Source organism: Phocoena sinus, chromosome 1, assembly GCF_008692025.1.
Source record: "Phocoena sinus isolate mPhoSin1 chromosome 1, mPhoSin1.pri, whole genome shotgun sequence".
In the NCBI taxonomy this organism is placed as follows: Eukaryota; Metazoa; Chordata; class Mammalia; order Artiodactyla; family Phocoenidae; genus Phocoena; species Phocoena sinus.
Genome location: NC_045763.1, coordinates 39,796,559 through 39,868,459, shown reverse-complemented (window position 1 = coordinate 39,868,459; position 71,901 = coordinate 39,796,559).

Genomic DNA, 71,901 nt, shown 5'->3' with positions numbered 1-71,901 from the left:
GGGAGTAATTTACAAAGCGGCAAACTTTTACAAAGGAGAATTGGGGATGATGGCTCTACTCACTACTTCCTTTATAGTGGTGGTTTCATGAGTGTATACATATGTCAACACTTATGAAATTGTACAGTTTAAATATGTGCATAGGCCAATTACACCTCAATAAAACTCTTTTTAAAAAGAAGCAAGCAGGACTTCCCTGGTGGTGCAGTGGTTAAGAATCCACCTGCCAATGCAGGGGACACAGGTTCAAGCCCTGGTCCTGAAGGATCCCACATGCCTCGGAGCAACTAAGCCTGTGCACCACAACTACTGAGCCCACGTGCCACAACTACTGAACCCGTGTGCCACAACTACTGAAGCCCGCGTGCCTAGATCCCGCACTCTGCAACAAGAGAAGCCACCACAATGAGAAGCCCGCGCACCGCAGCGAAGAGTAGCCCCCGCTCACCGCAACTAGAGAAAGCCTGTGGGCAGCAACAAAGACCCAACACAACCAAATAAATAAATAAATAAATTTTTAAAAAATAAAACAAAAAGAAGTAAAAAGAAAAAATCCTAATTAATTAATTATTTATTTTTATAAATAAGCACGTATCAATCTCTGGGTTATGCATACTCTCAAATTCCAGCAGACAGAGGTCAAGCTCTTCCTAGAACTTTCTCTCATGTTCTGCTGTGCTCTCACAGCAGGAACTGGAAGTAGCTGTAGATTCAGTACTTTAGCAAGCATCCAACCAGGGAGTTAACTCCCAGTCCCCTCTTCCTGTACACACTCCCAATCTCTAGAGGTCTCTCTCTTGGAACCTCCCCCATCACTGAGATTAAGTTAGGGGAGAGCGGAGGGGAGGGAGTATCCCTTCCATGAACACTGCACTTCCCATGACGATTATGACAAATTTCCCTTTCTTTCCTGACCTATCTTCTTGTGCAGGCTTGCAGGGTGGAGTGCTGCAAAGCTGCAGGGAAGATTGGGTTTGGCTGGGATGTTTATTTACCTGGGAAGGATGTATCTGATCCTAGTTGTTAGCAGCTGCAGGGCAATCTCTTGCTCAGATAAAAAAAAGAAGTCCAGAGGAGAAGCTGGATGGAGGAAGCCTTACTGTTTGTCCCAGGCCGTTGGGGAAGGAGGGGCCTTCTAAATGAGGAGAGGGTAGGGGCAGCTGTGGCCTCAGAAAGCTTCAGGCTGCAATATTGAGCTAAGTCAACAAGTCTTTAATGACGGCTCTCTTGGGGGGATTAAGACTTGGGTCAGCCAGATCTTGAAGCCAGCAGTTTCATGTCTTCCCCCACATTCTTCCTCCCTCTGTCTTTCCTCCTTTCAGCTCTTGGCATTGCTGAGTAGAGAGAAGAGACAACTCTTTTATGTCTAATGTTTTTCCACTATGTGTTCTTTTTGGCACACAGTTTTTTAGCCTTGACTTAAGACAATTAAAGTATCAAATCATGGACAGGTATACCTCTGGGATATTGAGGGTTTGGTTCCAGACCACAGCAATAAAGTGAGTCACACAAATATTTTGGTTTCCCAGTGCATATAAAAGTTATATTTACATTGTATTGTGGTCCATTAAGTCTGCAATGGCATTATGTCTAAAAAACAAAAGTACGTATTTTAATTTTAAAAACTTTATTATTTAAAAATGCTAACCAGGGCTTCCCTGGTGGCGCAGTGGTTGAGAGTCCACCTGCCAATGCAGGGGACGCGGGTTCGTGCCCCGGTCCAGGAAGATCGCACATGCTGCGGAGTGGCTGGGCCCGTGAGCCACGGCCGCTGAGCCTGCGCGTCCGGAGCCTGTGCTCCGCAACGGGAGAGGCCACAGCGGTGAGAGGCCCGCGTACCGCAAAAAAAAAAAAAAAAAAAAATGCTAACCATCATCTAGCCTTCAGCGAGTCATAGTAGTAACATCAGAGATCACTGACCACAGATCACTGTAACAAATATAACAATAATGAAAACGCTTGAAATATTGCAAAAATTATCAAAATGTGATGCAAAGAATGAAGAGAGCAAATGTTATTGGAAAAATGGCACTGGTAGACTTGCTCGACACAGGGTTGCCACAAACCTTCAAATTGTAAAAAAAAAAGTAATATCTGCGAAGCTCAATAAAGCAAAGTGCACTAGTACAAGGTGTGCCTGCACATGTCATGTCAATCCAGGTAGGTTTTAATGATGCCTGCTGTATGCTGAGGTCTGTTCTGGATGAGAGAGAAGAATGAGGAGAAAAATCATTGCAGGGATTCCATAAAGAACTCTAGACAGTTTTCTCTCTGAGCTAGAGTCTAGAGTCTGTCCACTCTCCATGCCCACAGACTGACCTCTCGCTTCTCACCTGACCTGAAATTCTCTGCCTCTTTCTTTGAGGCTCTTGAGCAGGCCTTGCAAGGATGCCTGAGACTCTGGCTGCCAGGCAGACTGTGGTTAATGTAGAACTTTACATGCAGATCTGCCAGGAAGCATTTCTCTGGGCTCCCAACTTTGCCCAAATGGGCCACATCAGTCACTACTGAGACTTCCTTCTGAGGAAGTGAGGATACGGCCTGGTTAGCTATGACAACCTCTTGAGGACTTTCCTCTGCCAACTGGGTTCTCCAGGAGGGGAGATGGTCATTAAACTCCCACCTCTGCTGTGCCCTTCCTTTATAAACAAGATCCCATTCTTCAAGTGGAGACGGTTGCCGAGAAAGTGGGGAGAGGGGCCAAGAGAGGGATATACAAGGGGAGACAAGCTTACATTGAACCTCAGAACTAATAGGAAAGTCACCTTGCCAACTGCACAACAAGGACCCTAAGGCCCATCACGGGAGTGCCCGAGGCTGCAGAGATAGAGAGGCAGGCCTGAAATTAGGGTCGAATGTCCCCCCGCTCAGTCAAGGGCCATTTTTTGCAGTCATTTTCACTTTCAAAACAAATTTCTGAGTAACAGAGACTTCTCAGAATCCTGCTTTTTAGTAACCCTGGATATTGAAATTTCTTCTTGAAAACTTCTTCCTTCTCCTGTCAGAGAGCTGAGTTTTGTGATGAGCATGAAATTTAATTTTCTGGAATGGGGTACCTCAGAATTTTCTTTAGAGTGGACAAAGGAGGGATCACTTCTCAGAATGTAGGTAAAGATAGAGCAGGAGAGGGAAGCAGCTGCGTCGCACAGGGAGATCAGCTCAGTGCTTTGTGACCACCTAGAGGGGTGGGATAGGGAAGATGGGAGGGAGATGCAAGAGGGAGGGGATAAGGTGGGGATATATGTATATATATAGCTGATTCACTTTGCTATATAGCAGAAACTAACACACCATTGTAAAGCAATTATACTCCAATAAAGATGTTAAAAAAAAAAAAAAGACAGAGCAGGAGAAACCCTCACAGCAACCCCTGGGAGGTGAATTCTGTTACCTCCATATTGTACATTAGCAGAGGACCGAAGAGTTAAAGCAGTTTGCCTAAGTCAGTATTGCATCCATGGTTGATCAACCTGAATGATTTAAGAAGTAAAAGAGCATATATAGATAGAGAACGAAACAGTACTTTTATTGGCCACAGTTGGAGACAGATGTGTCTCATGTCAGAACCTGGACAGATGCTCAGCAAGCCTGCTCCCCTTCTTCCTGGCCATCAACCTTCTACACTTCCCAGCCTCATTCACTGTTGGGTATTGTCATGTGACTTAGTTCTAGCCAGTGGACTTTGGGCAAAACCAAAGCGAAGTATACCACTGCCAGGCAAGACTCATAAATTCCCACATGTAATTCTCCATCCCCCGCCCCCATTCTTCATCTGCTGGTAGAATGTCCCAACAAGATTTTTTAACCTCAGCTCTATTGGCATTTGTAGCCAGATAATGCTTTGTTGTGGGGCCTTCCTGTGCATTGTAGGACATTCAGAAGTGTCTCCGGTGTCTACGCATGAGATGCCGATAGCACCCTCACTTGCCAATGTGACAACCCAAGTATCTCCGGCCACTTCCAAAGGTCCTCTGAAGGGCCTAATCATCCCTGGTTGAGAACCAGTGCGCTACAAGACGCTGAAGTCACATAGTGGAAGGAGTGGATGGAGCAGAGAACCCATCCCACATTTCTCAGCAACATGAGTGAGAAACTAACTTTTACGGTGTAAACCCACTGCAACGTAGGAGCTGTTGTTTCAAAAGTAGCTTCCCCTGACTAATATAGTACTGCTAAATAATCCCCATAAACAGACAGACTTACCCAACAAGGCAGAGTACTCAGACCAGGGACCACCCCAGCCTACATGGCCCAGGCCCCAGAGGGACAGCAGCAGTCACTTCCTATGAGTACACAGCTCCCAAGATAAAGAAAATGGCAGAGCTGAGCTCTACATGCCTAGAACTTCTGCCCCAATTCATCAACCAGATAAGTCACTTCACATCCACAAGGACAGAAAAATCTGAAATGTGCTTGGAAGAAAAGCTTTCTTCTTGAAAAGCCCCTGCTCATGAAACCAAGAGGCTCTGTTCTGGGGAACTCCAGAGCCCACTGTCTTTTCCTAACCCTAGAAGATCTGCTCAGTACAAAAGATGGCCTGCTCAGTACAAAATACGGCCTGTGTTCTAATTTTCTCACTAAATGCTTTATCTTATTTTGTTATTGAAGTCAAGGCTCAGGCTTTGGCCAAGGTCAAGTGTTGGTCTGTGACCAGACTGAGGCCTCACTTTGTGACCAAGGTCCAGGTTCAGCCCAGCAAGCTCAGGACTTGGTCTGAGATAGAAAGACAGAATGGGCCACAGAAGAGTAAAACCCACAGTCTTGCCCTGAATTAACTGGTGAATTTTGTCTAGAGCTCTTATCACACAATCCATTTCCTTTCTTTGTTGTCCTTTATATTTCCATTTACTAAATATCCCAGTGATACACTACCTGCTTCCCATAAAGCTGTCAGAGGAATGCGGTGAGTGACCTCAGCCAGGAGAGGCATATCGTGGAAGGGAAATAACTGGCTGGAAGTCAAAAAACACAGATTTCTGTCCAGATCTGATCCGTCACCAACTGATTGCTCCAAACTGGACAAATCACTTTCCTTCTCAAGACCTCTGTTTTCTCAGCATAAGTAAGAACACTGGATTAGGCATCTCATAATTTTACTGTTAACTGCTCTGAGAAGCATTAAATCTTGACCCTGTTTATACACCTGTTATTAAGAGTAACTATGTGCCTTTTCCTCCCCCATCTCCCGCGTGACCAGCTCAAGCCTTGGATGCTGTCGTACTCAACAAAAGTTGCAATAGCCTCTAACAGTTCTTCATCAGCCCAGACCCTCCCCAAACCCCAATCTATTCCACTATGAGCGAGGCCAAATTGGATACATTCTTAGGTCTCTTTGAGCTATGCTATCCTAGAATTCTAGGATCCTATGATTCTAGTAGTTTATATCTTTAATATTCCAGATCCTTGTCTAAATATCTGGGAGTCTAAAATTCTAGAAGCCTAAGAGTCAAATTCTAAAGCATTAAGAGCCTAGTATTCTAAGTATAACTTGAATTTCTCCAGGAAATAAGTGAGGCTACATAATAGTAATAACTCATATTTTTACTGGCTTCTGCCACCATGTGCCCCATATTCCCCATAGGTATCTCACACATCCTCCTCATGACACATTTGGTCAGCTAGAAGGCAGCACCTTCTCTGCCTCACCCTGGGCCATTAGTAAATGGAAATATGAAGGACAATGAAGAAAGGAAATGCATTGCCATTCCCTGCCCTCCTGCCAAGTTTACACACACCAATTAGTGATATATATTCAGCCTTGTCTAAACCTCCGTGGTAGACAGAGGCCTAGGCGCGATACACTTATCATTCAATGTTGTCATCCTCCGTATTTCCAAGTTTCAGAATTCCAAGTTTCTCACAATTTACGGCCTGAATATTCTTGGATATTAATAGTCTAGGCTGAAAAAATTTTTTTAGATTCTGAAATACTATGATTCTAGGAGAGTGGCAGATGGTGGAGTGTCTGGCACCCCCTCTGGGAGGCTCTGGGATGAAGGAGGCAAGGAGGCCTGAGCCAGTTCAGAGCAAAGTTGTAGGAGGCATTAACAGGCTTCAGGTGTGAATACACTCGTCTGGAAGGAGTGACGTAGACCCTACACAGAAGGAATAGCAATGAAGCGTCCAGAGTGGTTACACCCTAGCAGGCTTCCCAGAGCCCTGGCAGGCAGTGAGAACCAATTTAACAGCTTCCAATGAAGGATGTTATTTATTTTACAAGTAACTATAAATAGCAAAATAAAACCAAGAATTTGTATCCGTGAGCAGGGCCCACAGTTTTTAAAGCTGCTTATTGCTGTACAGTGGGGAGGTTCTACCCCCACGGATGAGGGTGGACCCCTGGCCCCCTGCAGGCCTGGTCCTAGCCCCACATCTCCCAGCGTTTGGAGTTTGGGAGGTTTGATCTTTCCCAACTTGGCTACACACCCCTCTGGCTGTGGAGTGGGGAGGGAAGGCAGGGTAGGCTTCAGAGCTGCAGAAGTGGTTTAGCCCTGGGTCAGGAAACTGAGGCCTGACCTGAATCTCTGGTTTGACAGTAAGCCCAGGGGGCTGGCAGAAGCTCTTGGCCCAACACATCCTGAAGCCAGGAGCACCCCCTGCAGCCAGAAGCAGTGAAGTTGCAGCTTGGAGGAAACTGAGGGCAGAAAGAGAACCTTCTCTGCTCAGCAGGGCTGGGCCTGCAACAGAAATAACCCCAATATACTGTCTGGTGCTCTGGAGAAGTTTCGACAAATGCCTTTATCAACTAATCGGCTGGTTTTAATAAGCACCTACTACATGCCAGTCACCATAGGGGACAGGAAGATCCCTCATTCTTGGAGACCTGACATAGGCTAGTGCCTCAAGACAAAGCCCCAGACCATAGTCTGGTCTTCAAGTCATTAACAGCCCAACCCCAAGTCTCCTTCCAGTCTCACATCTGGCCCTCTCCATTGTGAACCCCACTGGTTCCCCCATATCCCACACTGCACCAGCACACCTGTCTGCATTCCCTGTTTGCCCAGCCAGAATGTCCTCACCCCCTTCTGATGCTCACCCCCTCGACCTCAGGACTAGCTCAAGTGTCTCCTCCTCCCCTAAGAATCCTGCTGTAATGCCCCACATGCTTGGGATGCACTTCTTTGAGTTTCCATCATGTTCCATTTAAATGTCAGTCTCCCCAGCTTTTCTCATATCTGTATCTCCAATCCCTAGCACAGGCCCTAGAACAACATTTTGTTTAGGATATTTGCAGTCACGGAGGAGTGGGAAGTGTGGTCAAAGCACGTCTGAATAAAGTGGAGGAATCTGCAGATTCAATGAAAGAGAGTGACATCTAACCGGACAGCAGGAGTGAGGCGAGAGTGAGGCGAGAGTGAGACATGAGGACAGATGGTGCCGGGCTTTCAATCCCAGTGAGATGCCCAGGCTTTTACCCCTGGTTCCTCCCTTTACTAACGGGATGACCATAAACAGATGACATTATTAACCTCACTGTCTCCTCTGTAAAATGGGGGTGCTTGTGAGGATTAACTGAGTTAATACATGTAAACTACTTAGCACAGTGCCTGGCACATCATAAGGGTTCAGAAAATATTAACTTTGTTAGTGGTGATAGTAGCATGAGAAAGAGTAGTGGTGGGAGCTGTAGCATCCTCGTCTAGGGTATGAGGAAAACAGAAGGCCTTACTGGCCAGGGTGAAATAGGGTTGGCTTCTAGTGGAAGCTGGAGCTTCCCCACCCCCAGCAATGTGACCTGCATGGACAAAGGTCGAGTGCACCGCTGAGCCACAGAGTGAGGGTAGAGCTCGCAGTGTGTTGACAAGCACTCAGGCTGTCACGTGACATGGTCTGTTTGGAACATTAATTCCTTGTCAGCCTCAGTCCTGAGCCTCTCTCTCTGCCTCTCTCTCTCTCTCTCTCTCTCGATTTAAGAAGAAATGCTTTCCTTCCATTAGCTCTCCTTTTCCTTACGTTTGGCTTTCACTTGGCTTTCTACCTCTGTCTTCTATCTGAAAAAGATGACTAAAAACAGAGTGAACTGCAAAGACATTGGGGAATCAGAAGGGCTGGGCTCCAGCCTCAGCTTTGCCTGTAATCTCTGGTGGATCCTGGGCAAGTCCCTTCTCCCTGAACCTAAGGGCTTTTTCTCAACAGTGAAAACATTGAGCTACATGTTACGCTAAAGTCCTTTCATTCTGAACGTCTGTGCATCTCAGCAGCAATGTTCTCTGTATGGAAATTCCTCTGCACCCACAGGAATCACGCAGAGAACTTGGTTTAATTCATCATTCAGCCAATATTAATTGAGCACAGATAATAGGTCGGGCATTTTATCAGGTACTGGGGATCATGGGGTGACCAAGCCAGACAAACTCCCTGTCCCCAAGGAGCTCACATTTGAGAAGGTCTAGAGGAAGACCAGATGATAAACTTGTTACTTTGCAATCATGGACCCCTTAAGAGAGGACAAAATTGGTGTGTCCTGATGCCTCCTGTGGGCCAGGCCGTGGGCTAGACACCTCAGCCCGGGTCATTTTGGTTGGTCCTCGCAATCACTTTAGGAAGTAGTTATTGTCAATCCCATTTCAAAGGAGAGGGACACGAGGCTAAGAGCCATTCAGTTGCTTGGTCAATGTCACCCGGCCAAGATGCAGTGGAGATATACGTCCAGTACACACCCGGTGTCCTCTCCACAGGAGCAGGCTCCTCTGTCCAACTGGCTCTGAACTCTGAGGCCGCGGCACACCCACTGGGAGAGAGAACTCCAGATCCTGCTTCCTAGGGAGGTGCCCAAGGCAATCCCTCCAGCCTGGCTAAGGCTTCCTGGGGCCTCCACGCTGCCGACGGCTGTAGCTCACTCCCTCCGTCCCGCCCTCTCGTCAGGGAGAGCTGTGAGATTTGTAGCCACATCTGCCCTCCTGGACCATAACCCTATAAAATAGCAAGCAGCCTCTAAGATACAAAAAAAAATGGGGGAAAGACTAAAAAATAACACTGATGAAGATTAAAAATGACCAGCGAGTCTCAGGGATTTACGTCTCATAAAGTGAGATGGTCAAGGAGGCCAGACAGGGAGCAGACAGCCCTGACGCCTCTGCCTGGTGGATAATTTATCCCAGAAAGTAGAGGCCTCTGTTTTCAACTCACACAGGCCAGGGTAGTTCTCTGGGTCCCCCCAGCCCACTGTAAGGAGAGTCAGGCTGAGTCAGAAGTTTTATTTTTCCAGGCCAAACCCACACGTCTGATACTTTTTCAATCATTTTCACATCTCTGATCTTATCTGAGAATCATCTTACACTCCCAGTGAGGCTGGCAGGATGGGGACCCTCACCCTCACTGGTCAGATGAGAAAATTGAAGCTGGCAGAGGACAATTCATCCAGGATCTCCCAGGGAGTCAGGACTCTGATCCGAGCCATTGCTGGTTGATGTGACAGCCCCATTAGGTACACATTTCCTTTCCTTCTCATTCTCCTTCCTCAACTCCTCACCCATTCGCCAATGAACTGTGTTCAGCCAATGAATTAATTCAGCTAACCTCTACTGAGTAACAGTATTTACTAAGAACTGTTGCGAACACAGAGGTGAATAAGATTAAAGCAGATGCTAATAACAGATGCACACTTCTTAAATATGTGGTGTTGGTGATGATGTTAATGGAGGGTCTCTCTCCAGTGTAACAGAAGAACCGAAAAAGCTGGAAAAAAATTTGTAGAGGAGCTGGGAAGAGGGAATCCATCTTGGGGTCAAGCACAGGAGAGCCTTCCAAAGCAGTTCCCTGGACATCAGGAAGGATTTTGTCCTGGATAACTTCCCTTCAAATGAGTTCACGGGTTGGAACATGTTTTAAGATTAATAATTAGCTGACAGTCACCATGGATTTTGATGGTGGTGCCGGGCTCCCATTTGCTCTGTCTGTAGGATGGACTGTCAAAAATTATGCTGTCCCCCAACTGCCGCAGCGGTTAAGCCTCAGTCTTCGTAGTAGAGTGGAAAGAACTCAGGTTTTATTTTCTGTTCGTTTGGTTTTCTGGCCTCACTGCTCAGCTTGTGGGATCTTAGTTCCCCAACCAGCGATTGAACCTGGGGCATCACAGTGAAAGCCCGGAATCCTAACCACTGGACCACCAGGCAACTCCCAAGGAAAGAACTCAGGTTTTAGAATCCCAGGTTTCAATCCCAACCAGTTGTATGCTTGAGAGTTTCTTGGCTTCTCTGAACCTGTTTTATCATCCAGTAAACGGAGATAGCAATACTATCTCAAAGTTTTGCCTTAAAAAAAAAAAATGGAAAGAGAAACTTCAAATTTAACTACATTAGTTCAGACTTCATGGGAGGCCCTAAGATAATGGATAACCCACCCCTAAGCGAAGTGCAAGACCACCAAGCAAGGGCTACGAAAGGTGGCGTTGAAAACTGTCTTTGTGGTTCTTTGCTGACTACCCAGCTCTGGCACATAAAAGAGGTGGGAGGGGCCAAGAATAGAGCAGGCATTAGATAGGGGATTTCTGGAACAAGCTGTAAGTACATTGTGCATCTTCGTGTACTCCCTCCCTTAACTCAAGCCTGACAAAAGTGACTTTAATGGGATAGTTGGAGAGCTTGAGGTTTCCACTATTTGGGGGACACAGTGGACTGGAATCTGACTCCCACTGCTACATCTAAAGGGCAGAGGCTGGCTGACCAGCTCTTCTAAGAGCAGAGTAAAGGGAGGTGTCTGCACGGTGGGCAATCTGCATTCTCAGAGCTCACCAAGCAGAGGATACCGAAGTGTTTTCTCTGAGCCAGATCTGGACCAAATGAGAGGGAGATGGTCTAGGTCAGCTGGAGCCTGTCAGAGGACTCTGTAGAGAGAGGAGAGACCTCATCGGAAAGAGGCTGGTGGTGCTGGCGGATGCCTAGGGGCTGGGAATGAGTCAGAAGCAGCCAGCTGGAATAGAAGTGCATTTACCCACATCAGGGCGTAACCTGTATGGGGAGGGGGATGGATTTTCTCCAAAGAACCCACAAAAACGCCCCATGAGAGAACAAGCAAGGTTAAATGCCTGCCAAACCCAGAGAGCATTGACCTTGGATCTTCAAGTCCATACTAGTCAGGTAAGAACTTTGCTATCCCCCTTTCTTTCTCTGTCTCCCTCTATCCCTGACAATGGAGAGATCAAAAATCCACAATGGTTTGCAAGATGAAGGTAGAATAAAAAATAGAAGAAACTGAGCCTTGTTCTCACTGCAGGGGACTGACCAGCCGCAGTTACAGGTCCAAGTGGAGAAGTGTTACCTTTAAATGAAGTTTGAAGTTTATTAACTATCAATACTATTATTGCTAAATGGTAGTAATAATACTATATTGGACAAGACATTAATTATGGACCAGAAATGATGTTTTGTGAGTTTAAATAAATGGGGAACTTTGTATTATCAAAGAGAGAAAAAGAAGAAAGAAACACAACATTGTAAAGCAACTATATTCCAATAAAAATTAATTAAGCACTTCCCTGGTGGTGCAGTGTTTAAGAATCCGTCTGCCAATGCAGGGGACACGGGTTCGAGCCCTGGTCCAAGAAGATCCCACATGCCGCGGAACAACTAAGCCCGTGCTCCACAACTACTGAGCCTGCGCTCTAGAGCCCGTGAGCCACAACTACTGAGCCCACACACCTAGAGCCCGTGCTCCACAACAAGAGAAGCCACCACAGTAAGAAGCCCGCGCACCGCAATGAAGAGTAGCCCCCCGCTCGCCACAACTAGAGAAAGCCCGTGCGCAGCAATGAAGACCCAACACAGAAATAAATTAATTAATTAATTTTAAAAAATTAATTAAAAAAAAAGAAAAAAGGAGTCATGGAACAAGTTCAAGTTTTCATCCAATGGGGTGGAAAAGATTCAGCCCTGCAAAATGATTGATAAAAGTTGTTTCTCGATTATACTTCCTTGAGTCTCACTTGTTCAATGTGACAGTTACATGACATGACACGTGGCATCACTTGCATATAGCTGGACTTGAGTATGTCTGAGTTTGCTTCCACCATTTCTCTGGGCCTGGTTGACCAGCAATGGGCAAGATCAATCACCTGAGGTAACTCTGAGCAGCTACTGTGTATCTGACCTATACACCATCCAGGGGTAGAGATAGGAGAAGAGCCAGTCTTAACTCTTGGTGGAGACACAGTTCACAGGACTGAGAAGCCCTTAGGGATGTCCAGATGGGGTGACAAAGACCCAGAGAGGAGCAAGGGCTTCCCAGATCCATTGTAGAGCCAGATATGGAACCTGGCCCTTTTCTGTCCCTCTTCCACACCTGTCCCATGACTTCATACACCCTCCTCTTAGCAATCTAAGACAGAGTGGAATCACGCTCAGTTGGCTAATCTGATGGTATCTATCATTTATTGAGCTCCTTCTATGTGTCAGCTTCCTTATGTATGCTAGTCCTGCTTCTCACAATAACTTGCCAAAAGGTAGAAATATCAGTAGCATTTGCACAGGTGAGAAAACTGAGACCCACAAGGTTAAGTGACTTGTCCAGAGTCATACGGCCATTTAGAGGTAGAGCTGGGGTTCAAATAGGTCAGTTTGACTCCAAAGCTAGAAGTCTTGTCACCCAACTTTACCACTTCTTCCAAGGGCCGCTGGAGTCAGGAAAGAGGTTACAGCAGGGTTACTGTCAGGTCTGGGTCCTCAGAGCCCCAGATGGAGCCCCAAACTGTCCTGCAGTGCCAGCTTTGTAAGAACCAGTCCAGCTATCCCAAAGCCAAGACAGCTAGAGTAGATTTGCACTTTCCCAGTTCCTTCCAAGGAACAAAAAGTGATGCAAAATTTTTTTTAAATCATAAAATGGTGTGAATAATGTTTTAATTAGTTGGCAAATTATATGGCCGGGGGCCTTACTCTGTTCTCTGAAGTAGATATGAACTTTATTAACTTTTTTTTCCTTTTGCAGATTAAGTTGGCTCTTTGTGAAGGTTGGGTGTATGGGGGTGTGGAAAGTTCTCATTACATTTGGCAGGAATCTTGGCTGGGTTATATAAGGAAAGTTACTTTGAGATTTTACTTCGGACGGTGAACTTGGCCTCCATCACTCCCTCCTGAAACCCAACTCTTTGTAAGCGGAAACAGGGGATAAAAAAAGATAAGGAAAGAAGTAAATTAGAGTGGGAAACAACTGAAGGATAAATAATCCTCTTAAAACAGTCACTGGGAGAGGCAATGGAGAGAGTCCTGGATGGGGTGTGGCGTGAATTCTGGCTGGGTTCACTTACTTGGTGGCCTTCTGACCTTGGGCAGACGCCACCCTCTCCAGGTCTCTGTCTGCCCATCTGTGACATAGGGGGATAATCCCTGCTCTGAGGCCCCACCTCAGGTCTGTTGAGAGGATGGAGTGGGATATTATCTGATAAAGTGATTGAACTTTTACAAAGCACTGTCCACATAGAAAGCTATGGTATATCCCTGACACCTGGACCAAAGTCCTTGGGTGTCACCAGAGCCAAACCCGATGCCAGCAAGGGAGCCTTCAGGGTGACATGTGAGAAAAGGATGTCCCTTAGGTGAGCTCCTGAAAGGGACCCTAGAGGGGATCTACAGTGTGGGAACGTGGGTGGGAATGAGTGTGCTGGGTGTGTCTAACGCAGGTCAGCACACGCTCAGGCCCCTGAGTGTGTACATGTGATTGCTTGTACGTGTGGGTGTGGTACGTGTGAATCCCTGCATCAGTATGGGGGTTGGGGGGTAGGTTCATGATTTCATTCACTCCACGAGCAGGTGCCGAGGATTTACTGTGTACTCTGCACTAAGCGCCGGGGGTTCAGTGATGAACAAGACAGACTAGTCCCGCGTGTGTGTGAGTGTGCAAAGGTGAGCCTGTAAGGAAGGATTTTCGTGTGTATGTGAGGATATGTGTGTGAAAACACACGTCTGTGTACATGAGGGAGTATGTGCTTTTGTGAGTTGGCATGTGAGTCTTTGGAAATCTGTGTGTTTGTGTGTTTATGCAAAAGAGAGAAAAAGAGAGAAAGAATTCCTGGCCAACCTAGAGGGCGACAAATTCTGTTATAATGCCTTGAGGCTTGAAAAGCCCTTAGATGTCATCTTGCCCAGTCCTGATGTCCAAGATAGAGACAGAGGCCCAGAGAAAGGAAGCTGTGTGTAGAAGTTCAGCCGGCAGCCAAACGGAAGGTCCAGAATTTACGCCTGCTGATTCTGAGCTCAAGGGGCTTTTCTTACTGAAGATGCGTGAAAATGCAAATTAATTGTGGGGCTGTAGGGAAGCCTCTGGGGATAGAATGAAAGGGTAGGCCAGGCCCCAGTGTGCAAGGTCTTGAATCCCATGACAAGGAGGCGAGACTCAGTCTGAGGGGCCACAGGAGGATTTGGGTAGAGAGGAGAGTGCAGAAAACCAATGGGAGCCAGAGGCACGGTGGAGCGGAGACCCGGAAGGAGGCAGGTGTAATGTCCGGGTGAGCGGGGCTGCACCCTGAAACAGGGAGGGTTGAGGAGAGAAGGGAAGGACTGAAGAAGGCTTCTAACCTAGAATCAGAGGCCTTTGCATCCATTAGAATGTGGAGGGTGAGCTCCCATTTTTCTAATTGTTTACACGATGAGGCGGTTTCCCCCAAAACCTGGGAACTAGAAGGAGCCCGGGAGTTTACACACGCATCTCATTAAAACCACAGGACGGGGAATCCCCTGGCGGTCCAGCGGTTAGGACTCCACGCTGTCACGGCCGAGGGCCCGGGTTCAATCCCTGATCAGGGAACTAAGATCCCACACGCCGTGCGGTGCAGCAAAACAAACAAACAACAACCAACAGGACAGCCCTGTGAGGTGCGCGTTCCTTCTCCGTGTTACTGATGAAACTACTGTGGGTCCGAGGGCAGAGGCAGCCACCCAAAGACACCCAGACTGATTCGGCCGCGCCAAGGCCACATCAGGCACCTCCTTGGTGCCAGGGACTGGGGCTGGCCCGTTATGCACGCCACTTCATTTCAGCCCTCCGGGGACCATTCCTCCACCTTTCAGATGAGGAAAATTAGGTTTGGAGGTGGAAGGTGAGTGGCCAGAGTACAGAGCTTCTTCAGCCTGCACCTGAGCACAAGCCGTCTGACGCCAGCGCCCAGAGTCTTTCAACAATCCCACATTTCCTTTGAAAATCAGGACAGATGTGTTTGCAACACAGCTTAGGATGAAGTGAATTTAAGAGCTCTCATCCCTAGAGAGTGTACGAGCTCAGAATCCAGGCTGGTTCAAAAGAGTTTTGTCAGATGCCTGGGTGACAGGCTCATACGGGGGATGAAAGGGCCCCACCCCTAATCATCAGGAGCCGCGTGAAGGAAGCCAGATGGGGCCTCCAGAGCCCCGTTCCCTTCCTCCTCTGGAGACAGAGCAACCGTGATCTCCATTGAGCTCCCAAGGACAGCCACGTGGGGCTGGGGCTGGCAATCCGGACACATGGGACACGTGGCCCCAGTAATCTCATTGTGACGCTCAGGGGAGACCTTGTCTGTACGGGTCCTTCCAGCCATTGGGGATTCTACGCTCTCACACCCATCAGAGATGCAGCATGCTTTTCCTCCGGTGACAGAGACGCTGGGCCTTTGCGTCAGTGCCGGTCTGACTTCCCTTGCCCTGAACTAGCGCAGGCACCGAGAGCCTCCACGCTGTACACTCAGACCTGCCCCGTCACTAAGCCTATCCTGTCCAGTGCAGAGAGGACAGTGACCCCTCCCACCAGAGGCTGAAATCTAGAATTTGTCTTGTTTTCCTAAACCTGCTTTCAGGTTTATCTGCCCCGAGACTCTCTTTCCTGCCCTCGCCTCCATTCCTATTTCCTCAAATTGCTGACTGAATTTCTACTATAACCACGGCAGAACATCCAGGATCTGACTTTCAGGACAACCAAATACTTCCTGGAGATTCCCACTGCTGGCCCTAGTCAGAGGCCCTAGAGGAGGTATCAGTATGGATGGGGCCTGGACACCCCACCCCCTCCTGAACTTTGAACTCCAAGACCGGACACTCCGATGACCTGAGACTATGCCAGCTCCAACATTTTCCTTGCCTTATCTGCCAAGACCTCAACATGCCTTTGGTCAAGCTTACCCAATTTACCACACTTGAGCTGATTTCTTCTGACTTTTTGGCCCCAGAGGCTCTAACCTCATTCCACCCTAATCCCTGAAACCAATTCCTGGCCCCGCTTGAAAGCCTTTCAGACTGAGTGAAAGTTATCTTCTGCCCCAAGTGTGTTGTCATCAAGACACCATGGGTACTTCCTTCCTGACCAGAAATGCCATCAGAGAGTCCAGTAAGTGCCTGGCTCACTGCCCTCAGCAAGGTCTCCTCAACATCCGCTCCCAAAACCATAGTTGTCAGAAAACACACCCACGAAAATTGTCAGGAAGCCACCAGTTCTCTGAATTATTTACTGTCCCCTGGAACATAGCCAGCTAGATACCGGCCATGCAGACGCTAGGAAAATATTTATGTGGGTCCTGATGGATGCTTGGCGAGGAAAGACTGCCTGCTGTCAGCTTTTCTTCCTGCTGATAAGACAAAGCTACACATGTCAGACAGCTCTTAGAAGGACCCGGCAGCTGGGACCTGGCATCTGATCAGAATGAGGTTAATGGCTGCAACCCTCTGTTCCAGTCCTGTCTCTGCCACCAACTAGCTCTACTCTTCCCAGAGCCAGAGCTCTTCCATCTGTAACATCATGGAGCACACGGGATGACCCCCATGTCTCTGATCCTATAAGACTGTGACTCAGACAGAATCTGATCTCATTTCCAGATCTACCATTATGATGCCATCGGCTCATAACGGAACTATTTTTCTTGGCATCCTGGAAACGTTCTTGAAATTCCAACATCCTAGAATTTCTCTTTCCACTGATCCAGTTTCTGTAACCAGATGGGAGAACTCCATCTGGAGGAGGAAGATCTGAGCCTAAAATAAGAGAATGAAGTGGAAGAGGGGAAATTGAGTTCAAGCAGTGTTTGTCATGCACCCATGTGGGCCAGGCTCAATGCTGAGCCCACTGGGACAGCAAAGGCTCCCCAGCAAAAGGCGTCCTGTCCTTTAAGCCACACTGAGCTCCAGTTCTTTCCTCCAAGAGCTCACAACAGAGCAGTGTGGAGCGGGCCCACACGGCTCATCTTATTCCCAAACTGACCCTCGTGTGTCTTTCTTGCCATAAACCCGGGACATCCACCCGCTGCCCTCCTCGGCTCTGCAGTTCCGTCCTTGCCCGAGATCATCTTGGGCTCCTTGCTGTGAGGAGCTTCAGCCTCTTCAGTTCCTGTCCCCTGTGGATGATCTACCCCACAGGTCCTTCCCCATTTCATAGTTTATAGCTGCTCCCTCTGAAGACTCACTCAAAGTAACAAAGTCACAGATACAGACACAGGACAGACGTTTAGGAACCCCCAGAGTTCCTTCATTGTCTCTACTCAGGGTCTCCTGACATCTTCCCTGCAGGACCCCAGTCTCCCTGAGTGGGAGCTCCCTCAGCCTTCCTCTCTGCTCAGACCCACTCTTCTCTAGGAAGTTTCAGTGTGCCAGTCTGAAGGTACGATCTGGTGGCTGTGCTGGCCACAGAGAAATTGGAATGTGGGAGCCTTCCCGGCTGCATGAGTGTGTTCAGTGGCTATTTCCCCGCGAGCGTCCTCAGGGCAGGCAGCAGTGGTCGGGTTGGCATCACTTCCATTACCTGGTCTGAAGCAGCACTCCCCTGGACCCTCCTCTTCTCCATTCAACAGATTCATTTAACACCTATGCTGTGCTGGACACTGTGCAAGGCGTGAGTAAGGGGAGGTGCACAGGCAGACACAGCCCTGCTTCCTTCACCTGCCCCAGGTGCCAGGGACCCTAGAACATGACTGGACTGGCCTCTCAGCCTCTACCACCTCATGCCCTCATCACAACTCCTCCCCCTTCACCTGCCTCACTCCTGGAATCACGGCATCTTAGGAGGTCAGAGCAAGAAGGGCCCTTTGAGACCAATCTAGGAAACCTTAGACAATCTACGAAATGCATAAGAATGGAGCTGTGTGGATAAAGATACGGATAAAGGATGCAGATAAAGAATGACCTCCACGTAGTGGTTAAGAATCCACCTGCCGGGCTTCCCTGGTGGCGCAGTGGTTGAGAGTCTGCCTGCCGATGCAGGGGACACGGGTTCGTGTCCCGGTCCGGGAAGATCCTACATGCCGCGGAGCGGCTGGGCCCATGAGCCATGGCCGCTGAGCCTGCCTGCGCATCCGGAGCCTGTGCTCCGCAATGGGAGAGTCCACAGCAGTGACAAGCCCGCGTACCGCAAAAAAGAAAAAAAAAAGAATTCGCCTGCCAATGCAGGAGACAAGGGTTCAAGCCCTGGTCCGGGAAGATCCCACATGCCACAGAGGAACTAAGCCCATGCGCCACAACTACTGAAGCCTGTGCACCTAGAGCTCATGCTCCACAACAAGAGAAGCCACCGCAATGAGAAGCCCGTGCAACACAATGAAGAGCAGCCCCTGCTCGCCGCAACTAGAGAAAGCCCATGTGCAGCAACGAAGACCCAACGCAGCCAAAAATCAATCAATCAATCAATAAAAAAAGAATGGCCGCCACCCGGAAGGCCATGCCCTGTATGGTGCAGCCATACAACCAAGTCTAAAAAACTCTGATAGTAGAATCACCTTATATTACAGATGAGGAAACGGAGAGGCAGAGAAAGGCAGGACTGGGACCCAGGTAGTAAGACTCCTGGTTCTGCGCCTCAGGGCAGGAAGGGCTACCCTTCAGTGTAGACACCTCTTACAACCCTCACAAGAAGCCTAAGAGGTAGGCCTTGTTAACATCCCCATTGTTCAAACAAGGAAACAGACTGAGAAAGTCAAAATAACAGGCAAGTTTACATATCTGAAGTGGCTGAGTATAGATTCATACCCAGGTCAGTTTGATTCTAGAGCCATTTTGTCTAGAACCCAGGTACGCAGCTGTTAAAAAAAAAACATGCTGAGGAACCAATGACCAGGCTGTCGGTGCTATAACTGGCCATAATAAGAGAGCTGGTCCTCCCAGGAAGATGCATTTTAATATGCCTCATTCATTCCAGAAGAAAAACAGCTAAAACCCAAACAATTCTAATACTATAGTATGGCAGTGAGAGCTACAACATGCTACAGAGACCCAGGGGAAGCGAAAATTAAGTTCGCCAGAGGTTTGTAATAGGAAGCAGGAAGGCTTCTCGGGAAAGGGGACGGCTAAGCAGGGCCTTGAAAGACGGGTGGAAATTCACCAAGAGAAAAGGGGTGAGGAGCTCGGACGTGCCAAGCTTAGTGGGTATCAAAGGTTAGTGTTCTGCGTTTGGGTGAAAGTTGATGGGTGGGGAGAAGCAGAAGATGCAGCTGAGAAGGAAGCTTGCGGCTACAGGCTGAAGAGTCTTGGACACAAGGCAAGAGGGTCCTGATTTTATATTCAAGGCGCCGGGGATATAAACCTTTTCAAACAGAGAAGCAACCCCTTGTCAGTTGAAGAAGACTCTAGGGATAAAGAATTAACACATCCCAGGGACAGGAGCTTATAATGTTAACAGTGATAATGACAGCTCAAAGGTGAGTATCACGCATAAATCTCAAAATAAAACTTTCACACAAACTCATTTATTCCTAACATTGGTCCTGTGAGGTAGGTATCCTTCTCCCATTTTTACAGAAGGGGAAACAAGGCCCAAAGTCACGCAGATCCGTCCCTTCAGTCCAGGCTGTTCATCAAGGAGCTCCTGTCTGCATAGTCCGGGCAAATGTACAGACTGAGCCCGGATTTCTGCCCGTGGACTAGCCGTTCTCTGCATAGCATCTAACTTTGCGATTGTAAAAATCTGAGACACGGTGGCAGTCTGGCTGCCTCGTGGGGCTGCTGGTCTGAGCCGTGGGTGGTCAGGAATGTTTCAGGACTTCCTGGGCCCCGTGTTCCAGGCCGGAGTGCCTGGATTAATGATCCATCTACAGGCAGAGCGAGCAGAGGCCCTGACGTCCGGCGCAGGGCATCGATTAGACTTCACACTCTGAGCTTGCTTTCATCTGAGGCTCTCCGGCGGGCCGGGGCCTAATAATTAACATTCTCTGAGCCACACAACATGAGTGAGCTGGAGGAGGAGAGAGTCTTTTAGCAGCCCCCATCAGCGGCGGGAGAGGACCCCACCACCACCCAAGAAAACCTGGGCATGGCTGCTTGGCAGACGACCACGTCTTCCCAGCTGACACCTCAGTCCCGCCTACAGTTGCACAGCATGTGGTTTTGGTCTCATCTTTGAGATTCACAACATTTTTATGGGGAAGTAACACTAGGATTATTATCCTCACTGTGCACGTGGGGGAACTAAAGGCCAGAGAAGGGCAAGGAATGGCCCAAGGGCAGAGGGACCAGGATGAGAGCTCGGGTCTCCTGCTTCCTTGCCTGGCAGCCTTCCAACGCAGGAGGCTGTCTGCTGCAGGGATGTTCGGACCCTCACGGCACCTCGAGGTAAGGGAAGGTAGGAGTGCGCTTTGATTTTCTATCTTACAAGAGAAATCATTACAGAGGTGTCATGTTACTCATTCGTGCGTTGGTTCAGCAAATACCTACTGGATACCTAGTATGTTCCAACCTCTGTGCCAGGTGCTAAAGATAGCAGAAAATAGCCCTTGCCACTGAGGAGCTTATAGCTGGAGAAAAGGGGGAGGTGGGGTGTGTGGCAGCGGAGAGGCAGATATGCAAAAAGTTCATGAAGCACCACGGTGCTTTACTAGTAAATCTAGTTCATATTACAGATCACTTTGGGCCTGAGGTCACAGGGAGGGCATAATAAGTCCACCCAGAGGAGTGAACGCTGGTAGTAATGGGGGACGGGATCAGAAAAGGCTTCTTTCTGATCACGAAGAAGATAACCCAAAACGGGAAGATAACCCAAAAATGGAACCTTAAAGGAGGGCTAGGTGTTCATCAGGCAAATGGGAGGTAGATGGAGGGGGTACAAGTAGGGTCATTCCCAGGAGGAGGGACAAGTTGACCCAGGCCATGAGAGAGGCAGGAAGGTGCTCAGTTCACTGAGAGCAATGGAGTTGGTTGAAGAGTAGGGTCTGAGTAAGATGTTGGGAGATGAACAAATAAGCAAGGGTCAGGTCGGAAAGCCCTCCCAAGCCAAAGTGAGGGGACTGAACTTTATCCTGAAGGATTCAAGCAAGGAGGCAATGTGGTCAGAACTGCATTTTAGGAGGATCACTGCTGTAGTGTTGAAGATGTACTGAAGGGTTGAGAGACTGAAGTAGACACATCTGGAAGGCGAAAGTGATGGTCCGTGGCCACAAAGGACACCAAAAACCCTTGTCTGGTCTGGAAAAGCCTCTGTCCTGAGAATTTTCTTACATAAAAAAGTGCTCCCCATGCTTGTCGACTTATGCCAAAGCCCATGGATCTGGCCCCATTCCACGCTCCTCTGGTCTGAGAAGAAACCACAGCATCCTTTTCTCTCTTCCTGTAGGACTCCCTGTACCACTTCCCCACTTCTGCGAGTACACATTTTCCCACAGGGGGCTCCCCACTGCCCATCACTGCCGCCAAAACATGGCAGCGAAACACCACACCACAACACTCCGCTTCAAACCGTAGGTGGCTCATTATCTGCTCGTCCCCATTCATTCCACATCAGGTATGGATTAACTGAGCATCTACAATGTGCCAGGCACTGCTAGGCTCTGTGGATGTGGCCTCTGCTCTCCCTTCCATGGGCCCCTATGGTTAAAATCCAAACTCCTTAGCCCAGCATTTCAGGACCTTCTCAGACTGACCCCAGCCCACCTCCTTGGCCTCATGTTCTCCCTCTCTCCCTCCAGCACGCTGCACTTGCCACATTGAGCCACTTGATGTTCCTTAAATACCCGCTGGCATTTTTTCCAAATAGAAACATCTTTTTTTATTAAAATGCTAATACATATACACTCTAATTCGAATAATACCAATGGTGGAATGTAGAAAGTAAAATTTTGTTCTCTAACCTCTCCTACCCACTACCCTCCAAATTCCATTCTCCAGAGATAAACACCATTAACATTTGGGTAAATATCCTTCCAGCTTCTTTTAAAAGCTTTTATGCCCTAGCATACCACCTTTTGCAAACTCTTTCCCATCCTCAGGACTCAATGCAATGCTTTATTCCCTCCTCCGAGAGGCTCTCTCTGGCCCCGAGGGCAGAATTAGGCACCCAATGCTTACAATAAACATAGATTTACCACCCTATATTGAAACCATCTGTTCTCACAGTGTGTCTCCAACAGGCTAAGTGTTGTCTGAGATGACAACCTCTGCAAGGACAGGGCTGTGACAGCCTTCATCTCCACCATATTCACAGTGCCTGCCCATAGTAGGTACTCAATGAGTATCTATAGAGTACATGGTGGCTGGATGGTTGGATGGACGGATGAACGGATGGATGGCAGGTGGGAACTCCTATGGCATGCTCCACAGGATACACATAAGGGGATAGGATTGGCGCTGAGTAGTGGAAAGGAACCCAGCTGGAGTTTAAGGACCTGGATTCCTGTTCTGGTCCTGCCTTCTACCTGCTATGTAGCTTTATATAAGTTTCCTCACTCTCTCTAAGCTTCAGTTTTTCTACCTGAAACTGAATAGCGGGGCTGGGTATTTCCCCAGAAGCCTCCCAATGGATGCTCCAGAATGCTTAGCTGGCCCTGGCCCAGCACCCCTATTTCACACCTCTGTAATTACCCACCTGCATGCCTTTTATTACAGCGAGTGAGGTGGGGGCGGGGGCTCATTAAATACAGGGAGAAAGGAAATGGCTGGCTTTGCTGAGGTGACACTGTCGGCATTAACTAGATTAACTTCTGAAATGAAGAGCCCACAAAAGCGAGAGCAAACCCAAAACAGACAAGGAGCCATGGCTTCCGCTGGGGGCTTCATGCCTCCCTGCTCCGGCCTGCCTGGCCCCCAACCCAGGCCTCCCAATCCATCCTCCCTTGGGAGGTGGCAGGAGCCACTTTCCGGCTTGCCTTCACACAGGACTTCACCTCAGTGATCTCAAGAAAATGGCACTGGGCACTGAGCCCCAGGCCAGGACTCGGGAACTACTCAAGGAGGCTCCAGTCTGTAGAAGAGGCAGGCAGACACATCGATGCCATGCAGAGTGGTGAGAGCTGGACCGAGGAAGCCAAGGACCGGGGGCCCCCAGAGTCCAGGGATCAGAGAAGCAACACTCCAGCTGAATGACAAGCAGGTCTCCAGACAGAGCTTCTGCGAAAGGCGTTCCAGGGAGGAGCAAAGAGGAAGGCACGGAGACATGAGAAGGAAGTCATCTTTAGGCAGCCGAGGGCAGTCCTGCAGGGGCTGGAGCACAGAGGGAAAGGGTAACATCGTTGCAGTTAGTGGTGCTGTCAGGTCATGCTTCTCACGATGACTCTGGGAACAAGCGTACCGCAGCCTGGGCAGGGGACTGAAATACCAAATCTCTGAACCAAGCCGGGGATGCCGGATGCTGGCGTGCAAGAGCACCCATTAGGTAGCAGTGGGAGGGAGCTGCTGCTGAACTCAAAGCTGGTGCCAGCTGGTGCTAAGAAACAAAACCGAGGCAAGAAGCGGTGACGGACTCAGACGGAGACACTTTCTCAGCTCGCCACACGTACAACCATCAGAAGAGGCAGGAGGAAACTGAGGGAAGTGGGCCCAGCTCTGCTCACTGGTTCCGGTACCTACAGAGGCAGGAAAGGATGGAGTCTTGATGTCAAGCCAGCTGTCTGGTCTCACAGGGAGAGAACCAGTCCTTGTAAGTATCCCAGAGCACATGAGGAAAACCCTCCTCCATGGATAAACCTGGTTTCTTCTCCCACTGCAGGGGCTCAGCCAAGGTGAACCAGAGAAGGGAGAAAACGGGAGAAGAAACGCCGTGTAGTCCGTGCTTCCTCTAGATAAGATACTTTACACGGACTTTGTCTTTCATCCTGTAAAGAGTCTAGATAGAAGTATTCTTTCTCCACTTGGTAGACCATGAAACTGAGGCTGAGAGAGGCTTACCCACTTCTCACAGTGAATGACGATCAGAGCTAGACTCAGCACTGAGGTCTTCGCAGCTCCAAATCTTGGAGTTCTCTCCCAACACAACTCTGCTCTCCAGACCCTGCCCTTGCCCATGAAAAGCTTCCAGTCTGCTTGTGCTGTGGATCCGGTGATGTCACACTAGCTTGTTAACCTTTGACTAAAAAGCGTGAATCCTGTAATTCCTCTAAGCCGCTGGACACCAGAAATGTCAAATCAACAGTCCAATGAGGACTTTAAACACAACTTCTATTCCTAGCTCCCCTGACCAGGGGCATTTGTGATGTCCTCCTTCCGAGCAGTGACATCTAATGATAGAAGTCCTGGCACAGGACAGAAGAGATTCTTTTAGGTAGGAGGCCACTGCAGCACCCCTCAACCTTGCCCAGCTGCACGCAAGCCCACACGTGGGCCTGCACACCACCAACACTCTCTTGGGTCAGTCTTGGTCAGCATCACCAGATGCCAGACTAGGTCAGTGGGTATTAATCATTGTCAAGGGGGAAGTTAAACTGAAAGCCAGTTCATTAAAGATTAAGCTTCTTCTCCGTAGCCCTCAGGGAAGGGGAGCTCTGGGTGGAGAGCAAGGTCCTGTTTCAGGAGGTCTCCTGTGAAAGTCTTCCCGGAAAGCCTGTGGTGAGCAGCAGGGAGCCTGGGTTCGAGCCCTGGCTCTACTCTCCACCTGCTGGGGGACCTTGGGCAGGACACTTCTCCATTCTGAGCTCCCAAATCCTCCTCTGACACATGGAGAAAATTCCACTGGGCTCCTTGTGACATGTTAGCATCTGTTGCTCTAAGATTAGTCCATACGTGTTTGCTCTTCTCTGTAGAATAGCTCTGTACCCCCAGGGTGCCCAGTGCAAGTTCACTTACTGTTCACGATCTTTGTGGCTGTGGAAAGTTGGCAGTAGATCACAACTCCACCATGAGACCTGGGGTGCGGGGACTCACATATCTCCTCCCTGCTCCCCACACCAGCCAGATGGATCTCTGACCCCAGAACATGCTCTCTTTGCTCTCCAGGCACTGGCCCAAGTTGTATCCGGCGGGAGTTCTTCTGGGCCCACTGATCCCACAAGAACAAAAATTTCCCATTTGGCCAATTCCTGGTGCTTCCTTTTGGATCATCCCATCCCAATGGGATCTGCTAAACCAAAGGTTTGCCCGGGATCTTCACAAATTTTGATCCAATACCAAAGCAGTGACACAGTATATAATGACCAATCGATGATCAGATACCTAAACTCTTTGTACGCTATACAAGGCACCGTGATGGTGCCAGGGCTCCAGTGGTGGTCCCAAATGGAAGTGGCACCGTATATATCTTGGTGTGCAACCAGAAATTTCCATTAAGGTGAGACATCTGAAGACAATAGTGGCGAACAATGACAGATTTTAAAACATTAGGGTAGTAAGATGAGAGAGGCACTTGGGATTGGTGACTGATTCTTTCCTCTTTTTCTGTCGCTCTTAACCGGGCTCTTCGTGAAGTGAATCTAATCATTTTTCTGTCTGTAGATGGCAGCACGGGTCCCTTTCACTCCCCAAGGGGGACCAGGATTTTCACTTGAGAACAAGTGCTCCAAAGAACAGGGTAGAGCAAGCATAAAATAAGAGGAAGTAGCTTCAGAACAGATATCCTCACCCGCTGAGATGTGAGCACATCTGGCAGAGCCACGAAACTCCCAAAGCCTCACTCTTCAGGATTCTAGCGAGATACCACAGGTCACCAATAACTTTCTAAAGAACCACTGCAAAGGGTCCATGAAACTCAAGGCAATTCCCCAGAAGTGCATCCGGCTCCACAGAACCCAGGTGGAACACCTTTGAGCGGAGAACGGCGGACAGACAGCACATTGCCCCTCAGTCTCTTCCGAGCCAACCTGCAGTGTCCCACCCCAGGGGCCGCTTTCCTCAGGCATTGCCCAGAACTCCTATTTGCTGAGTGCCCTCTATGTGTCTGGCAGGTTGCTGGGCATGTTATATGTACTGGGCCATCTCCCCCTCGCGACGGGCACTCCTGCCACCCACTTTACAAAGAGGAAACAGTGGATCCAAGAGGTTAACCATCACTTGCACAAATGGAGAAACCGAGTGAGTGGAAGACTCCTGTTCAATGTCATGTGGTAGGTCACCAATGGAGCTGGACAAGACCCTGTGTACAGCCTGGAGTGAAGAACTTACCAAAGCAGCATGACGATACAGGACCAGAGCCATTGAAATCTGGGGAGAAGGACAGAAATGGGGCTCTGGGCTCAGGACATATCCCACACCTCCTCTGAAGAGTGTCCCCTCCGCTAAGAACGTCCTGGGGAGGCAGTTAGGAATGCCCCTCAGATCCAGTGCCACTCTGCCCCGAATGATCTATGTGGCCTCAGGCAGGTCCCTTCACCTTTCTGAGCATCCACAACCTCCCACAAGCAGGTGGTGAGTATCTAATGAGATAGTGGCAAGAAAAAAAGCTTTTAAAAGTATAAAAGCTCTCCTGAAGGCATCATTATTAATTATTATTATTATTACTATCATCATCTTTCTCAGTTATTAATGACCTGCTACCTGCTAGGGATCTGTCATCCAGGAATTTCTTTAAGCCCTTCTTGAACCTGTTTATATTTCTAGTCAGCAGCACCTCTCTTGCGTTTGATCTTCAGCCCCCAACCGAGGGAGCCACAGACAAAGTCCTCTGCCTAGGGGCCCGGGTTTGAAGTCTCTTTGGTGGGTTCCATCACCACCAACTGAATTCAGTGCAATACAGCCTCACTTCCTCCTCCCAGATCCCGTTAGTACGCCCAGATCTGTGTTAGGGATCTCAGGAAGAAAGAGATGAAGATATAGGCCCTGCTCCCCTCAAATCATACCCTGTATGCCCAGAAGTCCCCGGTAGTGTAAGAATATGGGACCCCCTCTCAAGTGCCTGTATTTGAGCTGAGAACAAAGTCCAGACCCCACAGCCCCAGAAACCATCCAAGGACCAGGGCCCCACCCTCTCTCAAAACCCATTTTCCTCTTCGAAACCAGAGGCAAAAAAAGTATTGGGAATCCTTTCTCAAAGACACTGCAGAAGCCAGAAACATAAATCAAGCTCAGCCAACTTTGATACCAACCCTGGGATGAGTTACACAGATTTCAAGCAAATCAGACATGGTGTGGCTTAGCCTAAATAAGTTCACAGCCTGATAGGTGAGACCAAGGTGCACACAATGACCTCTTGCAAGGCAAGGTTAATTGAAGATTTCACTAGAGGATTCAAGAAAAGCAGTTTAGGGGAGGGCCTACCTAGCTCTGCCTGGGACAATCAGGAAAGGTTTAATAAAACGGGACACGAATCTGGTGCTAAAGAATGAACAGGTGTTTGCCAGGTAGAGAAGGGGGTGAGCAGAAGGGAAGAATGTCTGGAGCAGGGAAAGCATGAGCACAGTGTTCAAGGAATAGAGATGGACAGTCAGAGGACAGAGGGGTCCACCTGGGTGAGAGGGCTGGCTGTATAGTGTTGCCTGTCACCGAGACTGACAAATGCCCTCATCTCCCAATCTTCAGAAAAGAGTCCTATCGGCAGTTGAAGTTCTGGCCCCAGAAGAGCGCTCCCTGACTTCCCTTAGGCAAGGCCTTTGTGTTTCTTGGGTTGCGGAGACTGCAGAAGCTTGGCATCAATGTACTCTCAACCTCAGGCCAGTACTGCATCTTTACCAACACTGTGGGTCTCAGAACGTCTCTGCTAAGAAGAGCTTCTCAGACGTATCCCTGAGCTACCCCTTTCCCTTTCTACCCCTTTATTGCAGGTGAGGAAACCGGAGAAAGAAACCCCTTCCTCACAAGTCAGGGACAGGGGTGGGAGTGGAACCCAGACCTCCTGCCCCTCCACTCCCCTCTGCTCAAATGATGGGGTAAAACTCACCCAATCCAGCTGGAGGAAAGCTCCAGACAAATTCAAGTTGATTGTAACAGTAGCATTTGTAGGCAAATTATATTCTGTGAGCTAATTAGGAAGGGATCGGAGCCCTCAGCCTTAATTAATGTCTAGTCCCTAACAACTTAATCCTGGGTGAGATCTTAGCAGGGATCTCCTCTGAATGCCGAGATTCTTTCCTCCAACAAATCACCTATATAAATACATATATTTTAATAGCAGCAATTATAAAGTTCTCTGCCAACTTATGGGGCTGTTTAACATTCCTGGACTGAGGCCACAGTTTTTTCCCTTTCTCCTCCCTTCCCACAACCAAAGCCTAATGAATAGTAACTCTTTTGTGGCCCTGCGTTCCATTTAACCAATATCTCCTATCCAATGGGTCTTCGCAGGGAGTTAATAAGCAGTCTGGGAGGACTGCCTGAGGAGGTCCACGAACCTGATCGTTAACTGCAAGGCCTAATCAACATCTGCTTCCCACCCAGAGTCCCCCACAGCTACACAGCCCTGGTCCCCCAGTAATGGGTGGAAAATCGGTGATTTCCTGACAGCAACCAATTTTCCACCAATTAGAAGAGAGATGGTGGTCTCTGGAGGAAGCTGGATGGGTCCATCGCTTGTAGCTGGGACTGGAAGACAGGTGATCCTGGAGGCATTCAGGGAACCAAAGCCTGGAGCAGGGGGATCCCTTCCTCTCCCTCCCTTTCTGGGTCACCCTTGGCTTGTATCGGTGGAAGGTGACTTCGAGGACAGAGGCTGCCAGGATACTTCCCTCAGAGTTCGTCTCACTCAGCGACCCTGTTACACGATAAACTACCCTCCCTGTCTCCTCCAGGGCCAGCTGACATGGGCTTCTGCTGGGTCTCTCTCCTCGGTGCTCAGCACAATTGAGAAATCCCTCCAAGGCAGTTGGTGTGGAGGCTGAAGAAAGCATTAGCTCTGAGTTGAACTGTTGTGCCTTGAAATCTTGAATTTGTTTCTTTTCAGTTGCGTGTGCCCTTGGGCCAGATATCAAAATTCTCTGGGCCTCGATTTCCTCATTTGTAAAATGGGGTTAGTCATAGCACCAACCTGATGGGATATTTACGAGAATTAAAGGAAACGATGTGGGTAAATCCCTTTACATCACGCATCATAATGTTCAATAAATAGGTGTTATTATTCTTCTGCCTATGATTATGTTGATAATGAATGGTACTATTACTAATCAATATTACCAACAAGTGTGTGTCAGGCATCGTGGTGAACACTACCCTAGACATCCTTAGACATTTCTCCAGTTCACTGGCCCTGCCCTCATCATCTCCCATGTGGTCTCGCACCCCTCCAGTTCATCCCCCACAAAAGGGCCAGTGATCTTGCCAAAATACAGGTTTGACCGTGCCCACGTCTGTAGCCAGATTAACACCACACAGACTCCTTTGCTGGGGCTCATAAACCCTGAGCCCCCTCTTCTCTGCTAACTCCTCGGTTTCAGCTCTCCCCACTCCCGGCCCTGTTTCTTATCATCCTAAAACAGAGATACTCTTATGGCCACAGTCCTGGAGCATCAGACCCACCTTTCCAATGAACGTGAGGACGCACTGACACCCCAAAGAAAGAGCACGCAGGGTAGGTGCACAGGAAGTGTGGCTCTCCCCTGCTCCCAGGCCACAGCATGGTGCCCAAAGGAGGTTGTGATAACGTTGCTGACGGGCTTTTGAGTTGTGAGAGAGAGACAAGGTCACCCTCGGCACCACTTTGGCGTTTATTGGACTTGACTATGCTCTAAATTCTCAGATAATTGGCCATTCTCATTTGGTAATTGTAACTGAATCAGACAGAGTCTCTCCCTCCAAGAGCTCAGTCTGTGGGGAACAAAAGAAGAAAAGTGAATTTAATGAGCACTTACTCTATGCCAGGCGCTCTGCTCAGAAACTGTACACGGATCATGTCAGGGGATTATCTAATTTGATCTTCATAAGAGCTTCAGGAGTAGGACGGACGTAAAATTTATCATACAAAGAGACACTTCTGGGAGTGAGGGGGCGCTATCAATTACACAGGACAATAGGCATAAACCGGGGCCATCCCAGGCATGTCAGGACAGATGGATGCCCTGTCTCAAAGGCACAGATCCTTTTTTTTTTTTTTTTTTAATTTATTTTGGCCGTGCCACAGGATCTCAGTTTCCCAAGCAGGGACTTAACCCAGGGATCTCAGGGACTTAACCCAGGCCACGGTACTGAAAGCCCGGAATCCTAACCACTAGGCAACCAGGGAACTCCCAATATATCCTTATTTTAGAAACTAGGAAATGGAGGCATTGGGAGGATACGAACTATGCCCACATTTACATCCCTCTTCAGAGCACGGGTTTAAACCGGGCCCTCTGACTCCAATCTCCCGGGCACAAAAAAGATTCAAGGTGAAACAGGATGTTTCCTGAGAGAAGAAGGGAGAGACATGGCTCCGGGCTTGAAGGTGAAGCAGGAAGGGAGGGCAGCAAAGGGAAAGGGCTGCTGGGCAGGGGAAGCACTCGAGCTGAGGGCCGGTGGGCATTCCGAAGGCAGACGGGAAAGTTGCTCAGGAGGGAACAGGGGCGAGCAACCAGGTGCAGGCAGGGAAGGAGGGAGGCGAGAAGGGCAGGGAGCCAGAGTCTAAGTTAGAGATGTGGCCACAGACACAAGTGAGAGCTGATCAAGGAGTTCTGGAACGTGGGGCTGCAGGAAATAAGGAAGAAAGAGCAGCTGGGTAGCCTCTGCCCTGCCTCCTTCACATGCTCAGTGACCGCTCCTCATTCTTGGGACACAGGCACCCCACAGCCCTCAGCGAGCTTCACCTTCTCTCCTTTTCCAAACACACCTTCGCTCCCCCTGCCTCTTCCAAAGTAGCTAGAAAGCCCTGGGCCTCAAGTCCCCATCAGAGGAGTGAAGGGCTGCAGAGCTCCCGGCCCCTTCCTGGGACCCGTGCTATATGAGTTCTCCAGATCTGGGCGGGGAGGGGTGGTGTCCTTGCTAAGGTCACTTCACAGAGCTGGGGCTCAAACAGCATCCTCTTCTCTCAGGCTTTGCTCGTTTCTCAGACCCCAGCTGCCCATCCCTGCTTGCCAGCACTGTCAGGCTTGCCCCTCTGAGCCCATTCTAGGTGCTCCCATCGTCTCCAGCTCCTTGTCCACGGAACCCAGTACCATAACACTGCTTTCCCAGAGGAAGTTCCTGAGGGTCCAGAGATGCTGTGGCTTGGCAACTTAGGCAGTCACCGGATTCCAAGCTCTGGAACTGGGAGGGAGGTTGTCTCATGTCTATCCTGGGAGAGACCCCAGATGCTGCTTCTGACCTGCAGGCTCAGGTTGGGCAGGCAATGCTCCTGCAGTGAAGAATGAGCCCCACACCCACGAGGGCCAGTCTTGAGGAGCACCCAGAAGTGCCTCCGCCTGCTGCCCCTCCTCCAGCTGCACAGGCAGCTCAGCCGTGCGCCTAGCTCTACCTTCCTTACCCCTCAGAAGTAAGGGCCTGCGCCAGCTCTGCCCCACGCACCCAGCTTCCAGCTCAAACACAGAGCGGTGACAACACGTGGCTGATGGCGACTCTGCTCCAACCTCACCCCTCTGGGCCACCTCCACACCTTTGCCAGAAGGATCGTTCTAACAAATCGAATCACCCGATCGCTCCCCATCATCAACAAGAGTAACACTGGAGCATCTTCACACCTAGCTGTGGGAGCCCTCCAGAGTCAGGCTCTGCCCGTCTCCCCAGCTTTATCCAGTCTCCTCACTGTCACCCATACAGCTTCATTTAATCACTTATTCATTCATCCAGTATGTATTGAAGGACTTCTTCATGCTAAGCCCTATGCTGGGTGCTAAGAGTCGCTCCCAAAATGATTCTAACACCCATTTCCAACATGGTGGGGGGTGGCGGGTGGCTTCCCAGAGCACCAAGCAATTCTCCAACACCAGCTGGGTGTTCTACAATCAAACTCAGCTCTGCCGATACCTGCCTGGAGGTAGTGGCAGATTCCACAGGGTAAGGGCTCAGTCCCACAAGACGGCCCTCCACTTCAGAGGCTAATCGCAAGCCCAGGTTGTCACCTGTGCTTCCAACCACCTGGCTATAAACCAGAGGTTCCCACACTTCCTTCCTCAAGTTCAATTAATTTACTAGAACAGCTCACAGAACTCAGGAAACCTGTTTACTCCCTAGATTACCAGTTTATTACGAAGGATATTAAAGGATATGAATCAACAGCCAGAAGAAGAGATACGTAAGGCAAGGTCTGGAACAAAGGAGCTTCTCTGCCTCCGTGGAGTTTGGCACCAGACACAGTGACACATGGGAGTGCTCTGGTTCACCAGCACGGGAGCTCTAAGAACCCAGTCTTTTGGGGTATTTATGGAAGCTTCATTAGGCAGGATTGATTAAACCATTGGCCACTGGAGATAGATTCAAACTCCAGCCCCCTTCCCTCCCCAGGAATCAGGGGGTGGGACTGAAAGTTCCAACCCTGTAATCACACAGTTGGTTCCCTTGGCAATCAGCCCCCACCCTGAGGTGCTTTCCAACAGCCACCTTTTAACATAAACCCAGTTATCGTGAAACAAGGCATCTTGAATAACAAGACACCCATTTCACCTTGATGGCTCTGAAACATTTGGAACTGAGGACAAGAAACCATATATTATGACAAAAGATATTCCCATTGCTCTTATCCTCCAGGAAATCCCAAGGGTTTTCGGAGCTCTGAACCAAGAAGAGTGGATGAAGACCAAAATTATACAAGGAATATACTTTGGTCATCTGAATGACCAAATATCTATTTCTTATAAATCACAATATCATGTTCCCCATTCTCCAACATCTCCATGCTGCCTAGGCTTCCCCTCCCAGCCTCTCCTACCTGTGTGCCCCTGTTTAACCTCCAGGACTCAGAGCAGGGTCCTCCTCCAGACTCATCCCCACCCTCCTCCAGACTCTCACGGCCTCTCATCATGGTCTGTTTGGATGTTTCCTGATTAGACTGAAGCTCAACGAGGAAAGGAGTTGAGTTTGAATCAGCCCTGTGCCTCTCACGGCAAAACAAATTTGTTACCCTTCTCAGTTCCTTTATCCCTGGGCCTACATTTTTCATTATTTCCTCACCCTCTCCACCACCCTTTTGCTTGCTGCTAGACCTTAGGACACTTGTGTGTGCGTTAGAAAAAGATGCCCCTTCCTCCGGTTGGACGCAGCCCCTTGCCAAGGTGTGTATCTTGCGAGCAGACTGGATCTATGCCCCAATTGCTCCTTGTTCAGATACCTTGGTGCAGGACACACCAGACAGTCATATGTATCATTCCCAACCCCTACCAAGATACCCTGCCAGTTATATTTGGGGAAATACCCTCAACTCGAGGTCACACTAACATCAGGGGCTAATAGGCCTTCCACTGGCAGACTGCTTCTTCTAAAAGGAAGTGGGTATGGGGAAATGATGAAACAATCATGGGAATTGTGGATGTTCTGCACAACAGCTGGAAGGTGTGTGAGACAGGGGCTTGTCCATCCTGCAGCGTATGCCACAATTTGAGTGGGTGCTGCTCCTGGTGAGGGCTGGGCCAGCGTCCCCAAGGAAGGACTTTCAATCATCTCACTTTCTTTCTTTTCCCTCTTTAGTCTTCGTGTTCTCAGCGTCTGAGATCCGGCCTCAAGGCTCCCTTCCCAACTTCTATACGTTTGCACCCACAAAGGCACGCACATGCACACGCCCACATACACACATGCTCACTCCTGAAATTATTCACTGGAATGGGCCCTAAGAGTTGAGCTCCAGAGAAGCTCACTTGCCAGAAAGAACATGATCCTGGACCAAGTCAAAAGATGACAGAGGGTCATTTAAAAATGTACAGAAGGGCTTCCCTGGTGGCACAGCGGTTGAGAATCTGCCTGCTAATGCAGGGGACACGGGTTCGAGCCCCGGTCTGGGAAGATCCCACATGCCGCGGAGCAACTAGACCCGTGAGCCACAACTACTGAGGCTGCGCGTCTGGAGCCTGTGCTCCGCAACAAGAGAGGCCGCGATAGTGAGAGGCCCGCGCACCGCGATGAAGAGTGGCCCCTGCTTGCCACAACTAGAGAAAACCCTCGCACAGAAACGAAGACCCAACACAGCCAAAAATAAAAATAAATTAATTAAAAGAAGGCTCAACATTTAAAAAAAAATGTACAGAAATATCGAATCACTATGTTTTGTACCAGAAGCTAAATAGTGTTGTAGGTGGATTATACCTCAAAAACAAACAGACTCATAAAAAAAGAGATCAGATTTGTGGCTACCAGAAGTAGGGGTTGGGGGGAGGGGGGATTAGATGAAGACAGTCAAAAGGTACAAACTTCCAGTTATAAGATAAATAAGTGCTAGGGATGTGACGTACAACATGATAAAGATAATGAACACGGTTATACGTTATACATGAAAGTTAGAGTAAATCTAAGAGTTCTCATCACAAGGGAAAAACGTTTTTTATCTATTTCTTTAGTGCTGTGTCTATACGAGATGATGGATCTTCAGTAAATGTACTGTGACAATCATTTCATGATGTATATAAGTCAGGTCATTATGCTGTACACCTGCAGCTTATACAGTGCTGTATGTCAATTATACCTCATGGAGTACAATCTATAAAGATGGAATCACTCTGGTACACCTGAAACTAATATGATGTTGTAAATCAACTATACTTCCATTTTCTTAAAAGGGACATGAAAAAAAAATAGAATGATGTTAGTAGATTTTTAAAATAGTTTGGAAGAGTGTGTACCATTAATAAACTTTACACACACACACAATAATAAGTTGTCTTAATGGATGGATAGAGGGGGAGGGATGGATGGACAGATGCCTGAGAGAGCAAATCTAGCAAAATATTAACTTTTGTGCACCCAGTCGGTGATGTAAAAGTGTTCACTGTATAATTCTTTTGATTTTTAAGTTTGAAATTTTTCTTAATGTCAGGGGAAATTTATGAATATATGTTACCTGAAAATAATATTAAATATTTAAAACCTGGAAAAATTGTATCTCAATAAAACTGGAAGAAAAAATATATACAGAAAAAGATAATGGAGTGTGACAGATGTCCCTCTGAGCCTTACCATGGTCAAGTTCACATGGTATTCACTGTGGGACCTTAGGTGGCAGGGCTTGGTCAGACCAAGGCAGCCTATCAGTGACACAATGGAGGGCCTTGTTCTAAGAGAAAGCAGCTAGGAGAAGAGCAGGCATTGGGTAAACCTGATGTCTCCATCTCTCCCAGTCTCTCAGGGCTTTCCTGGGAGGAGGAAGCAGATGCACTGTGGTGGCTCAGAGAGAACTAGGACCAAGTGCGGCTGCCAAAGGAGAGAGATCTGTATTCAGTACTAACTTCCCGGGAGGCAAATTTTGAAGGTAGTAAACTCATGGTCATGCGGACGTGGGAGCAGACACTGAATCGTCAGTGTTGGGCTTATCTTGAAGACCGTAGGATGTGAATAGCATTTTCTTTCATAGTCCAGGATTCTGTAAATCTAAGACTCCACATTGCTAACTATTATTTGATTCCATTACTACATGATCTTAGAAGTTTTTAAACTCATTGGCTCAAAAATGTCAAGATTTTATTATTCCCTGACTCCAGCACCTGAGAAACTTAGAATTATAAAACTACCTATGAGACACAGTGATTTGTGTGGACTTCTTTGAAAAATGTGTGGAGCACATGCTTTGCACTAGGTACTCTTTTGGGCACATTACATATATTATCTTATTTAATCCTCACAATGTACCTGTAAGTTATGTACATTTATGATTCCTATTTTTCAGATGAGGAAACTGAGGTACAGAGAGGTTAAGTGCCTTACCCAGGACCACACAAGTAGTATATAGTGGTTCTATAATCGAAACCTAGAGTCCATATTCCTGACCACTGCTCTAGGCTGCCTCCCTGTGTTATAAAAGGGATACACCCAGGAGGATGGAGGGGCCATGGCCCAGCCCAGGGCTGAGTTATGAGTCCTCCAGAGATCCCTGCTCAGCCAGACTCCACCGGCCCCTATGAGTCCCAGTCCTTGGGCTCCGGGAGCTGTGGCCTTCCCTTCCCCTTCCCACCTTTCCAAGGAGTGTTCCCTCCACGATCTCAGGTCCTGAATTCCCCAGGCAAAGCCAGCCACATTCTTCGGGCTGGGGTCCAAGTTTACTTAAGAAGAGGAAAATGTTATTATGGAAATTACAACAGCTTTACGAAACAGAGCGTCGCTGTATCAATCCAGGACCACAAGAATGCCCATCAACTTAATAGCTTCCTGTTGGGAGCCTTTCAAGCTATGCCTGAAGCTGGCAGGCATCAGGGCACAGGAGTGAGGCCAAGCAACTGGGTGACACTGCACCCACCCCTGCCCTCGGGATGAGTGGTGGAGCCCATGCAGGGGGGCCCGCAGGGGACCCCTCCCTGCTTCCTCATGCCTGCAACCCTGAAGAAGACTGCATCTCGAGTTTCCCGTTCTCAAAGGTGGAGGGAGACGCAAGAGGGAAGAGATATGGGAACATATGTATATGTATAACTGATTCACTTTGTTATAAAGCAGAAACTAACACATCATTGTAAAGCAATTATACTCCAATAAAGACGTAAAAAAAAATTTAAGTGAATGAAAAAAAAAAAGGTGAAGCCATGGCATGTGTGTGTGTGTGTGTGTGTGTGTGTGTGTGTGTGTGTGTGTCTCCAGGAGGCAAGCAGGGAGGAGAAGGCTGGGGCTCCTCCTTCCGCCCACCCTCTCCCACACCCACAGCCTAACTCAAGTACAAACACAGTTGCGATCCTCAGACCTTCTCCCCAGACCCAATGCGGAGGGTCTGGATCTAGGTCCCTGATAAAGAAGGGCTTTAAGAAAGGGACTGCTTTCTTTAACTCCTAAGCCTAAGGAGAAAGAAAGCCAGGCCTTAACTCTTTTTATCTTTTTTTTTTTTTTTTTTAAGAAAGAAGAAAAGAAAACCATTAAAGTGAAGTTCCTGGGGCTGAGAGCAGCCAGGAGTCTGGCACGTGTCTCCTCCTGGGTAATTATGTGGCATTTAGCACCTCTCTTCCCAGCACTTGTAATTAGCAGGGAAATTAAGATGCTGTCATCCTACCTCCCAGTTTCTCTCTGCTACGCCCAGAGGCCCAGGGAGAGGCCCAGGAGGGGGAGGGGATCAGTGCAGTGAGAACTGAGACTAGACCTCGGGGAGAGCTGAGAAAGGACATTTGACAGGAGGGCAGTGGTGGGTCCTCTGGGGAGCACCTCCTGCCACCTCCAGCCACAGCCATCTCTCCTGTCTCTGAATTCCTGGAGCATGTGCAAGCTGGACTCTGCCCCCTCCCATGGGTTGCTGTCCTGGCTCTGATGAAATGGCTGGGTTCCAGTGGGGTCTTATTGCATTCACCAAAATCTTCACAGAGGCTCTTTGGTGCCCACCTCTGTGCTGGACCCTGAGGACAGGGATGAGTCAGACCCACCCGGAACTGTAGATGCTCCTCAGGGAGGAGGGTACAAGCATAATACAAGGTTGAAAGTGCCAAGAGCTGAGGGAGGCAGGACCAGCTCTTTAAGTTGGAGGGGCCTAGTGAAAACGCGAATTGTTGAAATTCTGAATAATTTCAGACAGCAACAGCAGAAGATTAAACCAAGCATGTGGCTCTTCTAAGTGTGGGCTCTTCTAAGGGACTCCACAAGCTGCACACTCATGAGGCCAGCCCTGGGTGGAGGGCAGTGTGGGTGTTGCCAATTAAAGAAGAATTCTTAGAGGGTGCAGTATTTGAATTGGTCTGGATCAAGAAGTAAGCTTTGTTTAACAGGAAAATGTCCTTTGTCTATCTGGTCAGTTTTCTCGTCCTCCAAGACCACAGTCGATGCCCCCTCCTCCAGGAAGCCTTCCCTACTAACTCCAGGCTGGGTTAGGACTCTCTAGGTTCTCACAACTCCACTCCTCCGCCCCTTCCAACCCTGTGCTTCCCTAGACACCTCACCTATTTCACTCCATTACAGATTGCCTGTTTATGCATCTGCCTCTCCCACTAGCCCACATGCTCCCTAAGGACAGGTCTATGCCTTATTCCTCTCTGCATTCTTAGTGCCCGTGGAAGTCCTGGATAAGGTAGGTGTTCAACAGTGATTGATGAATGAATGAATGAATGAACACCCCCAGAGGGAACAACTTGGGAGAGGACCTTCTTTGATTACACCTAGGGAACACGAGGGTGAATCTTTACCATAAGGCCAAAAAGTTAAATTGGGATTGGATCAGAAAGGCCCTAATTGGCAAGCCTAGGGAAGGGTTTGAGCTTTACCAGATGGATCTGGCTGCTCTAGAGGAGATGGGTGGGAGTGGAAGAAGGGGGTGGGAGGGAAGGAGCAGTAAACCAGGCAGGGAGAGTAGTCGGAAAGCTGTAACTGTGATCCAAGCCAAAGGTCAGGGTGGCCTGGACCAGATAACAGCCATGGGAATGGAGAGAGGGGAAGAGCTGGATGTGAGCTTTGAAGCCCCAATCACCCTGGTGGCAGCAACACTGGGTCACCAGCCAGCTATTCCAATTATTCATAGAAATCAATCTCATTCCATGGAGACTCAGATAAAACTCGTGCACAGTAATGGATGGGGAGCTTAGAGTGCGGAGATAAGAGGAGGCCCAGGGTGTGGGGTGATCAGGTGGGGCTTTGCAAGAGGGGAGGAACGGTAAGAGGTTATCAAAACAGCCCTCAAATAGCAAAGGCTCAGAGCCGGTCTGCCCAGCTGTGACTGCGAAGGGACACAGGCTCACCCCCAGTCCTGAGAGACCCAGACCTATAGTGTTCCAGCAGCAGGGGACACTGGATCAGGCTTGCTACCCTGAGATTTTACTGGAGGTCTGGTGCCTCCTATTAGGAGATCGGGGGCAAGGGGCAGGGATGTGGAACAGGTGGGCTACCCCTTCGGGCCCCTTTCAGTCCCGGCTTTCTGGGATCCTGAGTCCTTGAATCACTACAGCGGCATTTTGTCTGCAGGGCCAGGAGCAGGATGGTCTGTTCTCCAGCACTAGGCAGGCACTGTAGGAGACGGAGTGATGTAGGCTACGCACTCCAAGCTGGGCCACAAAGCCTGTGTCCCCATCGGCCTCAGTCCTTCCACACGTGCTGGAAAGGGATTGCCGAGCCTCCCTCCCCCTGAAGCGGGAGAGAGAGTGTGGGTGTGAGAGAGGTTTGCCCAGGGGGAGGAAAGGAGAGTGAGAGACATTGGCGCTTTCCAGAGCAGGGAGGGCCCAGGAGGACCAGTGATCAGAGGGTGAAGTAGAGACAAACACCAAAAATAAATAACTGATACTTACATATCACCTGCCACTGGGCCAGGCACGGTCCTGGGTGCTTCGTCTGAGTTAACCAGTGTCATACTCACAACTCTCATTTTCTGGAAGAGGAAACCAAGCCACTGAGTTGAAGAAAACTTTCCCAGAGTTCCCAAACTTCACACAGCTGCGGACGGTGGAGCTGGGCGTTTGGACCAGGCTGTGCGGCTCACTTTTTGTCTCTGCTTTGTAGTGACGGTTTGCAAAGGGCGCGCTGTGTTCAGGCATCAGTCTCACTTGGCCCCTGGGAGGGGTTATCATCCCCATTTTACAGATGAAGAAGCTGTGGCACAAAGAAGCAGTCTGCTCACAACCCCATTTCAGGGAAGTGGCCGAGCTGGGATGTGACCCCACAGCTCCCTTGGGTCTTGCACTCACTCTAGGCTCTCCGGGACAGGGGCTGTGCTGAATGGACCCTAAGAAAGCAAGCGATGGGGCATCTCCAGGGGAGAGCAGAACCTGAAGGGCCCCCCACCATCTTCAGACAGCTTTGCCTCACAGCTGTGGGTGGAAGCAGCCGGAGGTTGGCCCGAGAGGCCCCATCTGCCGACACTCAGGCCCGGGAGGAGATAGCACTTGTTATCTCTGTGGAGAGTTCAAGAGTTTATTCCCACCCAGGGCAGTGGGGAGCCTGGTGCCCATTCTTGGAGGGTGTGCAGTGACAGGACAGATGGGGGGCACTTCCTCCCCATGCCCTCCAACACTCACTCCCTTCCACACCCCACCGTCCCCAGAGGTCAGCCGGAAACATCTCGGACAGATCCTTGGACACAGGCACTGGCACTGGTAGAAGTCATGGTCGGATCCCAGGGCTGGTACCGAGCAGTCAGGGGTGGCTGGGGGGTGGGGGTAGGGCAGAGCTCTGGGGTCAGGCGCTCAGGGACAGTGGCTCCACCACCTTCGCACTGTGTGACCTCACAAAGAGTGCTTCCGCTCTGAGCCTCAGTTTCCTCCCGTGAAAGCTAAATTAGCATTTCTGTCTTAGAGAGTTCTCATCAGGGTTAAAACAGGGAAGATCCCGTATTTCGGGCACCTGGCTCCCAGCCCGGCCAATAGCTGGGGCTCTAAAATGACCCTTCCTTCCCCGTTTGCACATGATCTTGACTCCAGCCACTGAAGCAAAGTCAGCTCTAGACAGAGCGGATGAGCTCACCCCGCTCCTCCGGGCTCCCCTTGGCCTGCAGAAGGTGGAGCACGGCTGAGCCCAGCATTCAGGGCCTCCAGGGGCCGGGTGGCTACCTGTCTCCAGGCCTCATTTCCTGTCTTCAGCCCCCCAGGTGACTCATTCTCCCAGAAGAAAGCAGGCCCTATCTTCATACCCCAGGGCAGCCTTCAAGGCCCAGATCACCTGCCACCTCCTCTCTGAAGCTGCCCCCAGATCCCTGAGGGAGAATGAATTGCTCACCCCACTTGGCTCCCACAGCTCTGAACTTATTCTGCTTCGTGCTATGGGTACAGCTGCGGATATCTTCCTCCCCAGCACACCGTGAGCTCCTGCAGGAGAGCACCGGGGATCCCCATCTCCTTCTAAAATGCCTGCCATCAAATTTGTGCTCATAAAAATCTTATTTAATTGATTAGTTAACTAATTAAAGAGATTATCCTAGAATAGGAGCATCTCAGAGCAGGTAGAGCTTTTAGTCCCAGTGCCTCATTTTCTAGTTGAAGAGGCCTGGGCGTGGGGCAGGTTGGGGTACGGGGAGGGAAGGATAGGCCCAGGTCCCACAGTGAGGTAGATAAGAGCAGAGAAGGCACTAGAAGGCCTCCCTCCTCAGCAGAATCACATGCAAGGTGGTTAGTTCCATTTCACAGTTGGATAGACAAAAACCTATAAGTGGCTCTCCACTGCCCCCTGGGAAAAGTTTAAGTTTGTCATTGTGACCCTCTAAGTCCCTTTGTGATGTCGTCCCAGTCAGCCTCTCAGCCCTCACTTCTGCTTGAGGGCCTGACTTGCTGTTCTCTCTGCCTGGAGCACCTGCCCCTCTGCTTAGCCAAATCCTATAATCCTTCAGGTATCCACTTAGATGTCACTTCCTCGGAAAAGGCTCCCTTGTCCCCCATGTCCTCTCTTCTTTGGCCCCCTGTGATCCCATCTGTCATAAGAGGCTGTGACTGTTTACATGCCTCTCACCTAGTCAGAGACTCTTAATCTTGTACCCCTAGTGCCCAGCCCAAAAGGAATACATGTGAGTGAATGAATGAATGAATGAATGAATGAAGCATAAGGACTGGAACTCTGGACCACAGGCAGCCATACTACTGATCCCAAGTTAACTCCAGAGCCTGCGCAGGGGGAAAGGCACTGAGCTGGGAGCGGGTGGAGGGCAGGGTGTGTTGTAGGACACCCCAGCAGGGGCAGAGCTGAGAGTGTTGGCAGCGAAGGGAGTTATGGTCCCCAGAACCCAGGAGACAATATCCAGGACTGACTTGAGCCCTCCCTTCAGTTTTGGTGGGTTTTTTGGTTCAGTGACCTTCGCTATTTCAGGCAAAACTTTCAATCACTGGGGAAGCATTTGGGAGGAAGAAAACCCTTGGAAAAAAATCAGTCAGTCCCGCAGCCTGAGTGAGCCTTCACTGCCCCCGGCAGCCGGTCCTCTGGATGGCCGGGTGGAGCCTGCTCTGGAAGGCTGGCGGGAAGAGCATCTGGATGTTGTCGGATAGAGGAGGGGAGGCCAGCCCAAGCAAGGAACTGCGTATGCAAAGGCTTGGAGGCCGGGGAGCATGACTGTTCAGGTAACAGTGAAGACTTTGGGGAGAGGAAGAGCTGAGCCGGGGGGGTGAGCACGGAGTTTATGGTAAAAGACCTGGAAGGAGAGCCAGGCTGAGAACCTCGGGCTTCCCATGAATCCAGCACCTTTGCCACAGGTTCACTGTGCTCCTCCCACCCAGCCCCCACCTCAGAGACCTTACAGTCTGGTGGGGGAGAGGAGAAAGCAGGAGACAGTTAGGATCCAGTGTGGGAAGGGATGTGATAGCAGGGAACCCAGAGGGGCCTCTAACCCAACCTCCTGGGGAAGTGGTAACTTAGCTGAAAATTGCACAACAAATAAGACCTCTTTTTATTCCCTTCTCTTTCTTTCCCTCCCTCCCTCCCTCCCTCCCTTCCTTCCTCTTTCTGTCTCTCTCTTCCTTCCTTCTTTCCTCCCTCTCTCTCTCTTTCATCCTTTTTTTCCTTCTCCCTTTCTTTCTTTTTTCCCTTTGTCTGCTCATTCTTTGTTTCATTCAATTGTTAGATAAATCATCATGAAAGAACTACTATGGAGCGCCCACTCCACTAGGGCTAGGCCGGGCTACAGGAGGTGAAGCTATCAGACGTGGCCCTGCCTACATGAAGGTCATGGTCTGCTGGGGAGACAGACATAATAGAAATGGTCACACCATGTATACATGCACACACAAAAAACCCCACAAACCATTAAGGGCTATTAAACAAAGAAGTACTTAGTGCCATGAGAAAACGTAACAGGCCTGAGATCCACAGGAAGCACAGGAGTCGGCCAGGCAGAGAGTGTGGAGCAGAGCATTATACACACAAAGGAAGAAGAGAGCACACATAAAGGCTCAGAAGTGGGAGGCGCGTCACATGTTCAAGAAAACAAAAAACAAATTGAAGGCCAGGCAGGCTGGCCGCAGTGAGCGTGAGGGGGCGTTGCCCAGGATGATCCTGGAGAGGCAGGGCATTGGTCACGGCACGGGCCGGTCCCAGAAACAGAACTGCTAGGAGTAAGAACAAGGGATTCATTACAGGGAGCTGACCTTCTGTAGCTGTAACAGGTGGCGTAACTGTCTATCTGAGCCTGTTGTCTTTGTGTCTGATGCCGGGGCCTGAAGTCACCAGGGCAGGGAGTCGAAGAGGAAAGAAGTGAAGATGGAATCCTGAAGGTCTCAGGGCCTCCAAAACTCCTCCTTGGGTTATGCCGGTGGCCTGCAGGAGAAGCGGGGCCCTTCATCGTGGAGTTGAGCACCCCCCTGGGCCCGAGAAGAAGAAGCCAAAGGACGGTGTGGCAGGAGATGGAGGAACTGCAGGCTAGCCCTGCCCCGTGCCATATTAGCGGCTGCACCAGTCACTGCCCGGAATCCTGCACTTCGAGTGTAAAGGAATATGACTGCTGTTCAGCTTCCTCCTTCCAAATCTCCCACAAACCCTCTCTGTGCCCCCTTGCACACCTGGGATATGCAGTGAAGGGGATTCTGGGAAATGTAGTTCCAGCATAGCTAGCTTGACTTGCTACAAATCCAACACAGGTAGGCAGGGGCCAGATTATGCTGTGCCCTGTCATCTTGGGATGGTATTTTAAGAGAAGTGGGAAGTGCTACTTGATTTTAAGCAGAGCGGTGGAGGATGACATATTCCGTTTTATGTTTTAAAAGGGCCCTTTGGCTGCTGTATGAAGAATGGCTTAGAGAGAAGCAAGACAGAAACAGGGATTCCAGATAGAAGGTTCCTGAAGGGATCCCAGCAAGAGAACACAGGGGTCTAGATTCGGGGGCCGGGGGCCTTGGCAGCAGAGTTGGAAAGAAGCAGGTAACTCAGAATGACTTGAGCGTGAAGGTAAGAGAAAGGGAAGATGGTGACCAGGGACGATTCCCACATGACTGGTGGAAGCATTTGCAGCGCTGGGAAGCATTAGAAGAGGCGGGGGTTGGTAGATGGGAGGCTGATGTCATGTAGGATTTTGAGTCTGAAGATCAGGATAGCATTCTGACCATGAGATGTATTTGAGAATAAATAGCATATAGGTGGTATTCTTGGAGGTGGATGAGGCCCACTGAGGGAGAGGGTGCTGAGAGGGGAGAGAGGAACCCTGGCACTCCTACAGGATTCGAAGGCAAGATCCGAGTTTCATTTTAGAAAGATCTTTCTGACTGTAATGTGGACAGCTATGTGCAGGGTGATGCCAGAGAAAAGAGAGACCAGATCTTGGTGACCAGCTGCAACTCAGGTAACTAAGACATCAGGTTTCTCTGCTTTAGGCTATGATTACATTGACTAAGTGAGATGAAGTTATTCAGTTCCTGATGATCCAGAGTTCTGATTTCCTATTATGTCACGATGGGTGGTGAGTAGATAAGACCCATTTCCAAAGCTGCACAAATAAAGCCCATACAATTCCATATTAGTTCCTTTATTATTACTGTGTTAGTGGATGTGATACTTGAATCGCTTAAAGGATACAGTGGATTTGGAAAACGAAATGATTCAGAATTCATGGGAGTTCATGGGAACCAAAGTTCTGTTGATTCCACCTCTTCAGTCTCACAAATTATCTCCAGTCCTATTTCTATTACTGCAGCCCATCCATCATCATCCCACATCTGGTTCACAGAACCAGTCTCCCAACTCATCTCCAGGTTCCTCTCCCTCCTGTCCATCTTCCACACAGCGTCACTGACACCTTCTCTAATTACGTATGCAACCATGTCACTCCAGCTAAAAGGCCTCCCTGGCTCCCACGGCCTCCAGGATAATGTTCAGCCTCCTCCACTTTCATGGCTCTGACCCTGCCTGATCCTGGCCCTCTCTTGCCAGCCTCAGTTCCTTCGCATGCCCTGTACTCCCCTTCCCAACTCCTACTCCTTGCCCTTCACCAGTCATTCACATGTAAGAAACAGCCACTGCAAGGCCCAGAATGAAACTTGCTCTCTCCCTATGATAGGCTTTTGCAGGCATTGCTCCTTCTCCCTGGAAGAGGCCAGTTTCCTCCTTACATTCCCTTAGTCTAGCAAATTCCTGCTTAGACTTCAGAATTTTTGTCTGGACCTACCACATCTGGGTAACAGCCCCCTCAGTCCCACCATGATCCCATAGCCCTTTGTGAGCTCCTGTCAGAGAACGGACTGCCTCATATCATAACACTTGTCTCTTTCCCTTCCTTCCTTCCTTCCTTCCTTCCTTTTCTCTTCCTTCCCTCCATTTCTCTTCCTTTCTTTCCCTCTATCAATCTTTCTTTTCTTTTCCCCAGTTTCCAAAGTCTTTACTGGCAAGTATTTTAGGAAGGAAAGATTAATCCTACTGTTTCCAAGTCCATGGAATGCAGAGCCGTGCCCAGGGACACATCAAGCGGTGCTGAAGGAGACTGCTGCTTTGCTCCCCTGTTATTCACAGATCCAGCCAATAGCACAAGACTTGTAGTCACCAATTCTTCGGGCTTAAAACCGCAGGCTGATTTCTTTTTCAGCACTTTTTTACTGAATCACTGCTATGAATGATGTTCCTTCCAACTTGAACGCAGCAGTCCCTTCGTACTGTGCTTGACTTAGATTCCGCTGGATCGGTCTCCCCAAGCATCACTCGCCCTATCTTTACCACATTCAGCCCCTCCAGACCATGGCCACAACCGGCCCTGAGTTCATGCATTTCTCCAGCTCCGGGAAGAGAGGGTGGTCTTTCAGGTCAATGTTGCACTGCTTTAGATGTTCCTCGGAGGCCTGAAGGAACTTCTGGCCACAAGGCAGAATCCCTTCTGCTTGAAGCAATTGATGATCTCGCCTCACCTGACCAAGCTGCCTGTGCTCTGGCTTGATGGCAAATTGGCTGGGGTCCCAGACACTGGCAGAGGTGGGTGGTGGGTGCACTATGGGGCCGGATCCGAAGGCCATTTCTTTCTTATTTGCTGCTATACCTCAGTGCCCAGAACAGAACCTGGCATGTGGGAGTTGATTTTCTTTCAAATGTTACTAATAATTAAGAAGATCTTTGAGAACTTAGATAGGAAAAGTTTTGGGATATTTGGACCAATCTCAATGAGAGCCAGAAAGAACCATGCTTTCCCACATCCTCCCATGGAGCCTGCATTGCAAGAGGAAGACAGACAGGAGTGGCCTCCATGATCCCAGCCCCATACCAAGAGCAGAGCTGACCCCAGCAGCACAGAGATGCAGAGAGATGCTCCCCATCCCCCTTCCCGGGGCAGAGGCCACCGTGCTCTGTCTCTGCACAGGCTGAGGGGGCCAGAAGCCTGGCTGGGCCCACTGCATGCAGAACACCAAGGTCCAGCTTCACCTTCTCCACAGACCAGAGGAGGGTCTAAGGTGCCCCTTCCTCCTCTGTGGCAGCCAGACAGAGCCCCAGCTGGGCCCAGAGCCAGAGCGATAAGAAGATGCAGTCACTCTCAATTTCCCACAAACTTGACACTTGTTCCTGTTGCAGAAAAAACACATCACCTTCTATTCTTGAGATACCAGGAAATCACAGTGTCTCAGAGCTGCAGGGCCCCAGGGAAGCACCCAGTCCCCATTAGAGAATTTGCATCGTGCAAATGGGGAAACTGAGGCCCACTGATGGAGGGAGATTTGAGCAGGCCCACACTGAGAGTCAGTAAAAGAGCTGGGGCCATAAACCTGGGTCACCTGCTTCCCAGCTTCATATCCTTACCTATGACGAATGTAATAAAAGCTGGAGCAGTGCCAACGCTTATTAGTGCTAGAGTTGCCCCTCCGATTAGATGAATCAACAAGTGTCCTGCTGTAATATCCAACCCCCAAGTTGAATAAATACCTGAGGATTTACATCTGCACCCCAGAGGAGCTTCTGCAGCTTCACTGTGCTGGTTCAACTCCCATGGCAGGGAGCTAGGCAGTCTAGATAGCTCTCAGCTTTAGAAGGGGCTTCTCTGCCCTGAGTCCAAACCTGCCTCATGGTCCTCTGGGGACTCACAGGGCCTGGGAGATTCATGTGGATGGAAAAAAAAGAGAATATTGTATTCTTTGGAATTTCTGGCACTGGGGAAAGCAGACTGGCAGCCCTCCTACCTGCAGGAAAAGCCGTGGGTTGGGGGAGGAAGGGGATAGAGATACCCCCTGAACTACATTTCTCCGAAGGCTGGGGAGGGGGCCAAGGTCAGGGAGTTCAAGGGGGCAACTTGTAAAAGCAGTGGTCCCTCCTCTGCGACACCCTCAAATCTTCAGTAAAGTGATGGCACAATTCCCAGGGCGATTACATTTTTGTAGAAAAAGGGGAAGTGCAAAACAGCGTGTGAGTCTAGTGGTTTGACACCACATGGAAGAGGTTGCCCTCTCATGAGCGGGGACACAGAAGCGCGACAAACAACTGTGGAACAGCTGAGCAGTCTGAGGTTCAGAGCAAGTTTTCACCAAATCTCCCAGGAGCATGGAAGTGCCACGTGGCTTTGGGTAACATACAAAGATTGTGCCGGTCGTTCTGTATTCCTTCATTTAACAGGGATTTACTGAATGCTGCTTATGTACGTTAGGCACTGGAGATGCTACTATTAACAGACCAGACGTGGTATCTTGGATGCTCTGCCCTGTATTTTTAGCTAATAACTCTTACGTGGGTGTCCCGCCTCCCCAAAGAGTTTGCGAGTCTCTCAGGGGCTGGAGCTCCTACAGGCCTCCTCCCCATCACACAGCCTTTGCGAGTCTCTAGCCATCAGTTTAGGAATTCACTGGAAGGTACAATTTCATGAGCCACATTCACTGATCAGTCATTTAATCAGTTAAACAACACAACAATGGCCCAATTCTCATGTGCGCTCAACCCCTGGAACTGAATCAGGCAGACCCAGGGGGGCTCAACTCTCAAGGTCATCAAGTCTATTCTTCTGCCTCCAAACCAAGCTGAAACCGATGCTAGTACAGAGTAGGAACAAAAGTCAGGGAGGCGGAGAAGTGGGCGCGAGCTGGATTCTGCCACTAGCCCACTGTGTGCTTAGCAATAATGGGAATGTCCATTGGTAGCAATTTGGAAACCCTCTCTCTCATTTGATCCTCTCAACAACCTGTGAGTTAGGCAAGGCAGGTTCTACTATCCCTATTTTACGGAGGAGGACCCTAAGGCTTGGAGAAGTCAAGTGGCTTCCCGAGGTCACAGAGCTGGTGAGTGGTGGCATCAGGGTTTGAGGCTAGGTCCGTCTGGTCTCAGGGGCCTCCTTCTCCCCTGCGTATACTGGGCCCCTGGGGCACATACTCCAGATGCCGCTGTTTTGTCTCCCACTGACAGGAGCACCAGAGCTGAGCTGATTCATGAACTGATGGCTCCAGCCTCCCTGCATCCCCTGCTCGATGGATCTGCTGGCTCTGCCACCCCCAGCACCACTGTCCAGTGACCAAGGAGAGCACAAGAAGGCGGGATGGGAGTTGGGGGGTGGGCAAGGGAGACAGAGCAGAAGCAGACGGGAGAGACTCAGAGCATCCATCAGCAGGGCCAGTTCCCCCTGGGATCTCAGCGGCTGTCTGATCTGCCCGAGTTCCCGTCCAAAAGTCGGGCGCCTGACAACCTGTCAGCCACTCCCCCGGGTGAGCTCCTTCCCAGGCTCCCATGGCCTCGGGGTCTGCTGGGACCCAAGCAAATGGGCTGAGCATAGCTGGGTTCTGATGGGGAAGAGAAGCAGCCACTCAGACAGACGCCAACAACAGAGGGACCCAGGTCTGAGGAGTTGGCCGGATCTCCTTCCTGCTTTGGGGGCTGATTCCCAGAGCCCTTTGTCCTACCCTCAACTCCTTAAGCTCCTTAGCAAGGCCTTGCTGAGGCTTACTGGCTTGATGAGGTGTGACTTCTTATCAGGCGTGTCTCCACCTCTGGCCTTCACCCTCACCTTGGTGTGAGTCAGGAACTCTCGTCCTTGCCTCCTGGGTCGGCCTGCTTGGCTGGACACGTATGGCCACCACACATCCTATCCTGTTCCATCCTGCCAGCCCCAGAGCACCTGGGACCAGGAAGAAGGGAGCGGGGAAGGGACCCAGGCCAACGGTGTGAGATCATGCTGCCAGGGTGGAATCCAGAGTGGAGAATGACCGTTCTAATCACGGACGCTGTCCGATGGAAGTGGGGAGACAGTCGTGATGTGCTTCTGACCTGGTTCCATCTCAACCAAGGTGCACTGATGCCTGCTCTGTGCCAGCTGGACGCTGGGCCCCTCGTCACAGACGGGATCAGATATGGTCCAGCTCCTGAAGGGTTTCTAGACGGTGGGGACAACAGCTCAGTCAACAGATCATTAAAAGCCAGTGATAACTCCTCTGAGAGGCCCTGACGGACCCCAGGGTAGAAGGAAGGCCTGAGGAAGAGGCAAGTTAGCTTTGTGGAAAGAGCTTGGACCGTGGACTCAGGGCTGAATTCAGATGACATCTTGCCACTGTACCTGACTTCTCTAAGTCCCAGCGATTTATCTGTAAACTGAGGCAATAATATTACCCATCTCACGGCATTGTTCCAAGCATTGGACAGTAAAGTATTTAGTACAACACCTTGTGGGAGGCCAGGTGAAAACCTGGATGGCTTCATGGAGGAGGCAGTGCTTAAAGGATGAAGGGCAGCAGGAAGGCATCTGACACTCAGGAAAGTCTGAGGAGACTTTAGGATCAGCCCAGCAGCACCTCTTCTGAGAAGGCGGTCTGTTCCTACTTGCTGTGTGGCATTGCCCTTGTCTGTTTGTCTCTGCCTCAAGGCTGTACGTTGTTCAAGAGCTAAGGCCTGCCTCACTCACCGTGGCATCTACAGTGCCTGCTACCAATGGTATTCAGTGAATGCGTATCAGAATAATAATGAATGACTCTGCAGAGTGAGAAAACAGGAGAAAAGGGATAGAGAAGAAACGGAAGGGAACTAACATTTTTAGCCCCCCACTATGTGTCAGACACTAGGCTGGTTACTCATGTGTATGGTCAGACTTAGTTCTTCCAAGAGACTGCTGTGTGCTTTATTCTCTCCGTTTTACAGATAAGGAAATGAAGTCTCATAGAGGCCCCAGGACCCGATAGAGATCAAGCAGCTGGAGCTGAGCAGCCCAGGACTCCGAGTCCCATTCACGGGTCTGCAGGCCCCTTTTCATCCTTCTGGGCTACTTCCAAGTGGCCTAAGGATATTTGGCCAGGGCCTCAGGACCCAGAGGGCAAGCCGTTTAACCCCATCCCAGCTGTGCAAACAGACTCCAGCTGGAAGGTTCCAAGGAGGGCTGGGGAGAGGGTCTGGCAGGTCTGACAGGTCATCGTGAGCTGGGCTTTCCTGAGAAAGCCAAGGTGGCCTAGAATGCATCCTTCTGCAGGCTCGGGGGAGGGCTGACTCCAGGTCCTGTGATCTCAGCCTGCAGGCAGACTCAAAAAATAAGTCCACCCACCTCCCTGCTCCAAGTGCAGTGAGGACCCTCCCTGGTCAGCTCTGCACAGACTGGACTCCGGGCAAATCCCCGGGTCTTGCAACAAGCCCCAGGTGTACATGACATCAGAGGTCACACGCCTCCCACTGCGCCGGGGCCACGAGATAGACAGAAGCTGGGAACCCTGCGGGTTTGCTCCCCGGCCCACTGCACCTTTCTCTCTAGCCTCTCTCTGCCCCACAGTCTTACCTTTCGCCTTAGCTTCATCTCCCACTTTCCTCCCTCCAGGGCCCGTGCAAGAGCAGGTGTTGTCGTCCTCAGGGCCCTGTCACCAGTTCCATAGCGAACCTAGGCAGGCAGAGAGATCTCCCTGCAAAGAGCACAGGCAGGACACCCACCACCGTCTGACACCCATAGTCAGAACTTCCAGCCTGACATTGCTGAGCTCTCATTTCCTTAATTGAGTGATTTTGTTTCCGAAGGACCAGATAATCCACTTCTTGAAGGCAACGGGCACGAAGATTGATTGTTTCACACTAAGACAAACACATACACCCAGCAATGGGAGGCACACGTGCTCCCCATCCACCCTTGGCTCTCAGACAAGCCTACGCAGTCTTGCACATACCACCCAGAGAGTGGGGATCCATCCTGCCCAAGGGCTGACACAGCAGAAAGGGAAGCATAACCTCGCCAGGGGATCCCTGCCACCTCTCCCCTGAGGCTGCCCACACATGCTCCCCTTTCAGACCAGGCCCGTGAGTCAGGGAAGCAGTGTCTGTGGGTGGGACTTCCCACCTTAAGAAAACACACCCCATGCCTTCTGTGGGTGGAGTACAAGGAAGCAGCTGGTCCAAGACAGGCCCTGGAATTCACAAAAATTTCATCAACCACTTCTGAGACATTGAATGCTCACCTACTACGTGCTGGACCCTTGGGATGGAGGATGGAGTGGTAAAGGAACCAAAGAGTTTGGAGTCAGAAAACACTGGCTTTGTCACTTCATTACTAACGTCAGACTACAATTCAACAAATGTTTCTTGCATACCAATTGTGTGTGGGGGCTATGTTCACATGAGTTATCTCATTTAGCTCAATTCTCTATGCTCTAAGTGTAAAATCTGGGACCTAGAGAACGGGTCACTTGCTCAAGGTGCACAAGCACTGCCTCTACTTGCTCATATGTAAAATGGGTTCATAGCGGTATCCACCTCACAGGAGCATTGTGAGGATAAATGAGTTAATGTATGTAATTTTCTTAGAACTGTTCCTGGCACAAAGTAAGTAGTTAATACACGTTACTAATAGCTGAAGTCCTTGCCATAAATTCTGTTCAAAGGAGCAGTAGAAACTGAATTCAAGTAACTCAAACCTTCTTTTCCCTCTACCATACCAAGCTTCTTTGGCATTGTGTTGGTTTGTAAAGGTCTCCAGCCAACAGCTACTGGGCATCAACTCTACATAGGGGCAGCTCCAGGTCTGGGGTTCAAAGCCCCTTGGAAAGGGGCCTGCTCTCCCTCCCTCACCCATCTCCCTCTTCTGCCTTGAGCAAAGGCTCTCCTCAGTCACACTGAACAATAACCACTTCTCCATCAAGCTGACCCTGTTCTCCTGCTTCCAGGACTTTGTGCAGAACTAAAACTTTCGATCTTGTTTCTGTAGGTTCTGGAGTTGCAGGAGTCGTACCATGCGTCCTTCTGCTGAGGGAAAACTTAAGATCCAGTGATATAAGAAAGGTCAGCTGGCATTCAAGTCAGAGCTATGGCACCACATCCCAGCTCTGCCACTTTGGTTGTGCGGCCTTGAATGAGTTACTTAACCTCCCTGAACCCACGTGTTCTTATCTGAAAAGTATGTGTGTGATAATCTTCTGGATTGTATTAAATAAAAGACTGTAGAGAGAATAGTGCTCCCATCAAGTTGTCAATTCACACACAAACTGCATGAAGAGATACAGCTTTCTCAATTTTTAATTTTTTTCCATAAGCTTTTCATGAACTTTTATGGCCACTATACCTTAACCATACTGAAATCCACTTTAAGAAGGCATAAACTTCAACCAAGTTATTTGCTCATTTTGAATTTCACCTCAAAGTGGTTCATGACATCTCAGATCCCAGGGGAGTGACCCCAGAACTTCATTGAGAGTTCTGCTCAATCTTGTCTTCAGCATGTAACCACAACCCCCTCCATTTTTCAAGGCCCGTCTCCAAGTTGAATTACAACTGTGGTGTCATCGTCTGTGTATTGTGAGCTCCTTGGGGACAGAGGCTGGGTCTGATTCGTCACGTGGAGTCTAAGGAAGCATTCAATAAATCTTTGAATGGACCACCATCCATTTCAGCCAGCCATCCTTCAGCCATCCAATCATCCACTCTTCAAATGTGAGGTTAAGGACTCTGTCTAATGCAGGGAATTCTACCTTCAAATTGGAGGCTTTCATCCTCCGATTTCTTTGTCCTCTAGCATTCTTTCCTCTCCTGGGATCCTTCCAGCCAGGTCCGTCACTCTCACTGGGATCCTCTGCCTTCCTGGTGCAGCCTCTACCATTCCTAGCCAAGCAGGTCCTCACACCTTCACGCAGGTGGAAGTTGGGGCTGGCACCTCAGAAGGAACAATGTCCCATGGTCCACAGCTGGAGGTCTTTAAGGACATCTGGATGTACCATCAGTTGCTCTGTCAGCCTTTCAAGCCCCAGGGTGCCAAATCTGAGCCTAGGCAGATAAGAAAGCTAGATTTTCATGTGCACATTTGGTGTGGGGTTGGGGGGAGGGGAGGCTAGGGGAGGGCCGGATCTCACTTAGCCCAGAAAGCCCTCCTTATCTACAAGTCCTTTGAAGTGGGGGAGCTCTCAGACACTGGCAGCCAGAGGGGAGCCTTTGCTCCACACCCAAGTCCCCAACCATCCCTCAGCTGGAGAGACTGGGCCCAGTCCGGGTGTAATTCTGGGATCTCGGCACTCACAAATCATTCGTTCACTCAGCAAGCACGTCTGACCCTAGCAAGTGCCAGGCTCCACACTGAAGGCTAAGGAGGCTGAGATGGATCTGACCCACATGCTTATCTGCAACCACAAATGCTCTCGAATTGTGCCCCGCCCAAGAAGGGATGCAGACATGGAACTCCAGTGCGCTGGACTGCTTACAATCCTAGGTCCTGGTCTGGAACGTGGTGCCTATATCTGATGCTTAAACACCCCCTACAACATCGGAGCAAGTGACAAGGTCTCAAGCCCTTGCTCATATATCTCCCTCTCCTTCCCCTTCCCCTCCCTGCCGCCAGAGCCCTCCCTTAGAACACCAGAGCCTGTGGCTAACAGACCGCACTGCCTCCCTCGGAGCTGAATCCTGCCCTTGTGCTTCTCCCACTGGTCCTGACTCTGACCTCTGGGGCTGCCAGAACCTGTCTGGCTGCACTTGTCCCAGGACAGCCCTGGAGAGAATTGGAGGCAGCATCGGGGTCCCACAAAGCTCAGTTCCTAAAGATGGTTTTGCTGCAGGGAGGCCACCGGAGCAGCAAAGAGCAGGAGACATGCGACAACTGTGGGCTGGAACACGCCAGGTGAGAGATGATTCACCTCAGGCAGGCTAGAGCCAGGCTGGGACAAACCAGAGGGCCGCTGGAAGGGAGACTCCAGGGGAGTCGTGCTGGGCTTTGGGAGAGGAGAGGCTGCCTTAGCGGACTGACCAGAGGGGACGCCCCAGCTAATGAGGGAGCCTTCATCCGTCCCTCCCTCGGACTAACAGGGGAGAGAAGACCAGTGAAAAGGAGCAGCTTTCCAGCTCCCAGCCCCTTCCTCCTTCCAGCCAGATGTGCTGCCCTCGCTCAGCTCCTCCCTCCTAAAGCATCTATTCTCAGGCTGCTAAAGTCCCTGCTTTAGCAGCTGGAGGACAAGGGTGGAGCCTGGCTCATCTCTGTCCCACCCCAGCCCCACCCGTCCCTGTGCCTTGCCCAGGACCTGCATGTGGCAAAGTCTTGGTAAACATGCACTGAATAAAACATTGCACTGATTTGTGCTGGTTGTAGCTGGTGCAGAAGCTGTATATCTAAGGAGTAGGAGTCAGCCAACTTTAGGGTCCGGAGACCCAGGTCTTACCCTTGGCTCTGCCATGCGCTCTTTTGCTCAAGGGGCACCCTGAGCAGATCTTTTTTTTTTTTCATGGGACTCAGTGTCTCCATCTAGGAGGACCGCATAAGACAACTCCGAGGCCCACTAAACCTAAAATGCCCCATGGTAGTTCAGGACGCCCCCTCCACATTTATTTGACGCAGCCTATGTCCTCTCTCAGGGACACCTGAGAAGACCACACCTCCTTTCTCCCAGGGCACTTCCGTGCCCCCACCAGACTATTTCTGAACCCTGGGAACCAAAGGAGGAATGTGTCCAACTGTGAGCTTGGCCAAATCAAGCCAAGTCACCTTTGCTATTTAAAACCTCTCCCTGTGCAGAAGCAGTCTGTCAAAGCTGGGAGAAGAAGCAAATCCCTACTCATTTAGGAGTCCACTTTGTGGTGACTCTAAATTCCCCAGGATTAAGAGATCTCCAACACCAGCTTCCCGCTGTCCTTTTCTCTAATGCTCCCCTGAGGCCACTTGGCTGATTGGAATGTTCAGCTCACCCCCTCCGTGGCCAGGCAGGATAAGCGCCCTCACTGGGGACACTGCTGCCTGTAGTGTTTCCCAGAACTAATCCATGCTGACAACCCCTGGACCTGGCATTTCCAAGGGGTCGAGTTTGGCAGTTCAGAAAGCCTGGATCCACCAGGGATCGGAGGATAAAGTAAGCCAAGACTAGAGCCAGTTGAGGATGGATGGTGGGCTCCCGTGTCGCAAGCTTTTGGGTCCCAGCATGTTCAAGCCCAAAGAGACCGTCAGGATAATGTGTCATGCGCCCCCATTGTACAAATGGAAAAGTGAGGCTCAGAGAGGGCAGAGCACTTACCAAAGTCACACCATATGTTTGTGGTGAGCTGAGGACTCAGATACACGATTCAGGTGTTCATTTACCCCACAATCTTTTTGTTTTTAAAACCATCTTCCAAGTTCCAAGACAGGATGTGGCCTTTTAAAATGTGGCATACTGAGATAAATTCGTATTCATTTAACAAACACTTACATAAAATGAACCATGTGCCAGCCACTGTTCTAAGCACTTTATAAATATGATCTCATTTAATCCTCCCAAGAACCCTGAAGGTAGGTTTTACTATCCCCAATTTACAAACGAGAAGGCTAAGATGCCAGTAGATGAAATAACTTTTCCAGGGCCTCAAAGCTACTAAAATGTGACTACTTTAAGTTTGAACCCAGGTCTGTCCTGTACTCCTTACTCTACTCCGTGTTGCTCGGTGAGAGAAGTTAAGTCCAAGTAATTTGCAGTGCTGGCAGCAGGGGATCCGGGCCCCAGGGCAGAGGGGTCGGGGCAGGCAAGCTCTGAGGGCAGCAGGTTCACACGCTGGGAACCGTGCTGTGCATCTCCAGGGAAGCCCATTCGCTTTGCCTTCGTTGTGAAGTGTGCCCCCGATGTCGTGGGATGCAGCGGCAGCCGGGCCCTCACCTGCACTGGCGACTGTCAGCCAGGTGTGGGCCTCCGCAGTTCAGCCAGCGCTGCTGTTCTCAGGGTAAGGACTCCTGGGCCCAGGATGGAGGCCTTGCCAGCCCCAGAGGTAATGTGTGCCAGCTGCCACCGCAGCCCCCGCCAGTTCTGCGAGATCACGGTGGGGGCAGCCTCAGGGTCATATGTCTAGACAGTCAGACTGAGAATGGGGCTTGGCATCTTGGAAGAAGTTTCCTGAATTCCTTCCACCTTTGGGAATGGAAACTGAGCTAACAGGGAATTTGTTCTAATTACAGGGAAATAAGGAGAGTTGAACAAGGTTCAAGGTTGAACTCTTCTGTTGGGTTTCTCCAGCACTCTCCTCTTGTTCTTCTCTCCAGTGAGAAACCCCAGATCACCGGCTCCAGGCCAGCTCCTGGCCGGACACCGGGCACAGACAGGGTTAGATGGGGCCCTGCCCACCGGGAGAGCCCATCTGGTCCAGCAGTAAACAGTGGACTATCACAGGAAGCTCGAGGGTGGGGGGGTGGAGGAGGGCAGGGGAGCACAGGCTCCCAGAAGCCTAGCCCCGAGGTCAGCGGAGGCTCCCGGACAAAGTGGACGCTGAGGTCCTCCTCCCTCCCTTCTGCCCACATGGCAGGGCCCAGTTGAGATGCCACCTCCTTCAGGATTTTCTCAGGACACACTGATGGGCACTCATTCAACAGATGCTGATTGAGGGTAGAAGGGTGAGACCAGCTGCCACTCATGGAGTTTAAGGCTGCTCCCTTCCAAGAGGGGTCTTTGCACACCTTTCACCCAGCAGACCATCTCGGAGGGTGTGTGTGTGTGTGTGTGTGTGTGTGTATCTTCTCGCTCTTAAGCATTTCCCAAGTCTCTTTCAAGAAGTAGCATGACTAAGAACGTAGCCTCTGGAGTCAGACATTCGCATTGGAGTCCGTCCCCTTGTAACCCTGAGCAAACTACTCAGCCTCTTTGAGTCTCAGTTCTATTTGTCAAATTTGTACAATAGTTACCTGAGAAGGCGATGTGTATTAAATAAAGTAATTCATGGTACCTGCTTAAGCTAGCGCTTGGCTGTTAGTGTCGTCATGAACAAGGATGGTCTCTACTGCCGATGGCCCACAGCGTGTCAGAGAGTCCCTGCACTTAGTAGGTACTTTGCAAATGCCTGGTGCTTGACTGCTCTTTGGCAGAGAATGGAGGGTAGATATATGTGGCCTTTTAAAATGTGGTAAAGTATACATAACATTAAATTTGCCGTATTAACTATTTTTAAGTGTACAATTCAATGGCATTAGATGCCTTCACAATGTCGTGCAACCATCACAAATATCCATCTTTAGAACTTTCTCATCATCCCAAGCAGAAATTCTGTAACCGTTACAAGTCTGTACCCATGACTCTCCCTTTCTTCCCTCCCCACAGCTCCTGGTAGACTCTCTTCTACTTTCTGTCTCTATGAATTTGCCTAGTCTAGGTACCTCATATAAGGGGAATCACACGGTATTTGTCTTTTTGCATCTGACTTACTTCACTTAGCATTCTGTTTTCAAGGTTCGTTATGTTGTAGCATGTGTCAGAATCTTGTTCCTTTCTAAGGCTGAATAATATGTACGGATGTATCCCATTTTGTTTATCCATTCACCTGCTGATGGACATTTGGGTTGCGTCTACCTTTTGGCTATTGTGAAGAGTGCTGCAATGAGCATTGGTATACAAGTGTTCAAGTCCCTGCTTTCAATTCTTTGGGTCTATTCTGACAAGTGGAATTGCTGGATCATACAGTGAATTGTACATTCAGTTTTTTTAGGAACCACCATACTGTTTTCCACAGCAGCTGCACCACTTTACATTCCCACCAGCAATGCCATACGGTCTTGAAGGAGGAGTTAAAAGGGTGTGAGATGGACACCCAGGGCACCCTCCTGTGGAGACTTTCCTCAAAGCATTGGAAGCAGAGTGGTGACAAACTGGGGCAAGCCCAGAGGAGGTGCTTCAAGTGTGGAGGGAACTGGAACTACACGGAGAAGGGGTAGAAGGGCCCAGAGTGTGAGGTCTGGTGAGAAGGCCCTGGAGGTGTGACGGCTGCCATTGTGTGTCCACTGTACCATCCGGGGGGCAGACTGAAGTCCAGTCAAGGTGTTTCAGGGAGACTAGAGCCACCTCAATATGAGGAAAGCTTTCCGAGAGTCAGAGCCTTCCAGCATGTGAGTGGGGAGCTCTCCATCCCTGGAGGCATTCAAGGAGTCACTGAGGTCCTTTTGAACGGGAGGCTGAAGGACGTTGGAGGTGAGTCTGAGAGCCTCTGTGAGCCTATAGGGCAGTGTGCTCTGAACATCTGTGGTTTTCAAACTCTGTGGCTGGATCCCATTTGAGCCCATTTGCCGGCAAAGTCTCTATAGTTTGCTATTCCCGCCCATCCAGATAGTTCTGCCCCAGCCTCTCCGAGGCCCCGTATTGGCACAGACATTGCTCAGTCCCAGCAAGGGTGAGTTTCATTTCCATTCACTGATGAGGACATTATGTGACACCCTAAGTTCCTGTGGCTCCTGTCTACCTTTTCAATTAGAAATAATACCGTGTGCGTGCAAAGCAAGGCTGCAGGGAAACAGTGCAAAGGTGAGCAAGGGAAAAGGGCTCTCCTGTCTGGCCTTCAAGAGCTCCAGAGTCTGCCCCACTCCGCCGCCCCAAGCCTCTCGCCTGGGCACAGAGCTGATCTTACCTCCTCTGCTCAGCCCTCAGCCTCCCTGCCCCAGCCATGCTCTCCCCTGCCCTCTTCTCTCCTTCTGACCATTCAGCTTATGCTCCTGGCGGGACCCACTTCCTGGGACACCATCTCTGAATCTCTCTGCCTACATAAATCCTGCCGTCTTTTTATGGCTCATCCAGGTTTCCCTTCCTATAGAAAGCCCACAAAGATCTCCTTCTTCCGTAAGGCTCTGTCTGCCAGGGCTCTGCTTAAGGCAGTCCTTCACAGATGTTTATTATTAATCACCCACTCAGCACCTGGACTGTTTTATATGCTGGGGATACATCACTAAAGACAAGAACAGCTCTGGTATCATTGAGCCTCTACTGCAGCAGGAGACACAGAAAACAAACACAGAAATACATAAAGTCACTTAATATAGGGATGATTGCTGCAAAGACAATAAACGGGAGATATAAGGGAGGCTACTTTGGATAGAATGGTCAGGGAAGACCCCTCTCAGAAGTGATATTTGAGCTAAGACCCAAATTATGAAAAGAGCTCACCGTGAGAGAGGAGCTGGGGTGGGGGAGACTTCCAGGGACATAGGAAGGCAAAGATTCCTGAATAACCTTGGTTCTTCAAGGAACAAGAAGGTGGTCACTGTGGCTGGGAAAGGTGGAGAATGGATGACATGGCAGTGGAGAGACAGGCAGGGGAAATGATGTCAACCATGGTACGGATTGCAACGGGCAGCCATTGAGGGTCTTAAGCACAGAAGTGATTTGATCTGATTTATGATGTATGAAAGATCACCCTGGATGCTGCAGAGAGAAGAGCCTGTGGTGGGAAAAGATTGGAAGCAGGGAGACCAGTTAGGAGCCTACCGGAGTAGACCAGGCAAGGGCTGCTGGCAGCTTGGAGCTGGGAGTTGGCAGTGCAGACAGTGAAAAGAGTCAGGTTTGAGATATATTTTGAAGGTACAACTGCCTGGGGATTGGGAAAGGGTAGGCCTGATGGAGAAGTGTCACTTTCTTTGTCGGGTTGTTGGGTTAGAGAGAAGGATAAGGAGTCCTCCAGATAAAGAAAGAAAAAAGAGCACCCCAGGCAGTATTTTAAAAAGATTCAGAGGCAAAAAAGGGGATGGTGCTTTCCGAATGATGGCTGTGAATGGTATGTACTGAATTTTCAAAGATGACACGTGACGAAAAGGACAGATAAGTCCAGAAGGGTCTTGAGCGTTGTGGGAAGGGATTAGGCTCCACTTCTTGTAGGCAATAGGGAGCTATTGAAGGTGCTAGCACATAAGAGTTGCTCAATATATGTTTACATAAGGACCACCCGTAGGCACTCCAGTACTGATGTGTGGAAGTTGCTTTCACAGGTATTTCTTGGGACCCTGTAGAAACAGTGTGGTGTTTGGCAACTTTAGACTCTTGTCTCCCCATGCCAAAGGCAACTTGTGCCCAAGTTGAGCTCTGTTGCAGGATGTAGTCTGCCTGTGAGTTCTACGGGCCTCCAGATTCCTGGAGGACAGAAGCAGGTGGCCAGAGGCTGGAAGACAAAAGCATCTGGCTATACATCCCGACCAGCCTTCACTGTCCTTATACACCTCAGCAGCCCGTGCCCAGCATCATCCACAGATGGGACAAGCACAACCCATGTGCCTGTGACATTTATACCAGCCAGTACAGAGAGAAGATTCTGGACACAATTCCTCCCAGACGTTCATTTATCACTCTAGCTTTCCCAAGATTTTAGAGAGACACCGATGTGTTCCCTGCAGCCACGGCTCAGTCTCCAAGAAGCTGCTGGACACTAGGCCAACGCCTTGCTCTGGGTCTCAGTTTCCCTGTCCTGAAAGTGAAAAGATTGCACTTAGTGACCCAAGGTGTTCTCCAGCTCTGGCACCCTCTGTTTACTTCGTTCCCTTCCTCCTCACAACCCATTTGCATGTCTGCTCTTCATGCAGGGGAACAAAGCCACAGTGTTTGGATGGAGTCTGGTTCATGGTCGATCTCAGTCCCAGAGGCCGAGAGGCCCAGTTGGATTCCACTGAAGGGAAAGCAGAATCCTGTAAGGTTTGCCTTGCCCGAGCCTTCTGGAAAGTGCTTGCAAAGCCTGAATTCCCAGCCCACATGCTGGAGCAAACCGTCCTCCCTTTGAAACCTAAGAAAGTTGCAGGAACAGCCATTTACCTGTCACGTGGTTTTCGTAATTTCCCTGGCACCTTCACTAATCACTGAAGCGGGTGTTGGCGGGTGGAGGGTGAGCTCCGGGTCAGACGCAGACGTGCCGGACCACGGCTGGTTTGGAGGAAGAGAACTGGAGCCGAGATCTTACAGAGCCCTCCTGAGGGTGTCCAGCCACAGGAGTCTGCTCATGAATACCTGGGGGTCCTGCTGAAGTCCAGGAAGCAAGCTGAGTCACAGGAGGTGAAGCAGACGATGCCTTGGAAAGCCGAGTCAGGGAGTATCTGTGAGGCCAGCCCGTCGGGTGTAAGGAAGGGTGGAGGATTGTAGCGGGGTTCAAAGATGCTGAGCACCTCAGAACTGGACGGGGATGCAAAGCACCTGATAGGTCTGCATACTCTTGAAAATGATACTTCTTCACCCCTTCTCTCAGCAGAGATTATGATGTGGGCCGTGCCAGGCTCTAGGGGTACAGTATAGGACACCCACCCCGTCCTTCCCTTCCCGGAAAGATGGACTGACAGGAGATGTGCCTTGTGGTTCCAACTGTAGACACTCAGAAGGGGACATAAGCATGGCCTCGGGTGACGACCAAGAAGGCTTTCTGGAGGTGGTGACATGCCAGACAAACTAGGGAAGGCACAAAGGGAAATAATGGCTCCATAGGACTAGTAGAAAAAGCTTGGACTTTGAACCAAATGGACCTAGTTTCAAGCTGACTCTGCGTCTTTGTTTTCTCATCAGTAAAATGGAAACTGTAATGATACTTTAGGAGGATTAAATGACTTCAGGAGGAAATATGCCTGGTTCAAAGTGGCATCTCCTGAAACGGTTGGTTGGTGGAGGTCAGGGCTCAGGGGGCGATACAGAGTCTGGGGGAGAAAATCTCCAGTACTGCTTCCTCCTCAGCTTTGAGTGAACTCCTCCCACCCACCCCTGTGGCCAAGGTCAGCGTAGGTAGGCTCCGGGCCAGCACCCTGGGTCCTGGTGGCCTGCTTGCCCTGAGCTTCCTGACGGCATCAGTATAACAGGCTTCAGCGGGCCCAGTGAATTTCCACAAGCCAGGAGGGCCCCACTCCGAGGCTCACACCTCTGGAACTTGAGATGCTGGCCAAGTTCAGGCTGTGGGAGGAGAAGGCAAGTGCTGTGTCGGCTGGATTTGGTGGGGAAATGGGCCTCCAGGGTGGAAAAGAAAAATAAAGAAAAGGATTCCCGCTGGAGCTTGCTTGCAGAGAGATGCAGTTCTAAAGGTTCCCCCTCCTGCCTCCCCTGCCCCAGGCCTTTGCTGGAGAACTAGCTTAAGAGTCTGGCCCAGCAAAGACAGCTTCCTCCAGGAAGTTTGCTTGGATGGCCCCGTCCCTTCTGAGCTCTCACTCCTCCGACCCTGTGAATTCGAGTGCGGTTTCACCCTCACAGGCCGAGTACTTGCCACACAACCTGTTTGGTACAACTCATATTTGACTCAAATGGTAAGTTTCTGCCAGAAAAGCAAAAAGGAGAGCAGAAAATTCACATTTATTGAGCCCCTACTGTATACCTCACCCTGGGCTGTGCATCTTTCATACGTCACCTCACTTAAACATTCCAACAGCCCTCCAAGCTAAGGACCGCTCTCCATTTTACAGATAAAGAGGTGTGAGTCCCGGGATGGGGAAACCAAGTCCACTGGACTCTGAAGCTCAGTTAGCTCTTCTGTGGGAAAAGTATACACTGTGTGGTGAAAGGAGTTTGGAAATGTTGCTTGTTAAGCATCCCTCTTGAGTCTTCCAACCCACCTCCACTAGTATAGTCAAGGCTCTGAGAGGTCCTACAGAAAAGATACCTGACTTACTTCACCTGGTCCAGCACTCCGCAAGGGACACCTCAGTCACATTATAGCTGCTAACATCCCCTGAGGCCCGTGGGCACACACTTTGGGACGTGCTGTCTACAAAGCAAATACCGCCAAAGCAGGCGTGCTCAGGGGCGAGCTCTCTGAAGAACTCAAGGTGGGCGGCGAAGGCTGAATCAGACCTGGGGGTGGGGTGGGGGATGAAGAACGGCATAGCTGGTGGGAGTGAGCATCACGAGGATCTGGACACGGAGGCCACAGCCCCGGCTGAAACCCAGCATCCTACGTACCTGAACTGGTAACATCTTTGACAACGAAAGTTTGTCTTTAAAGCCGGAAGCACAGGGTGACACTAGTCACACTCTCGGCCACTGCAAGCAGAAGGCAGCAGTTGAAATGAGTATGAGGCTGTCTCTGTTGCCTAAGGAAACAGGCAAAATGCAGCCCGAGGGACTTCAGTTAGACTTCAGTCAGGCCATCAGTAGAAGATCTAACTAGTGCCCTAAAATCACATGCACGATCCTGCCACACCACTTTGCTTGTGTTTCCCATGCTGAGCTGCCCTCCTTCCTGTTCGTTTCCACCGTGCCGGTGTCCAACAGGCAGTGCATCTGTCAAGAAGACTTTGAAGACTCCATGCTTTCTGCCTTCTCTGGAATCAGGAAGTCCCGACGCATTTCCCCTCCCGAAGGAGATGCTGGAGACTTCAGTGGCTTCTGATCAACATCGGGACCTGGAATCTTAGTGCCGAGATTAGGCAAAGAAGTGGTCCTGCCAAATTCTGCCCAGGACTGATAGCACCTGGAGTACTCTCTGGCTGGCCACCTCACCGCCATAAACACCGGTGTGTCCACGTGTTGATAGCCAAGCGGGAGGCCCCTGGAAACTGTCAGTTGAGGCACAGGTGAAGGAAAGAGGTTGGGGGACATTTATAGATGGGAGTGCAATCAAAATCTTCATGTAATACCTCACACTTGTCTAGAGCAGCACTTCTCCAAATGTGTCCCCGAACCAGCAGTATCAGTATCACTTGGGAATAAGTCAGAAACGCAAATTCTTGCATGCCACCCCTTCCAGACCAGCTGAGTCAGGAGCCCAGAATGGAGCCCAGTCAAGAGTTTTAATAAGGCCTCCTGGTGATGCTGAAGCATGCTAAAATTTGAGAATCACTGACCTGTACTTATTCCTGTTATAAGAATTGCTCCTTGGAAGAAATAGTGTTATTCTCCCCTGTTGTGGAAAGTGACTCACAGAGGACATTTGTTCCATCCGAGGACCCACGGCGGATACGCTACAGAGCCAGAGCTCCCAGTCCCAGGCATTTTCAAGCTTCCTGGCAGCAGGGCAGAGCTGTGTGCCCAAGGTACTAAGCGAGCTGCTTGCCTTGGCCCCAGAGAAAGCCTTAATTGGCTCATTAATAGCTGTGATTAGAGAGAATGGAGAAGCCTTTATCTTTGAAGTCCTCGGGCTGTGATAGAAGCTCATGCAGGGAGCTTGCTGTGGCTAATTAAAGCTGAGCTGTGTTTCCTGTCAAGAGCCCAGAGTGTTAATGGCTTCAAGAGAGAAAATTTAAGCTTCCATTTCCATTCAGGGGTAATGGATAGAACCAGCAGAATGCAGAGGAGAATAAAGGGCCTCGTAAAGGCACAGAGCCCCTGGGCTCTTCTGAGAGAAACTGCTGGCTTTGGGGGCCTGGGGGGTCCCCGATTCCCACAGTGACAGCCTTAGGTCTGTCATCATCTTCATCCTTTTGTTTTATGATTTTTGAGCATTTCCACCTCTGGCCTCTGGTGGGACCTGCTCAGGTGTGTGTGAATTAGAAGTGGTGAGGGAGGGCTGGGTAACTGTCCTGGTGGTAACAGGATCTCAAGGACTGTGAAGGTTCTGGTCCCAAAAGTCATATCCATTGCAGGCTCCCAGTGCTATCGCTACGACCACTAAACCTGCCACCTTACTAAGCGCCAGATACAAGTTGATAGCGCTTTACATGATCTCATACGACGCCCTCAGTAAGCCCGCGGAAGACACACCAGGCACAGGTACATTAGGTAATTGACTAGCCCAAAGACAGAGCTGATTCAAAATCCCTTGTGCTTAACCAGGAAGATAACCACACCTTCCCTATCCTTGAACTTCCTTTCTTGGGGCTCAGGGTCATTTCAACCTGGGAGTGCTAACGCTCCCCCACCTTGCACCTGATGAGAGGACCTGGGAGCCCTCATCCCTTCATCTCCTTCTCCCCACTACCCCTTCCACTTCAGGGGAGCTGACTGAGGGCAGAACCTTTCCTGAGGACACCTTGTGGTTGGGTTAAGAGGTCAAACTAGACCCCAGCTGGTGGATATAAGCACAGAGCTGATATTTCTGGACCAGAAATCAAGACACGTGATATAGGGAATGGCCTATTCTTATTTGATTAATTTATTCCTCTGAAAAGTTTGATCAAAGCAATTACATCATAAAAGGTCTGTGAGCACATATAGCCTTTAATGAAACTACTACTACATAAATATGTGTAAAAAAACCAGCCCCAGGCTTCCCTGGTGGCGCAGTGGTTGAGAGTCCACCTGTCCATGCAGGGGACACGGGTTCGTGCCCCGGTCCGGGAAGATCCCACATGCCGCGGAGCGGCTGGGCCCATGAGCCATGGCCACTGAGCCTGTGCGTCCGGAGCCTGTGCTCCGCAAAGGGAAAGGCCACAACAGTGAGAGGCCCGCGTACCGCAAAAAAAAAAACAAAAAAAACCCAGTCCCAAATTGATATTTCAAATAGGACCCAGGTAGTTTAAATGAGAACTATCCCAGGACACCCAGCAGGTGGTAAATGTGGGTCTCCAGGAGCCCATCTTTGTATCTCCAAGAAGCCAAAGGCTTTCCCTTCTGCAAAGCCGAAGTCAATTCCCCCTCATCTGGGGAGCTGCCCCCTGCCCCCTACTCTAATCCTCCTCTCCTGAAGAGGTTGCTCCCACCCCCCTCACTTCCCTGACACTGTCTCTTTAATGGCCTGTTTCAAAGTTAAATTTGGGCCTGCCCATCCCCAGCTCCACACCAGTTCTGAGGACCCCACCAGGGCCCAAGCTCAGTGAATGAATGAATGAGTGAATGACCATCGGTTGGAGACAGGCTAGAATCAATCCCTTGCTCCCTGGATCCCCCAAGTATCTTTCTCACGTCCTTCAGCGTACCCAGTGATTACAGGTCTCCCTTTCTGCCTCCCGAGAAGTGGTAAGCATATCCAGGGCAGGGACTCGGTCTGCCTTGCCTCTTTATCCTCAGTGCTGAAGATACAGCATCGGGGAACGGTGCCTGAGAGACGCTTATTGAAAGAAAGAATCATCAAGAGAACAAAGAACTTGCATCTAAACAGATTGCCTCAGAAATGTTCCTTTCTTGGCAGAGAGAGAGCGTTAACCTGTAGGTGTGAGCCTACCCCGCCCTAGTCCAGCCCCTCTCCCCAGAACCTAAATCAAATTAGAAGGGGGCCTAGGCCAGAGGGTAGAGCTGAGAGTCCTGGCAGGGCAGCGGGGACAGGACCAAATGACCAATGTGACTTAGGATGGATGTTGTGGGTGGGGGGGGGGGTCCCCAGCTCCACCACCTGCTCCACAGCTCACAGCTCACCTTGGTGTGCTAGGTTCCTCCGAGGTCCGTATGGCCTGGCTGTGAAGGTCAGTATGGTAGGGAGGAAAAAACACACAGAGAAGCCCTGGTTCCTTCCCTGATGTTGCTGTCCCCTCCCCATGCCCCCACCCCACGAAATAAGGCAATAATAATAAGGATGGCAGCTCTGGGGTGGTTGACATATGGAGCACAATGGTCAATGGGATGGGCAATGGGAATCGCCATGGGTACTGCCGGGTGGCGCCTTGCCCATAATGGCTTCCATAAAGCCAGAAAGAGGTGTTGGATGTGGAGAGGAAAACAACCAAACTGTGCTCTCCTGCCCCCGCCACCTGGCTTTCTTCCCCCCCCACTACAGTTGATGGAATCAGCCCAGTGCAGCCAAAGAGAAGAGGCTCTCACCATTAACAGGGACCACGTGATACTTCCCGAGACTCGCTCCCCACCAGGCCCTGAGCTGGTAGACACGTGCACATGCATGACTTCACCAATTTTCACAGCCAATCTTCAGAGACGGGATTAACTCCATGGAAAAGATGGGAAAATTGAGACCAGGGAGACACAAAGACGTAAAGCCATGTGCAACCAGTTGGTCTCAAATTTCAAGGCTGAGCAGACTTGAAACCTGGGACTTACTGACTCCACGCTCTCAAGCTGCCTCCCCCAAAGCACGGACATCCATTCCGGCTCCATCTCGGCCATGCACTTGTCCTGTTTCGTCGGGCAAGAGCTTCCTGCTGTGCCTGCTGCAGCACTACCCACCCTTCACGTGCCCCCTCTCTCTAAGACCACCTTGAACTGTGACGATATTTCTGCTCCAGTTGAAATCAGGATAGCAGCATGGATTGAAATCTGCCTTCTGCTGGAAAGGGTTGCATGGGCCTGGGCCTCTCCTCCCGGACTGGGATCTTTGGGGAAATAGAGCCTGTATTCTACTCGGCAATGTGCTCCTCTACACCACCCAGACACACAGCCTAGTTCAGAGTCTCGTGTGAAAGAGGGATGCAGAAAAGACGTATCTAGTAAAGTGGCACTTCTCCACACCAGTTTCCTCACCAGATGATGGATGAGATGGACTAAATCAATAGTTCAAAAAGGCCAGAGTATACGCCCAACACAACCCACCTGCCCCCATTATCTCTCTGACCTCATCTACATTCCAGCAACACCGACTTCGTTGTTCTTCCTTTAAGACAAGTCAGCCCTGCCTCACAGCCTTTGCACCTGCTGTTTGCTCCACCTGGAGGGGTCTTTCTCCAGATTTTCCCACGGCTTCCTCCTTCAGGTCTTCTCTTTAAAACACTGTTTAAGGTTGTGCCACCTTCCTCCCTCAGCATTCTCTGACCCCCTTTTCTGCTTTCTTTTCCTCCATTGCGCTTATCAGCGTCTTATGCTTTTAAGAAATGCTAGGCTGCTCCGCTAGCTACCTTAGAATCAGCAGGCCAGCTAAGTCTGGATCTCAAGGGTGTGGACCATTTGTATTGTATAAAATCTCTCTAGGTGTTTCTGATGCACAGGCAGGGTTAGGAACAGCTGTTTAAAAAAATAAGACACATACTGGAACAAACTAAGGTCCTCCCCTCCCCAGCTGGGGCATGGTTTGAGTTGGCCAGGCCTCAGCCTTAATTCTGGCCTTTATTCCACCCCTACCCTCCATCGAGCATCCATCCTCCCTCAGGCTACATGGAATTCTGCTGGCCTCTGATCACAGCATCCCTTTGGTACTTCTGTTCAGCTTTGCTCATGCTCTCTCCCCTCCTCTAACTCTCCCCTCCAGGGCTTTGAACTTACTCTTCAAGTCGCTGCTGATGCCACCTTCTCCTGGGCAGCCTGTCTGCCCCCTCCACCACCCCCACCCCTGCGAAGTCAGAGTCCCTAACGCCCTCTTCTGCGTTCAGAGGAGTGTGGACATATCTTCGGTAAAGGACTCATCACACTATCTTGTCATCAATTTTTCCGATGCGCGTCCTTCCCTGTAGACTGTGACTTTGAAGAAGGCAGCAGTGGAGCCCGATTCGTCGACATTCCCAGTGCCCAGCACAGCACCCAGCACATGGTGGGTGCTTCCTAAACACTGAGCATGTGAGTAGATGCACTAGTGACTGCATGGCTGGTTAAGCACGTGTGTGCTTGGCAAAATCACAGGTTGTAGAGTTGTTATAATTTGTCTTCAAACCTGACCCACCATTTTCCAGCTTCATCTCGGCACAGCTGACCACAGATTGCTTCCAGCTCAAGTCTGCTCTTAAGACAGATCCTGACAGCAACCTCCCACCCTCCTATTGGTGAGCCACCCAGCTTAGCTGGGAAGCCCTCCCTTCCTAGAGGGCCTTGCTCTGTTTCCAGGTGTATCCAAGCCTTCTGCCACAAAGGTTCTGGACATAGAAAGCCCTTGGGACATCTTGCGTTCATGGGAAGGAATTTCTCTTACCTCCCCCGAGTCAGGTGAAAGCACTCAGCCCTTCGCTCCACAGGATATAATGAGATTTATCCCTGATGGTGCTCCAAGCAGAAAGGAAAGATGTCACACACACACACGCACGCACGCACGCACGCACGCGCGCGCGCGCAACAGGACTGCTCTACACTCTGGCATGAACTATCAGAGATCATTGGGTACAACCTCTTAACTTCAGATGGATGGAGACACCAGAGGGTTCAGGACACTTGCTAAGGTCACTGGGCCCTTGTGGACTCAACCCCTTTTAGTGGGAGGTTCTCATCCTACCAGCCTTCTGACCTCTCACCCCTTGCCTGCCAGGGAACGGCTGGACTTCCTCTCAACGAGAGGCCTGATTTACGTCCGCTGGGTCCAATTAGTGCCAAGCTCTCTCAGGCCGCCAAATGCCCTGCCGGCCAGCAGCTGAAGCTGTCTGGCAGGACATATTTGGATGATGAAGTCGTGCTGTGTGCTACACTCGGCGCGGGAAAGAGCAGCTCGACTGGGATGACCACCAAAGGCTGCCAGGCTTGGGTCCTGCCCACAAGTTGGGCAACAAGTCTGTCTGGCAGGGGATGAGGGCAGTGCTTCCCAGGCAAGAGGGGCAAAGCTGGCCAAGGAGACCACATGCCAGGGCGGGATGCCCTCCCTGGGGCTTGGTGGGACCCAGCAAGTGTGGGCGATGAGAGACCCTTGAGCTGGGAGCCTGGAGACCTGGACTCAGACTCTGCTCCTCCAGCAACTCCTTACTGGGTGACCCGGGCGCACTACGTATCATCCTCTCTGCGCCTCAGCTTCTCCCCTACAAAGTGGGAAGAATTTCTTCACCTGCCTCAGGGAACATGTGAGGAACATATAAGTTTCCTCATCCATAAAATGGGATAAGCATGGTACCTCCCTCCCAGAGCTGGAGTGAGGACTAACGCATAGTGCCTGGCATGGATGTGGGCTAACTCGGCCAGGACCTACCCCCTCATATGATCAGTGTTACACTGGGGCCGCCGTTCCACCTCTCTGCTTCTTATTTTTCTAATATGCGTTCTTCGCCTGGGTTGGGGCCAAAATCAAATTCAGAAACTGAGGCTCAGAAAATGGCTTGTGTAATCTGGTACAACTAAGCATTGGTAGATTTGGGTCCTGAATTTCAATCTGTCTGACTGTGAGTCCACATTCCATCTCTAGTACCAATATCCACTCACCTCCTGCTGGCTTTCAGACCCTGTTTTGGTGGTGGGTGTGCAGCTCAGAGTGGGCCCAGAGAGGTGAGACATCCCAACAGACACAGCCCTGGGTGCCTCTGCCCCTGCCACCAGATCAGCCCTGCTGTGTCGAGGGGAGCACATCTGAAAAGCCCAACCTCCTAGGAGAAGAGACTAAGACAGAAAGCAAGGCAGGACCGGCCTGAGCGACCCGTGAGTGACGTGCAGGCCCTGGCACGGTGACCGCGGGCTCCGGGCTCTGTCCTGGACCGCCCACACTGGGCCACTCTTGTGACAGCCTCCTTCTTCGGCTGTCCTAAGTCCTCCCTGCAGTACGCAGTGGAAGCTCAGACTGGGGGAAAGACACATGAATTTTACTCTCAATTCTGCCAGGGACTTTTATAAGACTTTGGGTAAGCGCTTTGAAATTGGGAGGTCTGAGCACCTTTCTGAAAAATGGCGGTACCACGCAAACCGATGGGCCTGTGGGTGCCTTTCTCACAATAGGATTTTTTTGCTCTTGTAAACTTTTGGGTGGTGGGATGACTGAGTCCTTTGGGCTTTGCGCCTTCATTCTGTTTCTCCAACATCTCTTCTTTAAAAAAAAGCAAACGATCTCCCCTTCATCTATTAATGTCTCTGGGATATTCAGCTGGGGGATAAGGAATGCGAGGAAGATGGCTGTGGAGCCCAGAGAAGTCTGCAGCTCTTCATCTCCACTTGGAGGAGGACAGGCCAAGGCCCTCGCCAAGCCCTGTGAACACGAGAGCCGGAGACTCCCAGAGAAGTAAACACACTTCAGGGCAAGAGGGGAGCCAACGGAAGTCAATAAGCTCAGAGACACTAAAGAGGTTTCTGGATCTTTAGGCAGTGTATTAATTCGTTTGGGGGAAATTATGGGTTGCTAGATCCCAATCTGGTCTAGATAAATTACAAGCTGCCTGTGAAATGCGTTCAATTTCTGTCCCAAACCTGTCGCCATCCCCTGCTATCCTCTTTCCTTCTGAGGAGCTCCAGGTCTCTTGATTATGCTAATTCCACCCCGCCAGCAACAGCCCGCACCCCAGCACCGAGCATGCAGAAGATACTCAATAGAAGCTCCATCCATGATCCTCAGCGCTTGCTGATCAGGGCTCTAAGAGGACTCGGTTAAGATGTGATGCCCAGGGGTCATTTCTGTTCCGAGTAGGTGGCAGGTGTCCACTTTGGCTAAACTCACGTCCGTTGCAGCCCACGGATTCCAGGAAGGATGGTCAGCTCAGCTGTGATTCATCCCAGCCACAGAGCCTCTGGGTGTGACCTTAGATAAGTGATGGAATGTATGAACGTTTAGAACACGGACTTCAAGACACCCTGATCCAATCAGCTTATAAACGAATACATGTCTGTTTATTAAGCAGCAGATGGTGTCTTTCTGATCTCCCAACTGCTGGGTGTGGGGAGCCCAGAAGAGCTGAGACAGAAGGAAAAGATATGTGAGAATGGAACGAACACTAGTTTACAAAAACGTTAACCACTGGATGGGGAAAAAAAAAGGGTCAAAGACAGAAAGCAAATTTAACCCTTGGTGTTATCACAGAGAATGGTTACACTAATATTTCCTAGTTCTACAGACATTTCCTCCTTTCCTAGACTCAAATTTCACATTCACCACAGCCTCATCAAACAGGCCTTGTCATGCCCATTTTTTAGATGAGGAAACTGAGGCAATGAGCAATGAGGTGGCTTGCTCTAACATCTTGTTAACAAAATCATTAGAAGTAAGTGCTATACTTTCGAATCATAGAAGGCCACCAGTTTGACCAGTTTTATTCCAGAGTGAGGATGATGTAAAAAGGATTCTAAAAGATTGATCATGAATGATCAAACTTCCTTCCAGTGTCTTCATAGGAGATTAAAAACCTTTGTCTTAGAAAAGTAAAGCTAAGGCAATTTTCCTCTGAAAGACCTTTCCTCTCTCTAATTTTACTTTCAGTGCCTCAGTCCTTGGTTTCTATTCTTAATCC